Source organism: Camelus dromedarius, chromosome 5, assembly GCF_036321535.1.
Source record: "Camelus dromedarius isolate mCamDro1 chromosome 5, mCamDro1.pat, whole genome shotgun sequence".
Taxonomy (NCBI): domain Eukaryota; kingdom Metazoa; phylum Chordata; class Mammalia; order Artiodactyla; family Camelidae; genus Camelus; species Camelus dromedarius.
Genome location: NC_087440.1, coordinates 13881329 through 13949835, shown reverse-complemented (window position 1 = coordinate 13949835; position 68507 = coordinate 13881329). Strand labels below are relative to the sequence as shown.

The window sequence follows — 68507 nt, the reverse complement described above, 5'->3', positions numbered from 1 at the left end:
CAGGATATGATACATTCAATTAGATTTCAGCTAAATCAATCACATTTTCCGGTACTGCTTGCCTCAGGTTATACCCAGATCACTATCACTGATTTTAGAGTGCTAAAATTGCCTTTTCACTTACTACCAGAGACGAGGAGTTCATTCAATTGGGTTTGTGTTTCACTAATTTAACCTTGGGTATTAAGATAATCTCTTGATTTGCTCCCAGGGATGGAGAATTTCATCTATTAGGTGTTCAATTGGACAGAACTGCTAACATCTTTTTTCCCAGTTTTTGAGAGTTTGTCTTTCTCCTATGTTCTGCCTTTATAAGATCCTCAAAATAGTGACCAGTATCCCCAAGTCAAGGAACAAAGATTCAACTAGGTTAACTAATAAAATACAACATAACACGATTAGTGTATCATTATAAATGCTTTAAGAGAGTAATTACATACCTTTAAAATTTATAAAATCTATACTTACATCAAGTTGCAAAATAGGAATATGTGTTTTGAAATTTGACTTGTGTAACATCTTACAGACTTAGAGGGAAAACAACAGCTTGATTAAACAATATGTTAAAAATGTACTGAAAATTCACTCAATTTATGGTAAACTGCTACTCCATGGGGGATCATGTGGCTTATTTCTGAGTACTTTGTGGAAGGAGCTAGCCTTTAGAGGGCACGGGTTGAGCTGAACTAAAGACAGGAAGAGGGAAGTCCTGAGGTTTCTATCGCAGTAAGTGAACAGACACAAAGCTTCACTTACCGTCTGCCTTTATTAGTTCCTTACTACACAGTCCCTGCTGTAGCGATATAAAACTAATAACAAACATGCTTTCTTCATATACATAGGAGAGCTTAGGGGGAAATGAAACAAATATTCTAAAACACCTGAAGAATTTAAGTTTTAGAAATAAATTATAATCAGGTGCTGAAGACTGGGAAGCCAGAAAATGATTAATATGATTGGGAGTTAGGAAAGGTGCCAAAAAGAGGGCTAAACCAAGGAAGAGAAAAGCCTTAGAGGCAGAAAACCCAAGACTGGACAGAGGCAAAGGGAATGGGTAGGATGATAGGTGGGCCTTCAGGCCCAGAGCGATGCTGGTCCAGCCTGGAGCAAGAAGACAGAAGGCTCTGTGAGAGAACAGACTAAGAAGAATACCTGATACATTCACTCACCCAGTAAGGGTGTAAGTGCCTTCTCTGTGCCAGAAACTATTCTAGGCACTAAAGATACAACAGAGAACAAAACAGACAAAGTATCTATTCTCAGAAACTTGCATTTTGGTGGAAGATGAGGCATAAAGGAATATACTAATAAATTTAGAAATGCAGGCCTTTTCCATTTTATACATTTATATCTGATGTATTTGAATATTTTAAATAGGTATTTCTCAGTAACTAGTATATAAAAAATTTGTAACTGACACATTAAAACTAAGCAAGCAGAAAACCAAGGCAATCATTAACTCTAAGAAAAACAAAATGAGTGTACATGCAGTAAGTATACTGCATGTGGCTCTGCTGGTAATAGTAATAGCATAATACATAATACCTTGTGCCAGGCACTGTTTTAAGTGCTTTTTATATACAGGTCCACAGTCCTTTATCTGAAACCCTTGGAGATAAAGGGTTTAAAATTCAGGTATTTCCCCAGATTTTAGAAAGGTAATACAGTGCATATTCTCTTTATTATGTAACACATTCAGTTGGGTCTGAGCAGTATCCTATAATCAAAATTAAATTTCTCTGGTAAAATGAACTAAAATCCAAATTAAGAGGGATAAACAAAACTTTAAATAGCTTTAGGTCAGTTCCAGGAAGCCACCAAATGAGTTGTGAAAGAATTTTTCATTTCAGAATTGTGGATAAGGGCTTGTGGGCCAGAACTAACTTATTCAAACCTCACAACAACCTAAGATAGATCCTGTCATATTCCTATTTTATATGTCGAGAACCTGAAGGAAACACACAGAAGCTCAGTGGCTTTGCCCTAGGTCACATAGCTAATAAGACTCGCTTAGTCATAGTAATGTAAACTCAAGACTATTTTAAGTATAGTAGTACTTTGACTTTTAAAATGTCACACACACATACTCATAATTTTAGTGAGGAATATTTTTATGTTGTTATATGGCAGGATCCAAGATACATGAATAAGGAGGAAAAAAAAAACATTCTGAATAGTGTGGATATAAAGCTACCATTAAAATTTCAATGGGTGTGTGTGTAACATGTAAATGGATAGGCTATCTCTGGAAGACTGCAATAGAACCTGGAAACAGGAGTTGCCTCCAAGGAGAGGAACTAGGGAACTGGAGGAGCAGGAGAGAAACTTCACTCTAACTGTGTACCTTTTTGTACCATTTGCGTTTTGTATCAAGTGACTGATTAAATTTAAAAGATAGATATCAAAGTATCAGTACTGCTTCATTAACTCTAGACGCTGAGTGAGCTTTTATTGTATCTGTTCTTTTCTGTGCTTTCTAAATTTTCTACAATGAATATGTATCTGCTTTAGAATAAGTGGGGGGAAAACTAGAGAGTACATTCAACTTTATTTTTCCTACTGATTTGGTATCTAGGATTCTATGTCTGTGAAAGTCTTCAGATTCTGAAGAATGAGTAAATGTGGCGTTCTTGGACTAACAAATCAAAGTTATCCTTATCCTCATAATCCACGGTGGGCCTCCAATGCCTTTTTTTTTGGAAGGATCTTTGTTTAGTCAGTTGGAGTTATGAAAGCTATTTGAATGTAAAGCCGATTATCTCATGGAAGTTTTCAGGCTATCAAGAAAAGACAGGAATATACATCTCATAATACAGCTTGAGCTGTTTTCCAAAATGACAGCAAGCCCTTTTGCCAAATCTTTTTCTTCTCAGTTCTAGAAGATTTCAAATGTCAACTCTAAAGGACGTAAATAATTGTTCCTTATGCAAACAAGAGTTTGGAGGGGGAAATATGAGCTTGGATCAAGTGGTAGAGCACATGCTTAGCATGCACGAGGTCCTGGGTTCAACACCCCAGTACCTCCTCTAAAAATAAACAAACAAACAAACCAAATTACCTCCCTTCCGTTCCCCGCCCCCCCCCCTCCGCAAAAGAAAACAAAGTATTTAAAATATATCCATGAGCTTGGAAAATGAGTACATTTCCTATGATAATTTGCACTTACGTTGAGGAAAAAGAACAGAAGAAAGGTAATGAGTCAGAAACTATTTCTCAGGACTGAAGTGCAGTTGGTCGTCTTGAAACCATTTCTCTTGAATCTAAGGTTAGGTTTAGGGACTAGCTTCTTTGAATAGGCAGGATTTAGGTTCCTCCCTGAAGCTTATTAAGGGTTACCAGGAAGCCGTGTCCTTAAAAGACCTAAGCAGCAGACCAGATGAGGTCGGTGAGCTCCACTCTGGAAAAGCCAGAACATCCGTTCCGGGGGGGGGGGGGGGGGTTGGGGTGGGGTGGCGAGGGGTGTGGAATTAGAAGGAACAAAGAAACGAGGACACAAACAGGGGGGCGGGGGCGCTGTGGGCGTGGATGTTAGCACAGGCAGCTGAATAAGTACCAGTGACGTGCAGCAAGGAGAGCAAACAAATTGAAAATGAGAAGTATGAGGAAGGAGGGAAAAGAGGAAAATATATTAAAGAGACAAAGGGAAAGGGAGAACCATCTACAAGAGAAGATGAAGAAAAAAATTATAAAGAGCATAAAAATGTAGCACTAAAGCTGGGAATACTGAAACAAAAATGAGAAAACACTCCAACAGTTTAACCAAAGAGACAGACAAAAAAGGAGATTTTCAGACTCCCATGCCAGTCAGTATTTTTATAAATCAGATGGAATCACTAAAACAGATTAGGCAAACACAAAAGGTAACTGAGAATTTCACTTTACAGTAAAACTACTCATTACATCTTTTCACTAGATTTCCTTATTCAACTGGTTGTTTTAACATCGTGTGAGAACACAACATAAATGTAGGGATATTGTCTCACCATCAGATGGGAACCCTGCATGCAGGCATTTTCTGGCCCTCAACGTACTTCATCTAATCCAGAAAGGGATTACCAAAAGGAGATACACTGTATTTCATGCTTGCAACTGCAAAAAAGCATTACCGCATTAAAACCCTTAACAGTAATATGGCAAAAGGCCCCAAGATGGTGACGGTATACCCTGAAGAGACCTTGTTCTTCGGCAAGATGAAACACACACACACTCTCTCTCTCTCTTTCTCTCACCAGTTTTTCCTTAGCAAAAAATTGACGGTGGGGGGCTCTGCTGTGAAGGAGAGAAGAGATTTGATTTTTTTTTAAAACACCTTTATTGTGGTATGGTTCCTGTACAGTAAACTACACATGTTTCAGATGTACACTTCGATGACTTTTGATAGATGTATACACCAATGAAACCACTACCACAATCAAGATAGCTAACATTTCCATCATTCCCCAGAGAGGTGCAATTTTTGATTTCCAGTTTATCCCTTCCCACCCCTTGTAACCACTAGTGACCATAAATTTGTTCGCTATGTCTGTGAGTCTTTTTCTAGAAAAACATTAACTTTAGATAGTAATCAAAACACTTTTTATAACAAAATTTAGAAATATTTATCCATTTGGTTTCTCTTTTTTCCCATTTTAGAAAAAACAAGCAGTGCTTCTAAGACTGGCAAACATTAAGGAAATATTTTTCAGCTATAGGCACTCTGATTTTTGCGTATCTACTGATAAAGTGATACACTTAAATACAGTAACTGTTACCTTTTCAGGAAATTTAAATTTTTTTCTTGGGCTCCATAGAATGAAATTTCCCTAAAGAGTCCAGTGAAGATTTTATTTCTTTGACTGCAATTTATTTCCTTACTCATTAAGGAAATGACAGGCAGGGTTAATCCCATACCTTAAATGGATGTGACTCTGTAGGTTAATAATGAGTCATATTGATGGATGGATACATTTAACTTTACGACATGTAAACACACACACACACACACACACACACACACACATATGTACTTTTTATCTGCTACTTAAAACAGAAACAAAATTTGGGTAGGAGAATAGGGTAGAATCCTGGACCTAAAAATCCCAAAGAAGTAACTAAAGGGTAAATAGCCTAAAGGTTATTTGAGAGCCTGTGTTTGCATTTTTTACGACAAAATTGCACCACTGTTATAATTCACAAAGCAAATGAATAAAAATGCCAATTTGAAAAAACAAAGATTTTTAAAAGAATATGTAAATACATGGGAGGTTACTTAGGACACGGACACGTTGTCAAGTCAAAATTGTATGTCACAAAGAAGTATCTTGTACTATCTCAATTTCATTTAAAAAATATGCGTGTACATTCCTTTGCACAGGAAAATGTCTGAAAGGAGATATGCCAAAATGTATGTGGTAGTTATAGCTGAGTGGTGGAATTCTGATTTTATTTTTTGTTTTATTTTTCAACATTTTCCATGTTTTCTACAAAAGCTTTTATAATTGTATAATGCTTTTATAATCAGAAAAGATATCATTATCTGTGAAATACTTAACCCTGCTATCACTGCTTAGAAAGCAACTTCTTCCCTTTGGGATTGCTATTACTACAATCAGAGCATATGGCTCACTTAAAATGTGGATAAATGGAATCTTTCATCTTTTTCCCCCTCAGCACTAAAAGGATGAATTCGTTTTTATTTATGTGGCCTGGGATCTGGAAATATACATACATATTTCCTAACCCTTAAAAGAAAAATTCCCCAGTCTCTTGGTTTATCAGTCACTGCCACAGACTTTATTTTTTTGCCCAAATTATTGTAACAGCCTACTCTCTCTCTCTCTCTCTTTGTTTCCATTTCTCCCCTCAGTACAGTCCACACTGTAATTAGAATGGATTAGGGAGATCTAGATGCATGTTGCCAAAAGATTAGTCATCTTAAAATATGGTTTTCTTTTTCATTTTGCTCAAAAGTCTTTAATGGCAGGTGGCAAAAGAATATTTACAGCATGATTCCATTTCTGTAATAATTATATAAACAATATTACCATATGTACAGAAAAAATCTGGAAGAATATATTTCAAGTTGTTAGCAAAGCTTTTCTCTGGGAGTAGTGAAATTATAGGGGAATTTTACATTCTAATTTTTATATCTCTGAAGTGTTTTAAGAAAAGCATAGATTACAGATTTTATACTGCAAAAAGAAATAACAGTGAAGGCAGAATTCTTTATTGAATGCCCAAGCCCCAGCAAATGATATCTAAACTCCTCACCTTTTTTTCCAAATGCCTGCCTTCAAAATCTGCCTGGTCAATAGAACCCAGTCAAATCCATATCCCTCTCAGAGCACTTGCTTTTCTGAATTTCTGCAGCTCTTCCTGTCTTTGGTATTTATCTTTGCACTTTATCACATGTTAGGTCATAACATTATGTAAACTCTTTCTTAATTAATTTATAGATACGTAAGGATGGAGTTTATGTTTATTCTTGATGTCCCCTCAAAGTCACTAAACAATACTAGAAGCACAGCAGATGGTCCCTAAATGTTTATTAAATTGTTTTGAGACCCAACATCTAAGTCATTGAAAGGATATGAAAAGTTGCTTTCTTAGAAACAGACACCGACAGGGAAAAATCTATTAGGAAGAAAAGAAAGAATAAAATCGGAGTTGAAAGTATATACATATGTAGGCTAAAGCCAGGGAGCAGTAAAAAGAAAGTATAGAAACATTTGAGATGGAAGATGCTGTATTAGTTTCCTGTGGCTGCTGCAGCAAATTATCACGAAGTTTAATGGTTTAAAACAACAGAAATGTGTACTTTCACATTACTGGAGGCCAGAAGTTAATCAGTTTGACTGGGTTGAATAAAAGTGTCAGCAAGGCTGTGTTCCCTCCAGAGACAATAGGACAATCTGTTTCTTGCTTCTTTCAGCTTCTAGTGGCTGCCAGTTCTCCTTGGCTTGTGTCCACACCACTCCAATCTCTGCCTCCATAGTCATATCGCCTTCTCTTCTGTGTCAAATCTTCTGTCTTCCTGTTCTAAGGATGCATGTGATTACATTTAGGTCCTGCTCAGATAATCCAGAATAATCTCCCCATCTTAAAATCCTTAATCACACCTGCAAAGTCCTCTTTTGTCATACAAGGTAACATCCACAGAGTCCAGGGATTGGGACATAGACATCTTTTGGGGGACCTCAACTCAGCTTACCACAGATACCTGTCAGAAGGAGTTCTATTACATAACAGGAAAGCTCTTCTTGGTCCCCAACCTTTCTTTCTCCACTCAGTTCTTTCAATTTCAAGGCATGACATAGAGAGAGAAGCTTAAAATTCTTTAAACTCCCAACTCTTAAAACTTGGTGCAATAGCTACCTGGCCTCTAGGGGTAAATAGAGGTCTAAAAGCAGTAAGATCAAGCAGTAGAAGAAGAACATTAAAAGTCCGTGTTTTTTGACTCCTGAACACAGCAAGCTTAGCAGTGATAGCCTAGGGAAGGGGAACGCTCTGAGACTAATTTGGTGAAATCATTCATTGCACATCTATAGTGTGCTATTATCACCTGCAAAAGAAGGATACAAAAGACTTGGAAGACACCTCTGAGTCAAAGAGTTTACAATCTAATGACTGCCCTTGCAATAAAGAGTTAAATGGAGGAAAAAAATATGGCAAAGCAGCCCAGATTTTTGATAATGCCCTACTTTAGAACAGATTATGAGAATCCAAGCTAAGACCAACACAAAAGAAGCAGGTCAGTCTCCTACTCGAGTTACATAATTCCTGTGGGGAGTGAGGAATTGGGGCCATCTCTCTGCAGGGGAAAATATGATTTTATTCACTATGCAAAGCAATGCATATGTTCCAGAGACAATGTCAATATTTAATAACTTCAAAAGCCAGAATGGTGTACCATTTGGGCAGGATAAAAATATAGGCTTGAATAGGCAAATGTGAATTTGCTTTGAGATTAGATTGTAGCTCCTGGTATACTAATACAACCTATTGCATCATGTCGGGGAAAAGGTAAACACATTCACTTTCTTGTCCTTTAGATAATAAAAGTAAACATCTTTCTCTTCATTGAGGGAGAATATTTAGGTCTCATGCCAGAAAAAACTACTAGGAATTTTGTTTTGAAGAATATACTAATTAAAAGGAAAAATTAATAATATTAATGTAAAAAATAATATTAACGTAAAGTATATAAACCTTTATTATCTTTCAAGTCAACAGACATCTGTAGAGTCTCTATTATTTGCAAGACCTCCCGGGAGAAAAGAAATGAAAAAGAAATGGTATCTACAACCAGGGAACTAATTTCCCATCTCCTAGCCATGATAATTATAATATGTCAGAACCGGATATATGTTGTGGATGTTCTATGGGGGTCAAGGATTGGGGATATTTGCAAAGACTTTGGTGGGAGTTAGCACGTGATGTGTACTTTGCAGGATGTAGGGCTTTGGTCTTTGGAGGAGCAATGAGAAGATAGTCCAGGCAGAAGCTCCAGTGTGAATAAAGGCACACAGATAGAACAGCTTGGGGCATATTTGAAGAGAAGGGAATAATCCATTCCTACTGGAATCTGGGATCTAAATAGCTTTAGGACCTTTGAAGTAGCTTCCTATGGAAAAGAGTCTAGCAGAAAGTTTGAAGAAACTAAGGATCTATTTAAACTAACCTAGCAGAATTCATGGAGTTCTGATAGGAAGAGAAAAAAAGGAAACAGGGAAAAGAAATTAGAATTCTTGAAGCAAGCTACCCTTTTCTCAAATATGCAGGCCCACATTTATATTATCCTGACAACCCCACTGAGAAGAATGGTGAGAGGGGAATTTTCAGTTGAGCAGCCTGTTGTGTATTGAGCTATATGGTTCTGGTGGAGGAGACAGTGGCCCTCACAGATAGGGAACAGGCTGAGCAGGCAGGCTTGGCTCTCTCAGCAAATATGAGTTTAGCAGACATGATGACAGAAATAAAGCTACTCTGGGTAAGAGGCCAGCCTGGTTCAGGTGTCAGAGCCCAAGACAGGTGAGAAGGGCATCTGCACGGAGGGTGGCCTGACTGGGATGAGGAGCATGTCTCCACAAGCAGGGGGATACCAGTGTGGTACCCTGAGCAGAGTGAGGCCCTGCAGAAGGGCAGCCTGATGCCAGGTGTTGGAACCCAACAGGGGTTAAGATAACTATCCACATGAGGCAGGGGCAGGGAGAGGAGGCCTAGCGTGGGTGCAGAGATCAAGCTCGGTGAAGAGGGCATACAAGGAAGGCTATCTGGCACAGGTGTCAGAGTCAGACCAGGGTGAGGCGGGTGACTGTGGTCCAGCTCCGGGCACTGGAGCCCAGGCAAGATAAAGAAGGTATCTGGGCAGAGCAGCGGCCCAGTGCAGGGTGAAGAGTTGTCCACACTGAGGGGAAGGGGCAATCATAAGAGATTGTTTATACACAGAAGCACTGATGAAATAAATAGTCCTATTAAGGATAATGGAAGTTAGATTTCTCACTGGTAGAGATGGTAGTTACATATATGAAGAGTGAGAAACTAGCATGAAGTAGTTGGTGTTGGATTGTAGTTGGAGGTATCAGCATGAACTCATGATTCTGAATATATAGAGATACAGAAATAAATAGAGATGTAAAATGTGTTTGTGTAAATATATATGTAAATGTATATGCGTAAATACACATATACACATACAGACATGTATTTCATATAGTCCCTAGATCTGTCCATGGAAAGGACCTAAAAACAGTGACACTTTAATAGCAATGAGCACACCTAATGCTGAGATCTTAGTTTCTGAATGCCATTCTCCACCAAAAGGAACCAGAGCTCCTTGGAGAAATGGCTGATTCCAGAGCTGAGGCAGGAAAAGTATAAAATCAGCTTGGGCGATCTTGTGCAGCAAGAGAAGAAGTGTAAAAGGATGATGGAGATATGTTAAAAGGATAAAGAAGCCAACTTGAAAGGGATTCCACTGACCAAATAGGAAGTTTGATGAAGAATGGGATATTTACATAGCCTCAAAGTACTTCCATACAAAATACTTCATTACAAAAGGAAAAAAGAGTAACCTGACAATAACAAAGCCTGGCAGATGCAACTTTAATCAAGTTAGCATTACCAGTGACAGGACAGATTGAAGTCAAGGGCCACCTAATGAAGAATGTCAAGGTCATGAAAGCAAAGGCTGGTGAACCATTCAAGACTGAAGAAGACTGAAGAGACAATTAAATACAACACATAATTTCTGGGCAGGATCCTTTTACTGTAAGAAGGACATTATTGGGACCATTGACTAAATTAGAATTAGGGTCTTAAAATTAGATAGTAACATATCAGTGTTAAATTCCTGATTTTATTATAGCAGTGGGGTTATCTAGATGAGTGTTCATTCGTTAAAAATATATAGTAAAGAATTTGGGATAGTGGGCATTTTCACAGTGTAGGCTCTGCAGGAAGAAGACTGAGTCAGAGTTTAGTGTCCAGGATGTTTATCAGGAAGTGCCTTTGGGATCAACACCTGTGGAAGGGAAGAGAAAGAAGCAGGCTTAGACGGAAGGAAAAGCAAGCTGCGTGTAAGGAAGGCTCAGTAGCCTGAACTGACCCCACGAGGAACTCTGGAACTGCAATGGCTCTTCAGTGCTGTCCCAAACCAGGCTGGAATGGCTGGGCTTTAAAACCATGCTTTGATCAGCTAATGGATGTGGGCTGTCCTCAATGGGCCGTGAACTGTGATTAAGCAGCTCTCTGGTAGCTGGGACGAGAAGTTCTTCTGCAAAGAGACATCTTAGTTGCTCATCTCCATGTTCATTCCCTGTGCTACTCTCAGATGCACTTCTTCATATATGCTGAGGGGTAGATTCTTCAGGTTTCCGATGAGCCTCTCCTCCCGGGGAAATTTAGAAGAGAAAGGTTTGTAGGACAAACTACAGCCCTCTCTGCTGCAGCTGGTCTTGGTGCTACAATTGAAACTAACAGCCCCCCTTCTCAACTATCCTTTCTAAATTCCTCTCCTTCTCAGCTGCCATTTATCTTGGCCTCAGTGACTTATCTGGGGCATAATGTAGATTCGAATCCCAGAGAGGGCTGTGTTCCTGGTCACCGTGTCTCCCCTGCATTATCCATTTACTATTGCAACTGGGCAAGAGAATAAAAAGAATCATCCAAGTAGATCATCTGGGTGCTAAAACATTTTTCCCTACCCTTATTGTATAACAACAGACCTAACTCCTTCTGATGATGAGGGTTAATTCCCCTGCTAAGGTGGTTCCTCTACTTCCACTCTACTTATCTCTGGATACTAGGAGCCTAAAGTGCCCAGCAGAAGTTTGAGCTAGTAATTTAAAGGGACTTTTGCTGTATCCTCTGGTGGAAATATTTCCCTTTTGGGAACCAAGTCCTCTGACCCTGCCAAGTCCAGAATAGCAGGAACAGGAAGCATAAATTCCCCAAAGGGTCATTGGGAGTAATGATTAGCAGGTCCACTCCTACGTCCATGTTTTGCTTCTCAGACTCATGTATTCTTCCTTTTGGGGACACAGCACCACATAAAGATCTTTGATTCAATGTTTTTAATGTACCCAGGGGGAGGGCGCTCCCAGAGCACTGCATGTCAGCTAACACTTCAGCTCTGTAAGGCCAGGGGCTTCAGAATGTTGCAGTCAGTGATACCGTTGTCATAGCTCCACTCTCACATCTATTTTGCTGTGAATTGTGTCGCCTGGTCTGATGCAGTGTCATGTGAGGTCCCCTGCTGGTAGATCAAACAATGTATAAGCCCAGGGTGAGGCCTGAAAGTAAGACTTTTTAACCCTTACCCAGAATATGTGTCCATTCTTGTCAGTATGAAAAACACCGGCCCTTTCACGGTAGAAGGGTCTCAAAGTAGTCAACTTGCCACCCACTGGTCGGTTGGTTTCCTTGAGGAATGGTGCTCAGCATTAATCTCTTATGCTGCCAAGTCAAACATTTGGCAGTGGCAACAACCAGATCAGCTCTGATAAGGGGGAACTCATGCTAATGGGCCCAGAAGAGCTTCAATCTCTGCCACACGGTCACTTCATTCATGTTTCTGTTTGTGCCCAGCAATGGTGTGGTCAGTGACAGAGGTGGGGTCAAGGGGCTGAGTCATTTTATACATAAGGGATTTACATCTGCCATTCTGCTTTCTTTCCTATATACCATGTCTTTTTTGCTCCTCTATTCCTATATTGTTGCCTTCTTTTGTTTTAAAAAGATATTTTCCAATGTACCATTTTAATTCCCTTGTCAAATATATATATATATTTGAGGTATTTTCTTAGTGGTTGCTCTGGGGTTTACAGTTGGCATCTAAATTTTTAACAATGTAGTTCTTACTAATACCAACTTAATTTCAACAGAACACAAAACCTTTGCTCCCAAATAGTTCTATTCCCTATGCCCTCTTTGTTTTCTTTTGCTTGTACAAACTGAGTAGTATCCCTATTGGCTGTCTATTTATTTTTCAGCAAATGATACCATGTTTTGCTAACTATCTCCATAACTAGTTGCCGCTTATTATCATAATTGTGTCCACATGGTTTCTGAAACTTGGTGATGGCATCTGGTTCAATTACTTCTGGGTTGTATTAACTCCATTGCTAATAAGAATTGTCAGTTTTATAACAGCATCATCGCCTACCAGCAGTCCAAAAGAGAGCCACCACTGAATTTCATAGTGATTCTGGGGCCCTTTCACCAACACATTCCTTATTGCTTTGGTAGACGGTCTGTCCTCCAGGTCCTCCCAAGGAACAGTCATCTGGTGGGTTTTCTGGTCTTACGTAGTATATCTATGCCAGCATGTTCAAGTCCCTGAGTCCCTTCTCAAAAATTGAGATAGCATTGTGGTAGCTCACAGCGAAAAAAAATGTGACCATGGATATATGTATGTTCATGTATAACTGAAAAATTGTGCTCTACACTGGGATTTGACACAACATTGTAAAATGACTACAACTCAATAAAAAAATGTTTTAAAAAATTGAGATAGCATTATGTACATAAAATCCACCATTCTGAAGTGTAACACTCAATGGGTTTTAGTATGTTCACAAGGTTATGCAACAATCACCACAATCAATTTTAGAATATTTTCATCACCCCAACATGTAACCCTGAGCCAGTTTGCAGTTATTCCTTATTCTGCCTACTGGCAGTCCCTGGCAACAACTAATTTACTTTATGTCTCTGTGGATTTACCTATTCTGGACATGTCATGTAAATGGAATCATATGATATGTGGCCTTTTACATCTGCCTTCTTTCACTTAGCATAATGTTTTCAAGGTTCATCCATGAAACGTATATCAGAGTCTCATTCCTTTTTATAGCTGAGTAATATTCTATTGTATGGATAGAACATTTCATTTACCCATTCATCAGTTGATAAATATTTGGGTTGTTTCCTCTTTTTGACTATTATGAATAGTGCTGCTATTAATATTTGTGTACAAATGTTTGTGTGGAAATATGTTTTCATTTCTCTTGGATATATACATAGGAGTGGAATTGCTGGGTCAAATGATAACTTTGTGCTTAAAATTTTTAGCAAATGTCACATTGTCTTCTAAACTTGCTGCATCATGTTACTTTTCCACCAGCAATGTATGAGTGTTTCAGTTTCCCCCAATGTCACCAACACTTATTCCCCACTCCAACTTTTTTTTTTGCTGGGGAGAGGCAGTTAGATTTATTTATTTATTTATTCTTAGAGGAAGTCCTGGGGATTGAACCCAGGACCTCATGCATGCTAAGCATGCACTCTACCACTTGAGCTATACCCGCCCCCATTTTTTTTTTATTATAGTCATTCTATTGGTGTGAAGTGGTGTCTTACTGTGGTTTTGATTTACATTTCTCTAATGACCACTGATGTTGAATGTATTTTCAAAAGCTTGCTGTGCATTTTTATATCTTTGGGAAAATGTCTGTTCAAATCTTCTGCCTATTTTAACATTTGGTTATTTGTCATTATCACTGAGTAAAGTTTTCTAGATACTAGACCATTATCAGATACATGATTTGCAAAAATTTTCTCCTATTTTGTAGGTTATCTTTTGACTCTTTTGGTAGTGTTCTTTGAAGCACAAAGCTTTTAATTTTGATGAAGTTCAAGTTTGGTTGACTGTGTTTTGTGTCGTGTCTAAGAAACCATTGCCTAACCTAAGGTCACAAAAATTTACACTTATTTTTTTCTAACAGTTTTATAGCATTAGCTCTTACCTTTAAGACTACAATCCATTTTGACTTAATTTTTGCGTATTGGGTGAGATAAGGGTCCCAACTTATTTCATATGCTAGTTGCCCTAACACCATTTGTTGAAAAAAATTATTCTTTCTTCATAGAATTGTTTTTGGTATTCTTGTTGAAAATCCAATGCCCATAAGCGTGTAGGTCTGCTTCTAGACCCTGAACTCTATTCTCTTGACCTATATGTCTGTCCTTATGCCAGTACCACCCTGTTTTGGTTACTGTAGCTTTTTTGTAGTAAATTTTGAAACTGGGGATTGAGTCCTCCACCTTTCCTCTTTTTCAAGATTGTTTTGGCTATTCAGGCTCCCTTACATTTCCGTATGAATTTAGGATCAGTTTTAATTTCTGCAAAAGGGTCAGGTGGGATTTTGACAGGGATTGCTTTGGATCTATAGATCAATTTGAAGATTATTGCCATCTTAACAACATTAAGTCTTCCAATAAATGAACGTGGAATAGCTTTCCATTAATTTAGTTCTTTAATTTCTTTCAGCAATGTTTTGTAATCTTCAGTGTACATATCTTGTCAAAATCACTTTTTTACTTCAGTGTACACGTCTTATTAAATTTACTCCTAGGTATTTTGTTGTTTTTTATTTCCCTTAGTGTTTTAATCCTTTCCTCTGCCATCTGCCAAGACACGGCATTTTGATATCACTTAGCATGGGCCATCACTTTTTCCATGCTTCACAGGCACCACCTTACTAGCATGTTTGCACTGATTCCTGTGGTCTTTGACAGAGTGTAAATCTTGTATTTTGGGAGCGTTTACCCAAATTGTTATCCAATCTTACACTCTATCCCCCTTAATCAAGTACCCTCAGAATCTAGTTCTATGTGTAGTCCCCCATCTCCTGCAATCTGTGCTGGTTAAATGTTTTTGCTCTTTTGGGATATGGTTTCCCCCTCATCAGGCCTAGCATGTCCTCAGCTGGGTAATGATGCTACTTAACCCTAGTTACAGATTTAGGAGGGTTGGGGAAGATCCTGAGGGAGACACATGTTGTATTGCAGGAAAAGGCCTTGCCATTGTCTCAAGCAAGGGGAGTGTGTGGCTCTTAGGAGGGAAGAATTGCTCACTCTTCCAGGCTCAGAGGGTCAACAGAAACTTGGAAATTTAAGATATTGGGGGGGGGGGGGCATCAACTCAGATGTCTCCATCCTGTATGTCAGCATCTCATTCTTTCTCAACAACAGCCCTGTCCTTGGATTAGGAGACCTAGCTTAGTTAGCTTAACATTTTTTGGAGCCTGGTCACACTGAAGATTTAGTTGGTCTGGTCCTCAGCTTTCTCTGCCCTCCCACTGCAAGTTATGAAAGCCTCTCTACCAAAGAGACTCCCTGGCTTTCACACTTGGCTCTCAGTTGCCTGCTTGTCACTCCCTCAGCTTTTTGTTCTCTTCTCCTAGAGTTGCGTTGGAGTTAAACAAGAAGCATCCAATCCCATTGTCCTTAAGGTTACTATGTTCTCCATATTACTGCACCAGCTAACACATTCTCTTTCACTTGTGTACTATAATAGTTCACCATTGGAGAAGGTTTTAGTACTTAGACGGCTGCCTCATGCCAGGGACTATCCGTTCTCCATCCATCACCAGCACAGAGGTCCTCCTACCAGCTGGGTGGTGAACCAGCTCCAAAACCCCATCTTATCATGTTCTTCCTCAGATCTCTCCTGGCTCCAGCTGTGGCAGTTTGGGCTTTCCTAGGAAGCAGACTCTGAGACAGAATTTAGTGTTCAGGGTAATTATGAGGGAGAGCTCTGGGGATCAATGTCTGTGGGCTAGAGGGGAAGGAAACAGGGTTGGGCAGAGGGAGAAGCTGATCTGAGATGCAGGCTGACAAGCTCAACGAGCCGCACTGGGAGCTCTCGAGCAGAAATGGCTCATCGAATTTGCCCTGCTCAGGGCCTGAATTACCAGGCCTCCCTATCCTTCCCTTGATCAGTTGTTGGATTTGAGCCACATGGGAAAGGGGCATCTCCTAAGGCAATGTGGCTCTCTGCAAATAAGCCAAACTCTAAAAGAAATGACAGTCGACATCTGTGTGTTGACCACAGTCCCCACAGGTGGGCAGCAGGTCCTTCCTTGAAGGGTCTCTGGTCAATGCATCTCAATATCCACCACACGTGTCATGCCAGCAACTTACCCTCAAATGGTTCAGGTCAAAAAAAAAGTTCTTTATGTTATGTGTGCAACTTTTCTGTAAGTTTGAAATACTTTCAAAATAAAAAGAACTTCAAAAAAAAAAGAACATGCTTACATAAATTAAATGTGACTGAGGAAACACCTAGAAAAGAGCCTTCTGTTGCTGATCCAAAGAAAGGGGAATGGTGTGCAAAGATGAAAATTCATTTGAATGAGTAAAATATGGATCACCAGAAGAGTTAGTGGGAGGTAAGCCTGAAAAGGCAAGTTGAGGCGTCATCCTTGCTGACACAACATACTTTTGAATAGAGCAATAACAGAAAATGCCTATTTCATCACAGCTGGATCTGCCTTTAATTTCACCTCCCCTCTTCTGAGTAGATAAAGCCTTTTCCAGATTACCTTTAATAGTTACTGTTTCCTATCTGCCTCTTCCTTTTGTGCCTTTCCTCTCCAAGGCCATAATGGAACTTGGAATGTGAAGATGTGAGTCTTTGCTCAGCTTCCCATTCGGGGATGAAGATTATTTTTAAAATTAATCTCTGAGTCACAGAGGGAGGAGGGAAAGAATCATTTGAATCTCTTCCTTTTCCCTCCTTCATAACCTGCTGTACAGCTAAATCATTTTTCAAAAATCTGTCTTGTTCCCTCTTCCCCAAGAAACATTTGCCTTTTATTTTCCCTTTGAAAACAGTATTTATAAACCTTTGGAAGCCTGTAAAACTGGAAGAAATTTTCCTTTCCTGGATGGACCACCAGCTAAATTAGATTGTCCTAACGCCGCTTTCATGTAAGTAAATCTGTTTCTTATAATATTGACTGTTGGCATCTGAGAGGTTGTATACGGTTCCTCCTTGTCCCCTTGTCCCTGTGCCGTCAGCTGTGTTCTGTCTGACTTCCCTTTGACTTTCCTGGGCTGAGTAGAAGGCACTCCTGCTCTCTGTGGGAGACGCAGGCAGAGACCGTTCCGCCTTCCACCTTTGCAGCTTGCTGCGGCATGCCTCCTGCCTCACTATTCAACCACGTTTCTTTGAGGGATAAATAAGCATGGAAACAGTGAATGCGACATTTACAAAAAAGTTTTTACCAATTTACATAGTAAACGTTGAAGAAAAGCCCTACCTGAAGTCAAAGTTACTCAAAAAGTGGGGAGAATGTTCTATCTTGGGTGAAGTAGGCATTTAAAGCCTATCTGTGGAATGAATTGAATGGAAGGAGAGAGAGCTGGCTTAACTTCAGGAAACCATGGTTTAGACAGGCAAGCTTCTGGCTGGAGATATTAATAGCACCCCTTATTTATGCTGTCATTTAGCATTTTCAGAGTGCTTTCACACACATTATCTCGTGAAATCTTGGAACAGCGCTGCAAGGGAGGTGAGGCATTTTAATGATAAGATTAAATGACTTGCCTGGACTCTGACAACTTATAAGTGGTAGAACGGGGACCAGTACCTGGGTCTGCTGACTGCTGTTGGTGCCAGAATAGCCGATGGATCTTTCTGATTTCAGAGTGGAGTCCGCAAGGATTACTGCTAGGGGACTCGCCTTATTTCAGACTTTCATAGGCTGTCTGAAAGTGGGCTCATGTAAGAAAAGTGACTGGGCTGAGATGCCCTTAAGCTCTCCAGAGTAGTAACCACCAAGCAGATGGAACTAAATTGAAGAAAAGATAAATTGCACAAAGCTATGTGAATGGACAGAAGTATGGCAGATGAGTTGCATTCTGAACTGATTGTGGATAATGCTTTTAGGATTGTTAGTCTGAAGGACACTTGAAAGAAAATGAGCTTGGAGCTATGATTTATTCCAAGAAACAGAACCACAAGTTATTGTTGACTGTTTTCTCAAGTCACGTAACGATAAAACAGTAGGCCTCCTTGCTAAGAATGTGGAAAACAAAACTGAAAACACTGTTTTGTCCTATATTCGACAAAATGGTGATGAAGCTATGCCTGGTATCATGCATCTAATTCTACCCCAAAACCTTAAAGAAGAGCCTAGTAAATATACCAGGTCATAGAAAAGGGCAGCTAAAATAGTCAAATAGGTTCCCTAAGAAGAAAGTTGCTTTAAACACAGGATTAAGTAAGTGTGTATTTGGAGAAAATCCTTATTTACCTTTCTGAAGTTTAATGTCATACAGGGTAATTACAATATTCAAAAACACTTTATTTTCAACATTTTATCAGGAGGACACTATATTCAACACTAGAGCTTAGAGTGAATAAAACATGGAAATTCACAATCATTGTCAGAGAATACCAGACTGGATGAATCTTTAGCCCAAGTCAGCAGTTTTTCTTGTGTTCTTAATGGGTTGGCATCTGGTTTACAGTGCAGAGTTTCTTGGGTTTGGTTGGTATGTGTTGGTGGCCAGAGATCAATCAACCCTGGTGTACTTGCAATCAAGTTCTTCAAGCTGAAAATCTGAAGGATCAACTCTTCATGCCACCCAGAGGATAAAGTGAAGTTATTACTATTAATCACCTTCTTATTAATGTTGAGTTGTTTATCTGGGTCTTAGAGATACCATCCATTTCTGTGGTCTCAGGATTTCTTCTGAGCTAGGAAAAATATAGATAGTCCCTGTATGACTGATTTATGTTCCCAAAGTTGAATTCTAACTTAGCTGTTTGAAACTGAAAATGCATATTCCCTAGAGAAATGATGTGCCAAATACTGGTTAGGTTCTCAGGCCAACTCGTGGAAGCCCATTTATCCCAGAAGCAGCTCGACTGTGAGAGGTTGAGAACTGTGACCCACACATTGTTTCTGTGGGAAAATGTGCCCCAGCAGTGGAGCAAGGACTTCCTTCCTCCCCCACTTCCTACCTCCATGAGTAGAAGCCAGTGTGTTTACTACAGGAAATGCAGCTCCTGCGTGTGGGCGGCTGGGGCCGCAGCAGCTTTGGATGCCTTACCCCTGGCACCTCTCCGGCCCTAGCCCTGTCAGGGAAGAGGGTGGGGCAGGTGTGGAGTCTTTCCCCAACCCACCTTCTCAGAGTAGGGCTGTTGGGACTCTTTCGGGGGTGGGAAGTGGTTCAAAGCTGGCTACATAATTTCTGGGGCCTCTTGATCGAAAAGTAGAAAAAACAATGGATGGAGCTAAAGGTATTGAAATATAAAGACTTTTTCCTCTCTTCTGGTCTCTCTCTTGACTTGTCATGGTGTTTAATTTAGAGAGTCAATAATAATAACTAATATCATTCTAAGTAAGGAAAAATTAAAAATTGGTTGTCAGCATGAATTTTATAGTTAATTTTTATATTGTGCAATGCTAGTTTGAAATACAAATATGAGTAACTCTTATGTGAAAACACGAAAATGATACAATTTCTAAGTTGCAGCTCTTACGTGTATATATATTTTGTTCTCACCAGAGCAGTGGAAAACACTGCAGAAAACTCACTTAACCAGTACTATTTCACTTCTTGATATGCACACACATTCTGCCAACACTTTCTACCTTTGACTTACTGAGGAGAAAGAAAGGGTTGAAAGGAAAAATGTTTTCAGCATAGACGGTTGTCTAATATGGGGAAGTAACACAAGAAAGGGTATGACAGGGTTCCTTGGTCTTCTGTGTTTCTTAGAATGCCACTGCCTTCTTCCTGTGTTTGAAGCAAGTTCTGGTTCCACTGGAAAGCACAACTTCTCCAAGCTATCAGCACCCCAACTTAGTTGTAGACATAACACAACTTGTACCTATTTGCTTTGTTTCACTGAACCCCAAAGCATAGTGGGTCCTCCAGAATTCTGTGCTCATGGGGCACTGAGAAGGCTCTATGTGAATGGGGTGGCAAGGAGCAGTAGACATGCATGCTCCATTGTCCCATCCAACTGCACTACAAAACATGAGTTCAAAGATAAATTAGGAATTTCAAGATGGCAATAGCAGTGTATTAAACCAAACACAGGTTCTTCCTGAGCATGGGGTCCTGCATAATGCCCTGGGTAGGGGATGGAGGGGAGGGCAAAGGGGGAGACCTCTGGTAGCCTGGGGTGGGAATTCACAGGGATAGAGCGACCCAGAATGGGCAGGTGGATCTCAAGCCTCCTGAGGGCCTGGCCATTTTCCTTTCAGAACAGCACAGCTAGAAACAGTGAAGGCTTCAGTCAGGACTCTAGAGGCGGGTACAGGCCTCTGGGGATGACATCTTCAGGCAAGGGTGTTCCAGTGGTGGTAACTACCAGCTGGCAAAATACATCAAATAGAAGGAGATGGGATTGTGGAAGGCAGACCTACTAAACCGCATTGTATACTAGTTGCTAACAAGCACTCAGAATGACGGATTGTAAACAAATCTTCAGCACAAGTTTACTTAGAGTTACAGATAGTGATTACCTTCTTCCCCAAACGACAGATAGCTGGCTATTTTGGAGGGCAAAAAGGAGGGGAATGACCTTGTGTACTGAAAGCTGCTTTGTCCCCACAAGTAAAACATTTATCACTCAGTGCGTGGGCTGAGGGGCACCTTTGCATTGGTCATGGGTGGAGGCCCAGGCTGTTCTCAAAAACTAAGGATGATTATAGAGGACTTTGTGGTCTCAAGAGTTCAAGTTTCAAAAATACAGACTATCTCCAGGATTGAGGAGCATCTAATACCCTCAGTCTAACAGGGCATTCAAGACAGGAGGCGGATGAACAGAGTACAGATAAAACTTTTGGTAGGGTATAGCTCAGTGGTAGAGTGCATGCCTAGCGTGCACAAGGTCCTGGGTTCAATTGCTAGTACCCCCATTAAAAATAAGTAAACCTAATTACGCCTCCCCCACCCCGAAAAGAAAAAAAAACAACTTTGGACCAAATTTCCCTAAAGCCGAGTGTTACCATTTCCCTGCTCCTCTTAAAAAGTGTGTGTTTGTGAAAGAGAGAGAAAAGGGAGCTACAACTATTGTATCAGCAGTTTAATTCTACCATTTCTACAAATTTATCTCACTTCCAGAAAATACTGACTTCCAAGGCAGATAAATTACAGGGAGGAGACTTTACTTATTTTTATAAAATTACACCAGTAGGTATTTCCCAGTACATTTAAGTATTTAGTTACATAACCATTATTTAGAAAGTGTACAGATTTTTCAGAGATTTTTGTTACCAGGTTTTATCTTAAAAATTTTAGTAGCTTATTTCAAGTTTTCTACAGAATCTTATTTATCATAGCCTAAGAGAATGACATAATGTTTATAAAGTATTTACCTGAAACAGGCTACTTGATAAATGCTATTACTATTCTGAGCGGTAAGCTCTTTGTTGCTCCATCAAGTTAAATACACAATCCTTGATTTTCTTTCTTCTTTTTCTTTTATTGAAGTACAGTCAGTTACAACGTGTCAACTTCTGGTGTACAGCACACTGTCCCAGCCATGTGTATACATACATATATATTTGCTTTCATATTCTTTTTCATTAAAGAAGAAATTTCATATACAGAAGAAATTTGTTTTTTTTAATCTATTTTTATATATAATAGCTAATATTTGCAAATCTCAAACTCTCAAGTTTATCCTTTCCCACCCTCTTCCCCTCGGTAACCATAAGGTTGTTTACTATGTCTGCGAGTCTGTTTCTGTTTTGTAGATGAGTTCATCAGTGCAGGATCCTTGATTTTCATTTACAGGTGTCTCTTACTTCAAAACACATTCATGTGATCTGCCGGTGACTGAACTTCACATCCATCTTTAATGGATTTTGACTGAAAGCATTCTCTTCAAAGCTTTAACTGTAGTCAGTCCTCATTATTCACAGATTGCAAATTTGTTTACTTGCTAAAATTTATATGTAACCCCTAAACCAATACTCACAACATTTCCACAGTCATTTTGGGACATGCAGAGTGGTAAAAAAAAAAATTGTTGCCCTATGTGCATGTCCCCATTGAGGTTGAATGAGGCAACACTCTGCCTTCTTGTTTCAATTCTCATTTTGTAAACAAATGTCCTTCCTGTGGTCTATCTAGCACCATGTTTTTGCATTTTTTGTTTTTTTTGTTTTAGCTGTTTAAAATGGCCCGTAAGCATAGTACTGATGTGTTGGCTAGTGTCCCTATATGTAAGGGAGCTGTGATATGCCTTTTTGAGAAAATACATATGTAAGATAAGCTTCATTCACCATGAATTACAGTGCTGTTGGCCATCATTCAGTATTAATGAGTCAACAACATATATTAAATAAAATGTCTTTAAACAGAAACAGACATAAAACAAGGTTATATATTAACTAATTGGTAAACATGGGACTAGAGGCTTGCAGGAATCTAATCCTGTATTCTCCTTAGAAGCAATGTTAATAATTGCTTGGTAATAAAACAATGGTAATAATCAGCAGGCACTAACTCAGTGTTCCAAGTGGCTTTATAGAACATAACTACTACAAACAACAATAATCAACTGTACTTGGCAATGAATTTCTTCAGTGGAAAGTTGTTTTGTTTACAAAACAAATTATAATGTGTTCTTTTAGAAATCATGTCTACGAAAGCAATCATTTTAAATTGAGTAGACACACTGACACACAGAAGCTTCAAGTTAGAGAATACCTTGGATGTTATCACCTCTCTGAAGGCCCCTCCTACCCCCAGCAATTCCTTTTATAGCATCCCTGACAGGTGGCCACTGTTTTCCGATTGATTGCTTCCAGTGATGTAGAGCTCACTTCACCAGGAGGTCCTGTCCACTGTGGCTCAGTTCCAATACCCAAAACTGTCCTTTCTTATGCTGAGCCAGTATCTTCCTCTCTGAAGTAGCCCTCCTGATAGTCTTAGATCTGAGCTCCAGTGCAACATGGAATAAATCTACTCTCTCCCTCTCTCCTCTGCAACAATGTTCCCTTTAGCAAATTGCTTTTCTGCAGGTTAAGCAGACCCAATCCCCTCATCTTTTCTTCATAGAAAAAATGGTTTCCACAGTCTCCCTGGATGTCTCTTCTTAATGAATTCTGACTTGTTATGCAAGGTAGCTTTTTTTATGTGGTATCTATATTTGAACATGTAAGTCCAGAAGTCCTGAGCTGAATAGCACAGGTCTGGTACCCCTGTGACTTGAACACTGTTTTGCATTAACACAGTCTACATTTTGTTATTTTGGTGGCTGCTCACACTGCATGAGTATCTGTAACTTACTGTCACATTACGAGGTCAAGCTAAGTCTCCCAAATCCTGGCCCTTTTCAAATTTTCTGAACAAAAAATACTACATATTTTTTGCAGCCAAATGTTACCTCTTTTTAAAAAAAATCATGATTTTGAATAGCTATTCTGTCATCTATAACATTCTGATCTGAGTTCTAAAATTCGGTATCTTAGCTCAAACATTGATAAATGTATTACTCAGGTACAGACAAAGGGGGACAAATCTGTAGTTTTTCTTGAGAGCTTGAGGCCTCAAGATTAATGTCACTCCAGTAATCAGGACTCTTTGAATCACCCTTTCTCTGCAATAATCTAAACCCATATTTCTCAATCTTAATCATAAGGTGTCTTGACTTTGTGAAATGACTGACATCTTTGTTTAGTAATGTAATGATCCTATCAAGAAAGGAACTAGTATTTCCTTGTCACGATTTACCTGAAAACAATCCATGACGATTCCTACTAACTGTTACATTTTCCCTAACACCCTGTGTTCAATGATCTACACCAGAAAAATTCCAAAGATTGGCATCAAGCTTAGTGGTCTACAATTCTAAAATCTGCTTTTCCCTCCATCTTGAAAATAAAAAAATATTGACAGTTTATTTTCATAGAAAGATGGTAATCAAATCGGAAAAAGATGAAAACGAGTAGCCTCATGAGGGAATTTAAACTCACATGGGCAGAATGGGAGCAACTGGGTGACTCAACACTTACCCCTCACTCATCTAAGCATTCATCAGGTCCAGTTGATTTGGCCCCAAGAATATCACTTATATTGTCATCCCCTTTCTGTGCCCAATAGAGACACAGTCTCTTTCTCTTATGCTTAAGCCAGAATTTAGATTGGGTTTTCTGCCACTGTAACAGAAGGAACTCTGACTTACACAGGAAAGGGTGGCTTCTTAAAGGACATCAGAGGGTTGTTACCAGAGTAAGGTAGAATGAGTGCAGGGCAGAAAAAAACAATGTGTCCTGCCCTCTCCCTGCCGCCAGCCTCTTGCTCATCTAATCCACCCTTCCGGTTCTTTCTAAAATACTAGTTGAATCATCTCAACGCCTCTCCTTCTGCCTTTAGCATAAATCCAAAAGTCCTGGCATCCAATCAAGGCCTTCTCAGTCTGGTGCTGACTTGCCTTCATTCCCCTGGGCTTGTCGGACTTCTCCCAGTGTGCCCAGCACATTCATGCCTTTGTACATTCTGCCCTCTCATCTCGAAACGTCTTTTTCTTCATACTTCCTGATGGAATCAAGCCCAGCTCAAATACTCTGTCTTCTAGTTGAAATTTTCCTGCTGTCCCCAGTCCTTGTCAACTGTTCCTTCCAACAACAGCAGGTAATTTGCATCTCTGCTCAGGAAGCAGCCATCACATGCTGCCTAATGGTGTACTTACCTGTTCCTTTCCCACATTCATCCACTGCAACAGTGGCTTTCAAACTCTTAACAATAGTAGAGCTCATAGCAATAACAAGCAGTAAACAGGGCCATCGTGATCCAACTGGCACATTTATATCTATCATATATTCCCTCAATTTTAAGAAGTATTTCTTCCATTTTAATATCTCTGAAATCAGGATGTGGCAATGGGCTATTATTATTTTGATTCTTTTCGCTGTTTTTAAAAAGACTTTATTCTTTTAGAGCAGTTTCAGGTGCACAACAAAATTGAGCAGAAAATACAGAGAGTTCACACATACCCCCCCCAACTCCCATATATATATATATATATATATATATATATATATATATATATATATATATATATATATATACTCCTCTACCCTCAACATCCCTCCTCAGTGTGGCATATTTGGTACAATCGATGAACTAACATGGACACATTATTATCAACCAAAGTCCATAGTTTACATTAGGGTTCACTCTTGATGTTGTACATTCTATGGGCTTTGACAAATGCATAATGACATGTAGCTGCCACTATAGTATCATACAGAATAATTGCATTGCCCTAAAAATCCCCTGTGCTCCATCTATTCATTCCTCCCTCCCTCCCTCTCCCCAAGCACACGGAAACCACGATCTTTTTATTGTTTCTGTAGCTGTGCCTTTTCCAGAATGTCATTTGGTTGGAATCATACAGTTTGTAGCCTTTTCAGACTGACTTCTTTCACTTAGTAATATGTCTTTTAAGTTTCCTCCATGTCTTTAATGCCTTGATAGATTTTCTTTTTTACTGCATATATATTTTTTAATTTACATATATGTACTGTTCATTGTTTCTAACAACGTTTAGAGCTGTAGCTTTCTAAACTTACGTAGTTATCAAAGAAGTACAGTTTTCGCTTTTTATTTTTAAGCCAGTATTTTATTTTACTTGGGTTTCTTCTGTTTTTGGTGTGTAGGGTGAAGGTAATTAGATGTATTTATTTTTAGAGGAGGAACTGGTGATTGAACCCAGGACCTTGTGCATGCTAAGCATGCACTCTACCGTTTGAGCTATACCCTCCCCCAGTTTTTGCTTAATAGTATGTAAAATAATGGCATGTCATAATTGATGACATTTTAGATTTGCTGGAATATGATACATAACCAAAAGTTTCACAACACAAATTTTACCCTTTGTTACAGGTGATGCCCTCTAATTTTTTTTTTTTTTTTGCTCTATTTCAGTAAGCAAAAATAAAGACCATAAATCCACCAAAATGGTTCACTATACAAGGCAGTTTGAAAAACTACTTAACTTAAGAGAATATAAACTATTTATAGCCACACAATAGGATTAAGAACTAAAACTGACTACATTAACATGATTTTACAACTCCAGCATCTGCATAAACATGACTTTAATTCCAAGAAATTCTTGCCTAAATAGATGAAGTTGCACATAACTTGACTGCAGTGTCAAGAACTTCCTTGAAGTCCATTTATCTGAACAACAGACTACCTAGTGACCTAGCTTTCCTCAGGGAAAATAGCCTCCTCCTTACCAAGATTACTCCACTGGGTTTATCAAACAACTGTTAACTCTAGCTTGATTCAAAACTCGCCCCTTCCTGTGTTTATTAATCCTAAAGGATTATATGACAGATTTAACCCAATCTTAATCATGCTTTCATTGAAAGACCTATCCTAACTCAGAGCCCCTGAAACTATCCCACTCTTGACCTCCTCTTTGAGACGCTACTATAAGACTCTGCCCACACAGTGGTCTCTCTTAACTCCTGTAAGCAACAAATTTGGCTTTGCTTGATCAACAGGTTATTTTGGAGTTCTTTGATGGAAGTCAGGAGCTGACACATTATAAGCTCCTTGAGGGAAGGCACAATGCTTATTGTTTATTCACCACCCCCCTCCACATGGTGATCAAACATTGATGGATGGGGAGGAATGGTGTTGGAATCTCAGGGGAGCCTAGAGCAGGGAGAGTAGGGATATATAGTGGTCATGGGTAAGGAGCTTCTGTTGCAGAGAGGCTGCATCCACAAATAAGAAATCTTGTGGTTGGCACAAGCCTCCCCTTTCTCTTGGTTTTCTCTACTCACCACGTACTCTGCACACCTGGTACTCAGATGGCATTGTTTTAAATACAAAAAATATAAAACATTCAAGCACCATCCCAACACTTAACTTGAAGCCACTGTGTGATCTTTGAAGTGGTCTTTGCCTCATGCTTGAAGCTTGAAGATGTGCATAATAATGGATAAAGGGCTGCCAAACATTTGGCTCTCATATGGAATGATGGTTAAGTCACTGAAAAAATATGTTGACCTGCGTCTCTAATTTCATAAATACCTAGATAAATTTTACATAAACACTGGAAAGGCTCTTTGGATTCAATAAGCCATGATACATAAAATCAGCTTGCTGTTTGTCCAAGTGGGCCCATGAAGGCACCAACCAATCTATGCTTCCCACTTATCTCACAGTATATCCCTGCCCAAATTCTACGCTTCCCTCAAATCGGCCTAGTCCCAGTTCCTGCAACAAGCCAGGTGCTCTCCTTCCTGTCTTTGCTCATTCTGTTCCCTCCCTAGGAACAGGTACCCTCTCATCTCCTCTGATCATGCGGGTTCCTTCCGATCCAGCTGAAAAGCCACCGGTGTTCTTTAGAAACCTTAACACTTGACCTTTAACGTGTTTGTCTTATTCGTCAGCTGTTGCCTTCCAGGTCCCCATGGACGGGGACGAAAGCCTATTCCTCTAGGTTGCCCAGTGGCTTGCACGTAGTAGGTGCGCAGTAAATGCTTCCAAAGAGTTTGATCACCTTGTGCTCTAGTGTTGGGGCAGGTAATGGAGCAAATAGGGCCCGTCAGTTCACCTCCCCGCCGGCCCCCCGGCCCCGCCCACCGGAGGCAGCAGACGAGCCCGCGTGCCTCTCCCACCGCCCCCGCCGCGCACGGAGCCCAGTCACGGGCGTTGGAAATTCCGGCGCGTGCCGGCGCGCTGGGCCGGGCGGGGGCGGGGGAACCCGTGGAGTGAGCCTGTGACGTGAGGGGGCGTGCCTCCAGGACGCCCCGCCCCCTCTTCCTCGCCCTCTCTCGCGGGTCGGGGTTACATGGCGGCGACTGCGGCAAAGCGAGAGCCTCGGAGACGCCGCTGCCGCCAGCACAGCCGGAGACCTGAGCCGACACTGGGGGCTGTCTGTGGGCCTCGCACTCCCTCGATGAGTCGGAGAAGTCCCGTGAGTATGTGTGTGTACGTGTGCGGGGAGCGCCGCCGGGGCGGCTCGGGAGGGCGCCGCGGCGGGCCCGGCGGCGGCGTAGCCGGCTCCCTCCTCCATTGTGTGTGACCCTCCGGCGGCCGCCGCTCAACAAAGGCGCTTTTGTTCCGTCTCCCGCCCGCCCCCGGCCCTCCCGCCGCCTCGCCCGCTCGGGCCTGGCCGGCGCGTCCCCGCGCGGGCCGGCGGGCGGCGGTCCGGGGTCCCCGCGTGGGGCCGGCGGAGCGGCCGGCGCGCCCCTCCCACCCGGCACGCCCCTCGCCGGCCGCCGGGTTGGGCCCCGTCGCGCCGCCGGCCCCGGGGCCCCGCCTGCCGGCTGCGGCACCGCTGCCTGCGCCCGGTTCCGCGGGTTCGGAGCCCGGCGGGGCCGGCGCACGCGGGGCGGTGGCCGGGAGGGCCGGCCGGCCCGCCCGGGGAGCGTGAGGTGGCGCGGAGTCTCGCCTTCCTGGCACGCTGCCTTTCGAAATGCTCCCGCGTCTCCTCCCCCATCCCACTCGGGTGACTCGGCCTCAGCTGACTCCGGCCGGGCAAAGTCTCCGGCGCACTCGGCAAATTGCGTAGGGCGCGCGCGCGCGCGCGGCTCACACGGCTCTGCTCAGAGCCCTGAAGTCCTCTGCCCGACTTGAGTCTAACCATAAATCAGGTACAGAAAACTGGTCCGAATCGGAATTCCTAATTTCCTCCTCGCTTCTGCTTCAGCCTTGCTTGAGCTGCGTCCGGGACGTTGAGCGACGGGGGTCTGTGAAAGCCCCCAAATGAAAACTTGTTTTGTCAGTTCACTAAAAAGGGGCCTCCTCGCTTCGCTGTGCATTTTTCTCTGACTTGGTGAGGTGCGTTGAGAAGTAAAGGTGCCTTGGCCGCCTTTTGTTCCTTGGCTTAGTGAGACTCGATTGGTTCAGGTGTTATGTGGGAGCTCTATGAAGCATGATCTTTTTGATTCCTTTCCTGTTTTATTTTTTTCTTTTGCTTGCTCATTGGAAAAAGTCCAGGAAAGGGAAGCTGGTGAGGTGGAATTAGAAGCCTGCTGCATTTGCAGCAAAATTCATGTTCTTTCCTCCAATACAAGAAATGCTAAAATTCAATCTTCATATTAACTTTTTTTTTTTTTTTTACGGATACAAGATGATTTGTCGAGGGCAAAGAAAAATGAACAGGGGACAGAATGAAGTGAAAACAGCTTCAGTAGTTTTCTGATGGCTTAATTCTTTTTATAGCCTTGTTATTTTTTAAAGTTCTAATTGGACATACCTTCTCTTTTCAACGTTGGGAGACTGAGATGGAAAGAATAATCTGACTAGAAGAATGTAGGGTCCAAACAGGGCTGGGCCCTGAAAGGGAACTGTCTCTCGAGTTCTTAGAAATGTCAGATTTTAACGTTTGAAATATAATTTCTAGTTGGGTGGGAGAAACTTTACATTTCTTTAAGGCTTAATTGTTCACACATGTTTATGAAGGGGTTGCTAAGTGCCAAGGAGCATAAGGTTCTTTCACATGTATGTCCTACATCACTTAATAAGAATTGCCTTATGAAACTTGTACAATTGCTTGTTGGTGTCCTAAATTCAGTAATTGTAGTCATCTAAGAAATATGCTAGTTTTGAGCAGGACATGTTTTAATCACCTAAGTATTACTATTCAGAAATAAGCTCTGGCAAGTGAAGAACTGCTTATAAAAACCTTTATATTTGAGCATATTTTGCAGTTATTATTTGCAAAATGGGACTAAAAATGTTTGCTACCTTTCTATGATTAAGAACGAATCCAGAGAAGATTGATGTGAAGATGAGTTAATTTTGTAATAGAAAAAGCATATGTTCTGATGACAAGTGTCGGTACTAAAAGTGTTGCAGCATTTTGCGTAAGTTAATTTAAGCATCATGAGAGTTCATAACTGACAAAATAGTAAGGTTTGCTGACTCAGGGTACGTTGCTGAAGGGGATGGGGTCGGGTAGGAGGAAGCTTAGAAGTGCTGCAAGTTTTGAGTTGGGTGATGACTCATCCTGCCCACGGACTGCTACGTGGCCCTTTTTTTTTTATACGCTGTATTTTTTTAAATGATAGGCTAAAATGCTTCTGTCTACATTATAATTCTCATAGAGAAGCCACAGTTTTTCTAAAAAAAAATGGCTTCTTAAATTGCATTTTAAAAGGATATCATGTATCTCGCAGGTGGAATTTTGTAGTATTTGCTGGGAGGAAAGATAGAATTAATTTATGTCCTGTTTCTGCAATTAAATATTTGATACTAAAAAAATTTTTTTAAATTGATACTAACAGCTCCTTAGTTATTATTGAGAGAGGTTTCTTATCAATTATTTACAAAGAATAGTACTTTTGTGGTGTGAATCAAAATTAACATTTTTTCCCATTGGTAATGTAAAAGTTATCTTTATAATGTATAGAAATTAGTTTAAATAAGTTGTAAAAGCACAGAAGTATTTAATCAGGTACAGCTCTGAACCTATGAGCATTTCATTCTGATGGAATTATTATGTGGTGCTTTCTCTTGATCTGTAGGAATTTGCTGTTTTTGTAAAGACAGCTTGAAACAGGTATTATTATAGGCAGGATTTTTCATCAATCTTTTTCTAAGATAAGCTGAATGTACAGTTCCAAATTTAGGACTTTCGTTGAAATTTGGTAATAAAATATTTTGACTGATTGTAGAAAGCCATTTTTTATCAGGTTGGCATAAAATAAAATTAAGGAGGGGAAAAAAGATTGAGAACAGCAGTTTGTTTTAAAAGTAAGAAGAAAAAAACTTCCCACTCCCAAGTTTTTATTTGTATACTTATCTTCTCAAAATTATTTGAAGAGTTTTGTGGGCAGTAAAGTGTATTAATGTAAATTAAATCTTTGGAGAGATTTTAGAAGAACATTGCATGACTTATATAAAGGAACTTTAATAACATTTAATTCAAACTTTTAATTTCCTTCTAAAGGAAATAAAAAATATAAAAGGATTGTAGATTTTCAAAAGCATCCTGTCTCTTACAGGTTGAACATGTATTTCCAGTTTTTTTTTTTAAGTGTAGGTAATTAGCCATCATGCTTACTTCAGAATTTGTAAACAAGGTGGACATCTTAGCCTGTCTTTTCTATGAGATTTTGCCTCATGAAACCATGAGCCTCACCACTGCTATCCAATTCCTTGTTTGCATTGCCCTCTTGAACTGTGTTACTCTAGGGCTGCTGTTAAAAGAAGATGCCTCAAAAGTGAATTCTTTGTAGCATTGTTGGCTCCTTCAGCCTGTTTTGTGAGTTGTTAATGTTACCCTAAGGCCTGCTAGGGGCATGGGGATTTTGGTTGGTTGTATTGCTCAGAGCCCTGACTGAGACTTTACAAAAACGATGTTCCTATAGTCAGTGACTTTTTCCTGGGAGTTGCTTTTCATGTGGAGCTAATGCATTTAAAGTTAATACTGGTGTGGGCTGAGTCTACCATTGGTTTTTTCTTCCATGAACTGCATATTTGGAAAATATAGTATACCCCTTTGTCTTACATACCTGTCAGCCTTTTAAAAAATCCATTTCTGAAAAGTTGTACAGAAGTTGAATGTTTATATAGCAAATTACATTTTCCCATTGATCTGCATTTAAATTTGATATGTCTTTTCATGGGAAAATAAACGGTATCACAGAAAATGTTTGTTAGAATCCTAATGTTTACTTCAGGGGAAGAAACTGCCTCTGCAGACTGAGAAATCTGTGTGCATTTAATTCTGTACAACCATAAAACTATAATATTAGTGTTTACGGAGGGTTCAGGACATTATCTTGCCCTAGGTACATCACTTGACAGCTCAGGAAACTAAGGCCCGGAGAGATCTAAAACCTTGGTACTAACAGTATGATTTCTGGACCAGCAGTATTAGCAGCATCTGAGAATTTGTTAGAAGTGCGGAATCTTAACCCCATCTCAAGACTTACTGAGTTAGAACCTACATTTTAACTAGATTCTTGGGTGATTGAAATGCACATTCATTTCTAGAAGCACTGCTAAGTGATGCATACACAGTTGCTCACCTGGTTAGTGACTGATCTGGAAAACTTAGGTCTTCTGAGTTGCTCTTTCCATTGGCCCTCTTGAAAAAAGTCAAAAGGAAAATTGAGAATCTAATGGCTGTCCAATAGAACTTTCTATGATGATTGAAATGTTCTATTCTGTGCCGTCCAATGAGATCACCACTAGCCACATGTAACTATTGAGCATTTGACAGGTGGCTAATGCACCTGCAGAACTGAATTTTTTAATTTAATTTTAATTTATACTTAAAGAGCTGTATGAAGTTAGTGGCTACTATATTGGACAGCACAGATTTAGATGATCTTTGCCTACACTACGTTTAAAGTCTAAGCTGTAATTTATAACTGATTAGGCATAATTCAATAATTTCCTTTTTCATTTACAAATTGGAAAGATGGTATGTTTGTTAACTACCTTCTTTCCTAATATGCCCAGATATTATTTTAGTAATTATTATAAAGCAGTGCCAATTTTCTGGTTGATACTCCTGTGTTCAATAATGTTCAGTAATAATCTAGGTTGTAAGAATATACATTTTCCCATTTGTCTCAATAAAGATATTTTCACTTGGACTTTAAAAAAATAAAAATACCTGTTAAGTAAGTATTTCTTAATTATCTTGTGGATAGCATTGAGAGTTTTCTCCCCTGACCTAGTACCTCTAGGCTTTCTGGCACTTGGTGATAGCTGCCAGATTGAGCTGAAATGGCTTTTAATTGGTCTCTGCTTTCACTTGACCGTCTTCTTCAGTCCATTCTCCTCCCAGTAGCCAGAATCATCTTTTTAAAATGTAAGTGAAACCATGACAGTTGTCTGCTTAAAATCCTTCAGTAGCTTTCCTTTGCTCTTAGTTATAAAATTCAGAATCATACCTCATGTATTTGTTTCTATCTGTCCAGTGTTATCTGCACATCAGCCTCTGCTCCCTTTGCTCAGGATGCTGTCGCTACACTGGCATCTTTTCTTTTCCTCGAAAATACAAGTTCTGTCCTACTCTAGGTTGTATTTGCCTTTTCCTCTATTTGGAACGCTCTTATCCCATCTCTTAACAATGCTGGATTCTTCTGATCATTCAGATTTCAGCTCCTTAGATGGCCGTTTCCAAACCACCCAGTCATAGCACTTGGCCAAACCTGAAGTTATGTTACTAGTTTACTTGTTAGTCTTTTCTTACTAGAATGTAAACTCACTGGAAGCAGAACTTTAACTGTCTTACCTCCACTGTACTATCAAACAATGCCTGACACATACCAAGTGCTCAATAAATTTTTGTGCACTGTACAAATTGTTTGATTCCCTTAAACTTCTAAAGGGAAAAAGTATGTTAAAGATTGCATTATAGTCATTGTAACATGTGATTCTGGGTTTTTGGCTTGCCAAGTACATTATTGATACCATTGTAAAAACTTAAATAGGATCTGAGCATTAGTGTTAATTTCCTAATTTTGATTACTATAGTTTGGTTATGCAGAAGAGTGTCTTGTCTCTGAGAGTATACTGTACTATCAAAGGGTTGGGAGGGAATGTGTAATGTACTTGTCAGTAAGTTAACATTATTATTTGAGAGATGATCATGGGCTTTATTTACAACCTTGAGGTTCAAATCCTGGCTCTCACTGATGTGTGATTTTGAATGCATTATTTAAATTCTCTGAAGATCTTAAGACCCATTTTTCAATGCTGTTAGGATTAAATGTAAGAGTGGTATGCTTCACACATAATGCAGTCTTAATCAAGCTTGCTATTGTTCCTCTGTTCTTTTGAAATTCAAATATTAAAAAAATCCTGTTCTCGTGTTCAGTGCTGTGACTTCCTTTATAATATAAACAATTTTTTTCATTAATTACTTTTATAATAGCTGATAATGTAGGCTAAATGTGTACCAGATATGTTCTGTCTTCAAATTAGAACTTTGAGCCATATTCCATAATATAGTTTTTTAATATCCTAAAACTGTATAGTTTCAAAGTAGAAAGTAGAGCACTTCAAAATGATTTCAATTAAAATGTGTATTTAACTTGATTAACATGGTTAATTTCTGTTTTCTTAGGAGGTGCCAATGAATCTGTGGTATTTAAATATAATGTGTTAGTTTATATTGTTATTGATGTAAAAGCATACAAAAACTGCTTAGCAAAATAAATCATTACTTAAAATTGGTGGTTTATTTAGTTTTCTCTCGTTTTCCTTACCTTTACTCCCCATTGATGGACATGTTACTAGTAAGCATCAAGACCAAAAAAGGAAAAGGTATTTAAAGATAACCCATGAGCCTTTTATTATTTATCAGAGTCTGTTTTGAGTAATATAACTACTTCACTAACACTGCAAACCTTACAGTTGCATGATTCAGTTTACCTCCTAGCATTTTGTGCCCTTGTATTTTACTTTTGCATGTGCTATAAACCCCACAATACATTAATACTTTTGCTTTAAGCAATCAGTAGTCTCTTAGGGACACTTAAACATGTGCATTGTTTTTTTGGTTGGTTTTTTAGGCTTTTTTATATTTTCCAGTTACTTTTTCTGCAGATCTGGGGTTCCATTTGGTGTCATTTTCCTTCACCCTAACGAACATCTTTTAGCATTTTTTGTAGTGAAAGTGCTGGAGACAAATTATTTTTGCTTTTGTCTCTTTTATTTAATCAATTTCATCAATACTTTTATTTCATCTTGTATTTCCCTAGATTTAGAATTCTGGGTTGATAGTTTTTCTTTTGGCACTTGAAAGTTTGTGTTGTCTTCTGGCTTTCATTGTTTCCAATGATAAGTTAGCCATCGTTCCTATTATTTTTCCCTAGTATATACTTTTTCTTTTTTCCATAGTTGCTTTTAAGATTTGGTCTCCCCACCCCACCCTGCCCCTACCTTTTTCAGCAGTTTAACTATGATGTGCCTAGGTATGGGTTTCTTTGTATTTATCCTGCCTGTGACTCATTGAGCTTCTGTGTCAGTGAGTTGATGTCTTTGATCAGTTTTGGAAAGTTTTGTCTATTATGTCATCACATACTTCTGCCCTGTCAGCTTTCTGAACCTTGATGCTCTCTACTTTGCAGCCTAGCTGCCAGCTCTTTGGATTGCTTAGACATTTTCTTTGCTTTCCAGTACCACCTCAGGTTTTCTTCACCTCATGTTATTGCCCATTTTCTTAGAAAGAATATCATCTGCCTTACTCAGAGTGCCTTGGAGAGGTTTATCTCACAATTCCTGTCTTGTCCTCCATCTACAGAGGACAGCTGTCTTGGACACAGTGGAGGCCCATATGGTTCATGAGATTTTCTCTCAGCTTTCTTGCCTTGCCCTCAGACTTGTGCAGTCAGTGAAGACCCATGGGGAAGAGTTGGCAGGTAGGGCTTGTAACTGGACTTCCTCTGAATTCTAATCCATCACCTGAATCCACATGCTGTCATTAAAGTTTGCTTATAAATTTGGCTGATTCTTCTTAATCTTATTAGTGGAAATTTCTTACTCTCTTACCACTTTGCCAGGAATAAGAATATCCATGGTCTCTTGTCTTATGAAGGGCTTTACATTATCTGGAATTTATTTAGAGTTCTTTGCATCATCAGCTTTCTGATGGGTATTTTAAAACCTACAATTTTGTGACTTAACTTAGTTTATCATGGTTTATAGGGTTGAGAGTAATGGTGTCTTGCCACTTTCTGCATTCCAATCAGAAGTGGAAATCTGGAACCTTTTATTAAACTTACAACGTTTTAGAGCTGGAAGAGACCATAGAAATTATATAGTTTAGCTACATCATTTTCCTGATGAGGAACTGAGACATAGAAATGTGAGATGCTTTGATTGCACAGCTAATTTAGCCACAGATCCTGGACTAGACTTGCGATCTCTTTAGTTCATGCCTGTTTGTTTGTTTGTTTGTTTGTTTTTCTTTTATATGGGTTTAGTGAAACCAGGTAGGAATTTTTCAGCAGTGACAAACTGTAGTGCGAATGTGATAGGAAGCTTAACACTATTTTTTTTTTATCTTGCAAGCTTTGTGCAGGACTAGAGAAAATGAGAAGTGAAAAGAGAGGAGAAAGGATATTCCAGATAAGTTATATGCCATTCTGAATTACTATTTTTTAAATTTCTAAATTTTATTGAAATATAGTCAGTTTACAGTGTTGTGTCAATTTCTGGTGTACAACATGTTTCAGTCATACATATATGCACATATATTCCTTTTCATCTTTTTTTTAAAAATTGGAAACTCTAATCAAGCATGTGGTTGTCTCCATTTGATGAGGGTCCAGAAATGTTTTGTGTGGCCTTGCACAATGTGGCCCTCTTCAGACCCTCACCAGGGTTAGTTAGCTCAAAAATGACAGCAGTTCTGTTTGATGTATAGTCTGGAAAGCTGTGGTGTGAGATGCCATAGACTCTACTAGGATGGACAAAGAACTGTAAAATCAGTAATGTCAAGGTCTTGCATATCTTCATGATACATACTTGATATCACGTGGGCTAGTAAGCCGTTTTACAGAATCCTGCTCATCTGATTATATAGATACTATTTCAGTGGCACAGCCCCTCTCCACTACCTCAGCAAACAAACCAGGAGCTGTAATAAAGCTGAAGTGTTTTTGTTTCTTCAGTCTGAGTGGGTTGAAATCAATTGCTTTCTTCATGTGTTGGCAGACCTGTGTGTTCATCCTAGGGTGAGGCTCCTGGGGGAATGCCTGGAAAGGAAAGTACCATATCTAGGAGTCATCACTGTTGTTCCCACATGGTAGGTCAGGATGTGATCAGATTCTGAAAAAAAATTGAGGGCAAAGCTTGTCTTCTACAAAGTGTGTTACTAGCAAGTAGTATATGTCATTTACATGAATCCATTCAGTAGTTTTTAAGGTGCCTACTAAGTACCAGATACTATGCTCAGAAAATGTCAGTAAAGATACTTAGTCCCAAACTTTTTATTTTTTAAAATAAAGCTACAACAAAGAGGAAGGGAATGGTGCCCAAGAAAATGAAAGTTAGAGGATTTGAAGATCAGATGAGATGAGCTTGGGGATGGATGGCAAAAGACAAGGCGAAGGGGAGAGTGCTATTAGGAAAGAGAAGAGAAAGAAAGCTTAGTGGGATGGGGGCAATCTACTACAGTGTTCTAAGAATATGTGCTTTATTAGACCAGATATTTATTTATTTATTTATTTATTTATTTATTTATTTATTTATTTATTTATTTATTTATTTATTTATTTATACCTTTTCTGTACCTTAACATCTAAAGCAATGCCTGACATCTGGTAAATACTCAGGGTTTTGTTGAATGAAAGTATAATTGGTGGGTGTAAGAACTGAAGCTGTTTTAGTCAAAGCTGTTCAAAACATCTCGGTTCTCCATGCTTCAGGGCCATGTTGGGATTTCATTTCCCTACTGCCTTGAAGTAGATGTGAACAGGTGACCTGCTTTGGTAAATAAAATGTGAATATAAGTGTGAATATAAGCTCATTTTTGGACAGAACCTTAGGCGCACTAGTGAGATATTCCCACATCTTTCCTTCTGGCAATGAAAGGGTTGGTAGCTACTTAAAGAGTTCAGGTAACAGCTCTGTTGAACTTGTTGCATGAAAAGGATTTAAAAGTGTTTTAGGTCACTGAGATTTGGGGATTGTTACTGTAACACTGCCTAGACTATCCTGACTATTACAGAAATTTATATTCATTTTTGTTTGGGTGGAATCTTCAGATTTCCAAACACACTCGAAGAAGAAGGCTGCCCACATGTCTCCTGCTTATGTATTTGCTCCAGTGTTTCCTTACCATTGGTTAGAAGAGGAGTTTTAGAAATGAGGGCTCAGGCAGGAGGAAGATAGGAGAGGGTTATTAAAATTATTTTAAAATTTCCAGCCATAAATTTGAGAAGGGATTGTGTTTAATATTTAGCGTATAGCAATTTCAATCACATTTCCCCCCATTCTGGGCATACGACCATAATAAGTGAGGAAAAAACCACTGAAGTAAAAGACTTGTACTGTGCTATCATGGATCATAGACTCTTAGAATTAGAAGAATCTTTAGAAATTCTTAGACTAGTTTATCTGGTCTGTGAAGTTCCAATATTCCAGTATGGGTACCTAGAGTAAATAGCAACTAGAAATGAACATCAAAATAAACATAATGACATTTATTTTATAATGGCTTTTTAAATGGTTGAAGTCCTTAATGTTAAAATGTATTTAGGCAAAGGTTCAGACAATTTAAGAACAGAAGTTAGGAGTAGAAGAATTTTTAAAAAACTGGATACTGTGTTAGAAGCTATGTCCATCTTTGAAAGTTTGTCTCCGAAGTTAACAGTACTTACTGATAGCAGGCAGAGCCTGTTAGGCTTTGGTGCTTAAGTGTTAAGGTCCTCCCTCCCACCCCAGGTTCCCAAGATCATTCGCTGACACAAGTTTGTACTTCGGGCCTCCCTGAGGTCTAAATCCTGAGAGGGGTCCCTGATAACTCTTAGGGCTACCCTGCATTAGGAGCAAGGGCTTTGCCAAGAATGTATATGAGCAAGCAGTTAAGCTGTAGCCTTTGGCCTTCTTTGCCCTAGAAACTTAGTAGCTTTGATGAGAGCTTGAGAACATGATCTTTGGAAAGGGTGAATTTGTTGTAACAATACCTCTCTGTGCCAGGGTTAGGAGACAGTCATAGGTGAATATAAGTAGAGCTCAACCTTTCCCTTCTCTCCAAAAGCAACTGGGTTTTGGCTGAGGAGATTTCAGGATGGGTGAATGCCAGTTAACTCAAATTACTCACTTGACCCTGGAGAAGAGCAAAATAGGCAAGAGCTGTTGGGGTGGGGGGAGGGGGGAAAGGCTGGGAGTGAGTGTGATCAGGCCAGATGACCCATGTCAGCATTTAACCTGAGAAGCAGCAGAGTGGGAGGTGAAAGAGAAAACCAGATAGGTAACCTTTACGTTTAAGGCCCTTACCTCAGACTTTGCACATCCAGACTCCCTTTCTGACACTGGCTGAGTTGTTCCTAGATTAGAAAGGAAAGAAAATCCAGTTTCTGTAGAATGTGGAGATGGGGCAGAGTGAAGTTATTCTACTGCCTTTTATTTTTCTCTGTTGCATTTTATAACTTTACTTCATATGCTTACACTTGACTCAGAGTACCTGCGTTTCTCTTGGTGTGGGGGTAGGCTGAGTAGCAGAAGGCAGGAGGCAATTTAGGGAAGAATGGAGAGCTTGAGGTGACAGAGGTAGTTAATGCATTTTCAGGGAACTGCCTTATGAATGTTGGAAGCTGGTACCCAGCCTGGGCTACGTAAAGAGCTTTTACTTCCATTTATGGTGGATCACTGAAAGAAGACCAAAGAGCCAATTTCATTCTTATAATTTTCTGCACTTTGTTTTATTTACCAAATTGTTGTTAAAAAGAAAACATTCACCCAGCTAAGTAAAACTTACCTAAGATCTCTCTCAAAGCAACACAGTTATCAGCACTGAGGTTGGTAGGAATGGGTAATTTTTGGTGGCAAAGAAATTGGAAAGATGGTAGAAAGGGTCATTTTTTAGTTACTATCCAGTCTTAGTTTTCCTTTTCTTCTCTTGAGGTATTTGGAAAGTGCAGAAGGAATATAGAACCCCAGATCTTTCCTGAGTCTAAGCCTTGAACTTTGCTTTTATGAAGTTAAACATGAATGATAGTGGAGAAATGGTATAAATGAGACGTTTCTATAGGTCATTGATGTAGATGGAGGATGCACTGACCAGTAATCTGCTAATCCATTTGAGTTGCACGTGTATTCTCTGATCAGGCTAAGGAGCTCCCTCCCTGATTGATGTGAAAGATGGAGGTGATTGGAGAGGTCAGGATTTGGAATATAACTGCCAAAAGGGCCAAGGTGATAAGGAAAAAGCTGTTTTCATGGTCACTAAGGGGGAGTATGGGAGACCTGTGTCTTTTTATGGCTTCCAGAGGCACACATCTTGACCTCTCTCATTAGGTTAAATCCCCCAGTGTCTAGGGTCTCATAGCTTCCTGTACCATCCTGTACCACTTGTCTCCTTGGCACCTGCTTTTTCCTATTGTTAGCTTACTATTTTTTGTCTCCAACCATACTGTAAACAAACTCCATAAGGGCAGTGCTCAAGTTCTTACTTACCGTGTTATCCCCAGTGCTTAGTATATTGACAAGTACGTAATATGTAATTATCAAATATTTGCTGAATGGAGCGGGAAACATTTACTGGATCCAGTTTATCATGCAGAGGTATAATATTACTTACAACTTACTGATTAAGGTGGGCTTACTTTCCAAGCTCCTAGGTGAAAAGGTGCTAAATAGCTTTTGCTGCAGTGGATACTGAAGGACTTTGAAGAGCACTACTCACAGAGCAATGAGGCAGATCACTGGGCAAGCACTGTTGTAAATAATAGGATCTCCCCCCACCCCCACAATTTTTTATTGGTACAATCCTCACTGTCTAGTGGAATTACAGTTTTATTGATACTACCTTTGGTTTGGTCTCATATTTCTTGTAAAATCTGCTCAAGGCTTTCAATATAGTCATCATCTGAATCTGTAATGAGGACTCTGCAGTTCTCAGCCTAGGCACAAGCTCCTACCCTCCCCAAGATGAATTTTTACCTGCTCTTTACCCCAGTAAGTGCTAACCAGTCATTGAGATTTCTGAAAGGGCATTCTTATCCTTACAGTTGTTTCTGGTCTATAGTGCTTCCTTGTCTCACTAACACTGAAAGGTCTTGAGTAGAGACCTCTCTTATAATCTGACTGTAATTCCTACTATCGTGTTATTCTCTCAGATAATAGTGGTGCGTTTTGGATAAAGTGTTATTTATTCTTGACTATGATTACTCTGTTAGTGAACTAGAAGCCTAAGGGAGTACTTAGAAGTTTTACTCTTCTTATGTCAAGTCTGTTAAACTGACATAAAAATGTACATTGATCAAAAACTTACAACTTGACTGAGCTTTAAGGAATTGTTTACATTAGGGCAAGGAAGTAGGTGTGAACAAACATTCTATTTCATGTGGAGACTGGAAATGTAAAATTTCAGAGATACTGGACAGCCTTTGGAAAATACTGATTTTTTTCTAGGATATTTGGTAGAGAACAGGAAATATCAAGATATATCCAAATAGAAAAAATTGGAGTTGGGGGAGGCATACATTATTAATTAAAGCCCTTTAAAAATCTGAAGCATTTTTTAACCCAAAAGTTTATTTGCAAACGTTAATTTAACTTTTAAATGTTTTACTACAAATAGACTAAGCTACAGAATTTTTAGGATTCTGCTTGTTTTTTGTTTTTGTTTTTGTTTTTCTGATTTCTGAGAAGCAGACGAAATAACATGCAGAAGAAACTATCTCTGTCATAGTAAAACAGAGCTATTAAGCTATTAACATTCCTCATGATGTTAAGTAGACACAAGAAACGCTCATATTTATTAAAAGAACTCATGGATTGTAAATATCAACTTTTATTAAATAAACTGTTGCCATAAGGATCATTTATCTATTTAGTCTCTGAGTTATTTGTATCAGTTTCTTGTTCACATTTTTTTTAATGTTCGTGGATTTCTGAGAATTGAAGATTTGCTCAAATTGAGGCAAATGCTGTTATCTTATTCAATTTTTTAGAGTCTTATATTTCTGCATGTGAAGTATGTAGGAATAAGAGTGAAGCAGGTAGGAAATAAAGGCAGATATCTGTGTTGTACAAATGCTTTGCGACTGCAAAAGAGCTGATGTGTTTGAGTCCTAACAGTTCTTAAGCCACACCTGAAGATGACTGAAAGTTCTTGTTTCTTCAGGTTCAGAATGAGCTGTTTTATTTCATAGTCTGATACAGTTTCTTCTTTCCTTAAAAGGATTAGCTCTTTGAACAAAGGACTATTGCAGCTGCCCTGCTTGCAATCCCTTCAGACCCATTCAGCAAATAACACTATATATATACTTATACCAGTTTTCAGTAGCAGGAAGCCTTTCCATTTAAGGGCTAGGCTGTATTACATGCTTATAGGTATATACATTTAAATGAGCTACTACCCTGGCCTAGTTGCCTCAGAAACAGGAGATGAACACTCTCCCTTAGTGGCTTTCAAGATGTAGCCCCTCCATCTACAACAGTTACTCCCACATAGCATCCCTAAGGCCCACCCACCTCCTTACTTCTTAGCTTTACTGCAATACCACCTTATCAGAGAGGCATTTCCTAACCACCCTCCCCATCCCCTGTCTCTGTTTTATTTCTCCACACCACTTACTGCCAGCTAACATCGATATGTTTTGCTTTTTTGTCTGCCTGTATTCCCCGACTATGTGAGCTCTCCGTTTACATACCACCTAAATCTACAAGAGTCTAATGATTTGTCATACTTCTTTTTTAAAAGAAATAACACATTAAAGATACAGTGGAAACATACTGTGTAACCCTACCTTGATTCTTATCCCTTCCTTCATTCCTCAAGGTAACTATTATCATGAATTGTTATTTATCAACTTAATATTTTTTATACTTTTGCTACATATGTATGCCCCCTAAAGTAGCATTATTTTGCATTTTTATCCACCTGATACACCTGGTTTCAGCATCCACATTTCTATCTGCAGTTTGCTTTTGAAATGTAGTGTATATTTGGTGATTTTGACATTTCTGTTCATTTTTACTATTATATAGTAAGTGGTTCACTATATGAATATAACTCATTCTCTTTTTGATGAAGGTTTAAGCTGTTTTTGATATTTTGCCATTATAAAAAAAATGAACATTTGTATGTTCATTTGCAAGCATTTCTTTAGGGAGTTTTCCTTGAAGAAAATGCCAAATCATAGGTATGATATTTATTCACTTATGCATTTATGTATGCCAAATTGCTCTTTGATGTTCTGTTACTAATTTAAACTCCCACAAATACTGTATGAAAGTTCCTGTTTTTCCACATTCCTCCCCAAACTTGATAGGAACAGTTAAGACTCTTTTAAAATGTTTTTCCAATCTGAAATGTTTTCTTTATGAAGTAATTTGATTTTTCTGATTATCAGTGAGGTCAAACATCTTTTCATAGGTTTCATTCATAGGTTTATTCACTGTTTAAGTTCACTTCTTTGTAAATTTAAGAACATGCTTGGCACATTTCTTACTTGTACAGCTAGATTTTTGTTCATGAGATACTGACAGGCAGAGTTCATCAGTAAGCATGTTCTTTAACGAACTAACACATCGCAGGCTTATAATTTTTTAAGAGACATGTTACTAATGTTTTACCCCTCAAAAAATTCTAAAGAATTCTGTAAAAATATTATGAACCTTCCTTTGCACCTTGACATTTAAGAAATTATACAACCTAGTGACCTAAATAATATAAAGAATCTAGTGTGGTAGGCTCTGAAATCTGAGCCAACACATGCGAATTGCTTACAACATGGATAGCTATTTTTGATTGAGGGTGGTCTTTCCATTTAGTGACTATAAATAAATAAGTTTAATGTACCAGTAGTAGCCTATAGCTAAATGCCCAGTTTGTGTCATTTTACAAAGTTGTGTAAAAGAGCATTTCCTACAGTGGTGATTCTTTGCCTTCTTTTTTCTCATCCCCCAGGTTGTATCAGAGTAAGATGGACGGTAGCTTTGATTGTGATTGTGGTGAGCTGGAGCCACCTGATCACTAACAAAAGACATCTGTTAACCAACAGCCGCCAGGGCTTCCTGTTGAAATATACAGCAACAAAGGAAAAGAAGCAAAACGGAAATAGTGCTTACCAGCACCTTAGAATGATGCTGCTCAGGACCAGTCCAACACTGAATGTATCTGCACTGTGAGGAGAATGTTCATAGAAGCCTGTTGTGTGCATATTTATTCACATTTTTGTTAAATGTTAAATCCTTCAGCACAGTAAATCTGAGTGCATAGTATGTCATTTCATTCCGTTTGGGTTTCTTGAGTGTTTTCTTTAAATGTCTGCAGAGTTGCTGCCCCTTTCTTGAACTATGAGTACTGCAATCTTTTTAATTCTCAGTATGAGTAGAGCTTTTTGAGCTTTAATTCTAAGGGGAACTCAACGGGCCTGGTTGGCATATGCAATGAACGTCAAGAAACCATCTTGCTGTGGAAGCAAAATTATTTTTCTTCTCCCTTTTTGAAAGATCTTTCCTTTTGATGCCAGTTTTCTTGCTTGTTTACACAAGTTCAACAATTCAAAAGGAAAAGGCAATAGTAAGGGTTTCAAAATGGCAGAGAAATTTGAAAGTCTCATGAACATTCATGGTTTTGATCTAGGCTCTAGGTATATGGACTTAAAACCATTGGGTTGTGGAGGCAATGGCTTGGTTTTTTCTGCTGTAGACAATGACTGTGACAAAAGAGTAGCCATCAAGAAAATTGTCCTTACTGATCCCCAGAGTGTCAAACATGCTCTACGTGAAATCAAAATTATTAGAAGACTCGACCATGATAACATTGTGAAGGTGTTTGAAATTCTTGGTCCTAGTGGAAGCCAGTTAACAGATGATGTGGGCTCTCTTACCGAACTGAACAGTGTTTACATTGTTCAGGAGTACATGGAGACAGACTTGGCTAATGTGCTGGAGCAGGGCCCTTTACTGGAAGAGCATGCCAGGCTTTTCATGTATCAGCTGCTACGTGGGCTCAAATACATTCACTCAGCAAACGTACTGCACAGAGATCTCAAACCAGCTAATCTTTTCATTAATACTGAAGACTTGGTGCTGAAGATAGGTGACTTTGGTCTTGCACGGATCATGGATCCCCATTATTCCCATAAGGTACGTGGAAAGTCAGCTGAGGCAGACCTTTAAACTGATACACATTAGGGGTAGGTATTTATATTTCCTTTATGTGTTGTGGCAGAATTTTTAGTTAATTGTATTAAGTTTTACATAGTACCTTTTTTTCATTCACAATCTCTCTGTGTTTAAAATGAAGGTGGAGTGGGAGCCTGATTAAATACAAATTCCTAAAACTGTATGCTTCTTTATTATGACTGAAATTCTCCCTTATGTAAAAGTAGGGAAAGGGAGGGTATAGCTCAAAGGTAGGGTGTGTGCTTAGCATGCAAAAGGTCCTGGATTCAATTCCTAGCACCTCCATTAGAATGAATGAACGAACAAACAAACAAACCTAACCACCCCCCCCCAAATAAAATTTTAAAAGTAGGTTATATTCTTATTTGTTTAGAGCAGAAAGTGGTACTCTCTGAAGGTAATAGGGGATTCTGTTTATACTTTTATGCCTTTTTTATGTCCATTTGAATTATTGTGTTATGCCTTGTTTAGGCAAACTTAATTTAGTTTGAAGTCTTATTTGCATAAAGATAAAATAGGCAAGAAGGATAGCCAAAAGGATTCATAGTAAGTTTGCCTTACGTAACAGCTTGCCTTTGTATAAGGAGTTACTACTATTTTCTGAGCCAAACTCTGGTCTTTTCGTTTTCAGATGAAATCATATGTGAGTCCGTGATGTTTAAAATATAAAAATGGAGCTGCTTTGGTTGTAAATCATCTCTAGGAGCTGTGCTTGCTTGGCTTCCCATGGCACATGTCTGAAACAAATCTTTTCATTCACATGTATCATCTCGGATTGAATATAACAATATTTTTAAAAACTAGCTTAGAAACTGAGTACCAAAATTAAATAGATGATCACGTCCTTTTTATGGATAGCAGTAAAGTATTGTGGATAGAACACTGAACTAGGAGTTATAGTATCTAAAATTGAGTTCCGTCTCTATATCCAACTAAGCTATCTGACCTTGAGCAGATTCCCTAATCTCAGTGTTAATATCTACTGTCACAATCTCGCAATTTTGAGGATGAAATAAGGCAGTATATGTATAACTGTTTTTGTCAAATACTTCATAAATGTAAAGTAGTAAAACTGATTAGGAATGGAGTATGTAGTAAAGCCAAGTCCCCTGGGTTGTCAGTTAGGAGGCTGGCGCTGCTTTGTGAATAGTACCTCTTACCTTTCTCTTATTGATTTAAAGCATACCTGCTCCTTAATTAATTTGAGACTGGAAGTGAAAAATAAATCCTTTTCTGAAACATGTTTTAAATATGTGGTCTAGAGTTAACACTAAATCCTTACAGTATACTTTGGTCAACAGACTTCATATGAACATCATTTTATACATGGTACATTCTAAGGGGAGTTGAACCTCCATTCGGCCCCAGAAGTACCAAGAGCCTTGAAAATAGGCATAGAAACCAACACTATTAGTGGTTTTAGGATTTCACAATTATGGCTTGTTTTTAGACTAAGGATTCTTTCTTGAATCAAGTTCTATGTAATGTTATTCAGCTAAAGTAAAAAGTATATTTTTGTTTCTTTTTCAGGGTCATCTTTCTGAAGGATTGGTTACTAAATGGTACAGATCTCCACGTCTTTTACTTTCTCCTAATAATTATACTAAAGCCATTGACATGTGGGCTGCAGGCTGCATCTTTGCTGAAATGCTGACTGGTAAAACCCTCTTCGCAGGTAAGAAATTTTAAAATATGTGGGGGAAAAATTATCCCAGAGAGAAGTAATTTTGCATGTTATCTATGGAGCAAGATATATATATAAGATTTAAAACAATTTATTGTAGTCTAGAATATTAAAATGAAAAGATAAAATGGTATTTTTAATATTTAAAAATTGAGAAATCTTATTCACATATTCACTGAATTGCTCTCAATGAATGTAGTCAAAATTCTAGTGTTCTTTTGTATTTATCTTATTTCTTAAACATAAGTTTGTATATTGTAGACCCATAATACTTGTTAGTTATCTGTTAAGTGATACCCAAGTGGCCTGGTTCTGTCAGAGTTTGTCACTTCCTGGTGAAATTTTTTAGCTGTTGTTGAAAATGTAATAATTCTTTCTTTGTCCCTTGTCAATCCTGTTGCTTGAACTGCCATAGCCTGTTGCCTGACTCCTGGGACGTTTTGGAAACAACCAATTTTTTTTGCTGCATTTGGTGCTATGAGGGAGTCTAAAGAAGTATGTGAGAGAGAATTTAGTTAAGATGGATTTAAAAAAAACCCCTCTAAATAACAATTTTTTTTATCTTAAAACCCTTGCAAACTTTAAACATTTAACTAAAGGAAATTGTGAAATGGTTTGAAAAAGTTCCAGTTGTAGTTCCCTTCTGAAGCCTTTTGGGTAGGTTTGTGAGCCATTCAGTAGAAGCAGCATGAGGGAGAGCCAAGTGTTTTATTATTACAGACCTCAAATTAACAGCAATAAAAGGCAAGGGCTAAGCATTCATTGGTAATCTGTGTATTTTTAACCTGTAGTAAATGTTCTGGCCTTAAATTTTGTCTTACTTAGTAACTCCACTTGGATGTCTAATTACATCTGAAATTTAACCTACCCCAAACTGAACTCCTGATATTTCTCCTGCATGCTTTCTCTTTATGCTGTCTTCCTCATCTTAGTAAACCAGATCCACTTAGTTGCTCAGGCCAGAATCTTGGCATCTTCCATTTCTCTGGTATAAATCTTGCAGAGTCTTTCTGCAAAATATATCCTGAATCTAACCGCTTGTTAGTATCTCTGTCCCTGCCTCTCTCCTCTTCTCAGTTCAGTAAACCATTATACCTCTCCTGGTTTCTTGTACGACCTTCTAACTGGCTTTCCTGCTTACCTTTGCTGTCTGTGGTCTAGTTACCACATAGCAGCCATAGTAGTTCTCTGAAAACATTAATCAGATTATGTCATTTCTCTGTTCAAAACTCTAATGGCTTCTTATCAAATTCAGGATAAAGCAAACCCTTTGTGTTCGGGTGCCACTCTGATCTCATCTCCTGTCTCTTCCCCAAGCCACTTTATCTCAGCTACACTTGCCCAATTATTGTTTCTTGGACACACCAAGCCCCTTCTCTCCTCTTGGCCTTTGGGCCTTTTCTCATCTTCCTGGAACTCCCTTCCTCCATGTAAATGTGTGATGTGTTCCCTAACTTCCTTAATTTTCAGCTTCTCAGTGAGGCTTTTCTTGGTGATCCTCTGTAAACTAACAACCCTACCCCCAGCATGCTCTCTCTCCCTCTTAGCTTTTTTTCTTCACAGTATTTGTCACCATTTGACATAAATGTTTGCAGTTACTGTCTTCCTCCACTAGATTGTGAGCTCCATCAATTGGGAACTTGGTCTATTTTGTTTTTTCACAGCTGTATTCTAAAGTGCCTTGCCCATAGTAGGCACTCCAAAAATTTGAATGTTGAATGAATTTCTAGAAATCAGTAGAAAAGTAAACTGAACAGTTTTTTCTAAAGTTTAGTTGCCCATTTAGCTTAAAATTTCCCTTTTATTTCTTTAATAGTGGTCCTGAAATGTTAACTGAGCCTAACACATACCTATAAAACTGTTTCACAAATCAAGTCCAAGCCTCTATTTTATTGATTGTGAAATCAACTCATCACCATGTTGAGTATTCTCAAATTTATAGTGAGTTAATTAGTGGTACAGTTAAGACTAGTATCCAGGTCTTTTGAATCCCAATTAATTGTTTTTTTCACTACTTTTGTGGTACCTTAATATGAGGCCAGACTACAAGTCAGTTTCTTATGGAAACAAAGCAGCTGAAACTAAACATATCAGTGAGCAGAAATTGAAATAGATACGCTTTTTGAGCTGATTGAAGGTATTCAAAGCAATGAAATCTGCTGATTAATGATTCAGTTAAAACTATATTCCCCCCAGCAGTCGTTACAATATTTATCTTCCTTAGCTTTAGAGTGTTTATTGCCAAATAAGTAAGCATTGAGAAATGTGTTTATTTATGTTGTATTTGGTGTTTTTTTAATCTAACTCAGGTGCACATGAACTTGAACAAATGCAGCTGATTTTAGAATCTATTCCTGTTGTACATGAGGAAGATCGTCAGGAGCTTCTCAGCGTAATTCCAGTTTACATTAGAAATGACATGACTGAGCCACACAAACCTTTAACTCAGCTGCTTCCAGGAATTAGTCGAGAAGGTATTGTGACTTAGGAGTAACCATCATGTAATGGTGTGTTTGTGTGTAAGTGGGATCTGTGTAGGGAAGCTTTAGCTTTTTACCCTTTATATGCAGCATTCTCCCAAATAGTCTTCAGACCCTTAAGTCATGCCTAAAGCTTCAGATTTTGCATTCCCTTTTCTGGCCTGGCATTTAGGCTGGGATCTGTGTCTTTGCTCTGAATAATTTTCCAGATTCTAGAAATTATACCTCTCCCTCCTGGTTCTAACTCCATCTACTTTTCCAGCTTACACCTCTGATTGTCTACTATAGGTAAGCGTATTGAATCACTGGCTCTCACTAAGCTAGAATGGGGTTCTGTGGGGGTTATATGGTAAGTGTGGGTATGAATACGAACGTGATTTAGATATGAAAGAGTGAATTGAATGAGGGAAAATCGAAGGTTTCAGGGCAAGGAAGAGGTGGAAGAAAGATCGAAACTCCACATGAGCAAACTTGTTGACATAAAAGTTTGAGGATTGGTATTAGGGATATTAGGTGCTAAATGTGAGAGTTTGTGCAAACTTGAAAGTAGTAGGAACTTGGAGAGGAGAGGGTATAGGTCAAATGGTAGAGTGCATATTTAGCATGCACAAAGTCCTGGGTTCAGTCCCCAGTACTGCCTCTAAAAATAAATACACCTAATTACCTCCACCCCCCCAAAAAAACTTAAAAAATGAAAAAAAGAGAGTAAAAACTCAGTTGACCATTAAAGCAGATAATTTCATATCTCAAAATAGACATATCTTTAGGACTTCTTGATACAAATAAGATACAAAAGTCTAACTCTTGTAGTAGTTATCTGTAATAAGATGACATTTTTTTTTTTAGAAGAAGAGCAATAGCCATGAAAAATATCTTTCTTAAAAGTTGATTGTGTCTTATATCTTTAGGAATTCTACTGTATTTAGCTACATCCCTGCCAGGATTGTATGGTTCTTTCATGAATCACAAAGTTAGGGGTATTTAGTTTCCTAAACATTTTAAACCTTTTCTCTTATTTATACATACATTATTTGCATCACCCACTCTTTTCATTGTACATGGTGCAGGTTAGTGTATATCTAAATATTTTAAAGTAGCAAGTGTTTTGAGAAATAGGCACTGGATGGCAAAACCGTGATGACATTATCTTTTTATTCCCCCCTCACATATGCCTGGAACTCATATAGTGAATGCCTAAATGAAAAGGAAGCAACTGTTTAATTTCAACCAGTTTTGCAAGCTTCCTTCTCAGTAGGTGTCCATTTCTAACCAGTCTTTTGGACTATCTTCACAATCAGTGAATATGCTGATGGCTTTCTTGCTCCTAACCTTGTAGCCACTGTCATGACATCCCTTTTCATAACTGAACAGTAGTCACATAGCACTTGACTATACCTCAGAGCATCTGTGGGAGCTCTTTAAAAATGCAGATTATTAAATCAGAATCTAGAGGTGGGATGGGGAGGACCCTCTACAGGTATGACCCTGCTCAGCCAAGTTGAGAGTGCTCAGGGATAACCTGGTTGGCTTTGGAGTCGATGTCACCGTTGCTGGGTCTTATCAAAAGAGGCAAGCTAGTGATAGAGGACATTGCTGTTGAGGCATTTGTGATCTGGTTACACTGAATTGTCTTTTTCTCTACCCTCATTGGGGTGAGGACCATGACTTAGTCATCTGGGAGCCAATCCAGATATTTGGCTGATGGCTGGGATTTGTTCATAATGTGTTGAATGAATGTCTTTGGTAATAGACTCATTAAATTAACCATTGAGCAAAGATCCTTGGTGTTCACAGGCAGCAGAACTGTGCTCACATGCAAGTGAAATGCAGATGTTTAAAGTTCCTGAGACTAAAGATTTATTACATAGATCTGCTCTACACCAATTTCTTAATCAATTAATGGAGATACTGGGGGATTGAACCCAGAAACTCATGCATGCTAGGCGTGCACTCTACCACTGTGCTATACCACCCTCCCCACCCCCACCCCCAACACCAATTTCTTCTTGATAAACAGTGTAGTTTTATTTTTGGGCAGAGTACCTTCTGAGGCAAAGAATAATACATGTTGTTTTCTCACATTCTATTCATGATCTTCAGAAGGAGAAAGCAAACAAGATTAAGTACATATGAATTAACACATTAAGACTCCTAGGAACCCTACTCTGGTTAGTGTCTTTAGATGAATACCCTTTTTTTTTAAAAAAAATTCCCTCCATGCTTTTCATCCTCCCTTTCTCTATAGTTTACCACTTATTTCCGTATCTTAGCATACTTCAGTGCCATTGTAGTAAATAGACCAATTTCCTCTAGAGCAGTGCTGTCCAGTAGAATTTTCAGCAATGATGGAGATGTTCTATATTTGCATATACTTGGGAGCTCAGCCTGACTACTTTCTTTATTACCTTTGCCTTTTTCTACCTGCTGCCTACAGTGTCCAAATGTTAGGGATTTTAGAGGAAATTCCTCTTGTGTAACTAGATATGTATCCTCCGTCCCTCTGAGAATTGTGATTGTGCTGGGTCAGCCATCCATAACTGTGCCTTAGACCAGGGCCCATGTGTCTCAAGGCAAGAGATACTCTAAGACTGACACTTTTGCAGGAGAACCAAGAACAGCTTGATACATAATGAAATGACTTCCTAGATTGGGGTAGTATAATCGGAGTGGGAAAAGGGGGAGCAAAGGAAGGAACCTCAGCCCTGGGACACTGACAGGTATGAATAACAGTGAGCTTTGGGTTTCTTCTCTTTATTACTTTACTGGACTGATTTGAGGATTGAATGAGATAATGTATGTCAAAGCACTTTGTAAAATATAAATGGCTATAAAAATGTCAGCTATTCTTCATGTTAATAAGATATTGGGAATTGAGAATAGGGTCTTTCTAGAGTACAGATTGTTTTAGAGAGAAAGGCTAGCTAGCTTTTCCTTTGAGACAGAAAGTAAGGATAAATAGATGTGTGACAGACCATAGTGAAGAAATAGGGATTGAGATAAACGTGAAGTGGGTTTATCTGTTGAGAATGATACAGAAGGTTGAGAGCACAGATAGATGGTGTGGAACATTGCTGAGCAATAGCAAAGGCCAAATGGAAATTCCACAGTATGAATTTGTAGTGAGCCAGACAGACATGCGATTTTGCATCTAGCTTTCATCTGTATTCTATGGCTAGGGAACAGAGAAAGTGGAAGGTGGAAATGATTCAGAGTTGAAGATTGGCATACAAGTATGTGGTGGTGTGGTGGTGTAGGGCTGGTGACACTGTGCCAGTGTAGTTCAGGCTGGGTAAGGAGCTTAGCCTGAAAGAATATTTACAAAGTGTGTTGGACACATCGTCTTTTCTTTTTAATCTACAAATCAAGCAAACTAGTTTTATTTCTCTGACACATTTAACTTACTTTTTAATTGTATAATCCCCTTTTTCCCTTTATGGGTTGGTGGACCTCTGGTACAGTTAAGGTGTTTTGTTTCTCTCTTTTGCAGCACTGGATTTCCTGGAACAAATTTTGACATTTAGCCCCATGGATCGGTTGACAGCAGAAGAAGCGCTTTCCCATCCTTACATGAGCATTTATTCTTTTCCAATGGATGAGCCAATTTCAAGTCATCCTTTTCATATTGAAGATGAAGTTGATGATATTTTGCTTATGGATGAAACTCATAGTCACATTTATAACTGGGAAAGGTAAATTGATCCTAAGTTAGAAAAATATTTTATTTTCAATAATCCATAATGTGAGTTTTATTTTTAAATTGTTTGTGGTAAGATAATATAGAAGTCTTAAAAATTTAGTAATGGTTTTTTTGAATTTCTGCTAAACTTACTGCTATCTTTGAATAGCCTTTATGTAATTTAACTATTTAATAGTTACTGCTTAGGATATACATAATGGGAAAAGTTAAATGCTACTTTGAAACAAGAAGTAGTTAATGTTGAAATTTGTTTACTTGTTGCATTTTCTACTCCTCAAACATTGAGGTATTTGTGAGTTTGTTTACATACATCTGCCAACCAGTTATTTTTTTTTCTCAGTATGAACATTCCTACCATCTGTGTATAGTTCTTTCTTCACATGCCCAGATGTCTTCCAGTCTCCACATTTTCTATCATACTTAGTTAAGTCATCCAGTCTCTTCTATTTCCTCCTCCCCAACTCCCAGTGTTTTCATGTGTGTCTCAGTCTGCCTCTGCTTTGGGCATGGTGTGGTCACCTTGCTGTAATGTGTCAGTAAGAGGATACCACATTCAGTAGCACATATATATGGAGAGTGGGGTTTTTTTTTTGTTTTTGTTTTGTTTTGTTTTTCTCTTCATGCTGAGTTCCAGCAAGCTTTCTTCTAGTTTGCCTTACTACCAGTAAAGTGAAAATCTGTAAGACACCTGATTGAGATTAGAGATCTGCATTTTATGGCCAGTGTTGAAATTGAACTATTAGACATGCCAGCCATTCAGATGTTTACGTGTAGTTTGTGTACTTATATACTACATTGGTAATTACCGAATATTGCTTCGTACTGCTTTCTATAGTAACAGAGCTTACCTATCCATTAAGATTATAAGTTCCTGGAGGAAAGCTCATAACTTACACTCCTGTTATCCCCTCATAGACCTAATGAGCACGGTGCTTTGACCTAAAAGGTGCTCAGTGAATTTGAAAGTGAAATCACCTAGACTAATACTAATGTATAATTTTTTTTTTCAGGTACCATGACTGTCAGTTTTCAGAGCATGATTGGCCTATACATAATAACTTTGACATTGATGAAGTTCAGCTTGACCCAAGAGCTCTGTCTGATGTCACTGATGAAGAAGAAGTACAAGTTGATCCTCGAAAATATTTGGATGGAGATCGTGAAAAGTATTTGGAGGATCCTGCTTTTGACACCAATTACTCTACTGAGCCTTGTTGGCAGTACCCAGATCATCATGAAAACAAATATTGTGATCTGGAGTGTAGCCATACTTGTAACTACAAAATGAGGTCGTCATCATATTTAGATAACTTAGTTTGGAGAGAGAGTGAAGTTAATCATTACTATGAACCCAAGCTTATTATAGATCTTTCCAATTGGAAGGAACAAAGCAAAGAAAAATCTGATAAGAGAGGCAAGTCAAAATGTGAAAGGAATGGGTTGGTTAAAGCCCAGATAGCTCTGGAGGAAGCATCACAGCAACTGACTGAAAAAGAAAGGGAAAAGAATCAGGGGTTTGACTTTGATTCCTTTATTGCAGGAACTATTCAGCTTAGCTCACAACATGAGCCTACTGATGTTGTTGACAAATTAAATGACTTGAATAGCTCAGTGTCCCAACTAGAATTGAAAAGTTTGATATCAAAGTCAGTAAGCCGAGAAAAACAGGAAAAAGGAATGGCGAATTTGGCTCAGTTAGGAGCCCTGTACCAGTCTTCTTGGGATAGCCAGTTTGTGGGTGGTAGGGAGGACTGTTTTCTTATAAATCAGTTTTGTTGTGAGGTAAGGAAGGATGAGCAAATTGAAAAGGAAAACACTTACACCAGTTACTTGGACAAGTTCTTTAGCAGGAAAGAAGATACTGAGATGCTAGAAACTGAGCCGGTAGAGGATGGGAAGCTTGGGGAGAGAGGAAATGAGGAAGGATTTCTGAACAACAGTGGGGAGTTCCTCTTTAACAAGCAGCTTGAATCCATAGGCATCCCGCAGTTTCACAGTCCAGTTGGGTCACCACTTAAGTCGATACAGGCCACATTAACACCTTCTGCTATGAAATCTTCCCCTCAGATTCCTCATAAAACATATAGCAGCATTCTGAAACATCTGAACTAAAACACTCAGCAGACATTTCTCTTTGTATTCTTCATGAAATGTGTTTTGTCTTTTTTATTACTAGTGTTTTAAGTCATTTTTTACTTGAATCAGATGGTGTCATTTAGAAAGGATTTTATTCTTGGTTTTTAAAATCCAGACTTTTTTTCCTACATGTGAGATGGTTTTCATTTTAACTGGCATGTCGTTTGCACACAAAAATAAAGATTAGAGCAAAATAATGCAATTCAGGAGAAGACGAAAGAAATGCACTAAGACAAGTAAAAATACATTCTCTCATAGAACAATGATCTGTTTTACAGGAAACAAAAATCTTGCCTTGAAATTTACACAGTGAGACTGTACATAATTGCATGAAAATATCTATTTTTTTCCTAAAACATTTTTCATTCATGAGTATTTTCAAGTTTTTCATACTGTACACATTTCTTAAAAACACATGATACCAGCAGCAACTGAAAATGAATGCCGAATTTGGTACACATGTGTTATCTACCTCAAGGTAACAGAAGTATGTGGCGAAACATATACCACCCATAGTGCTTCACAGTACGCACTTCTATTTAGCCAGCGTTTAATGTAGTAAACTATTCTTAATAAGATTCACTCACCGTTTATAAATGTCCTGGTATGCATTCTTTATAGTGAAGTGTTACTACATCACATCTTATTTATTTTAGCAAATCAGTATATTTTCTGTATTTAATTATAAAATGTTAACTTAGTTTTTGAAATTTATTTGCAAATACACTTTTTCCATTTGGCACTATGGTTTGTTGCCTACTTAGCTGAATATATAATGTCAGCTTATCCTAAGGCTGTCCACGTACTTAATTTACTTAAGTATTCATTTTAAGTAAAGCGCTCACTGTGTATAGGAATTTGTATTTTGGAGGTGCTTGATCTATCTACAAAGAAAAATTAGGAATTACTTTATTATAAAATGCTCCTAGAAGTCTTAATTGTGCTTATTTTTAAAAAAAAAAAAACAATTCTGTAATGTTAGACTTGTGTGCATGGAAGTAATTAAGGTACATCATTATTGTAGTTTAAAAGTTGTACATGATAAGACATATTTTGTTTTTACTGTATGTTTTTACTGAATGATCTATTCCTCATCCCAAGGCAAGCATGAATAAAATTAGGTTAAATGTAGCATGTGGCATTGCAGTTTCTTAGAATTTGTTTCATCTATTTTATTGAGTACCGTCTGTATCTTTGATTATCCTGTTTGAAGGGAAAAAAAGGACAAATAAAATATGGCCAGCAAATATGGCTCCTGTTTAACTCTTTAGGTAATGAAAACTACCTGCTGGAATGAAGAGCACTAGCAGAATCTTACCTAGTTCCACTTTTCAACGTCTTTAAATTGTGGCTATAGTTTAAACTACATTAGGCTAAAAGTCTTAAAAGAAGAAAAGTCTCTTTACACAAAAATCTCGTGTTGACTTAACTTCACACATTAAAATGAAATAAACCTTTATAGATTTCAAAACTGTTACGTAAGATTTGTGTGGAAACTTTGAACTTTGCAGTTGGAGGAACCTCCTTTAAATGTATTACGATAGATCATCTTTTCTTTGTTCAAGAACTTACTCATCTATCCAGATATTCTTCCTTAACCTCACTTTTCTGTTTGTCTTCCATTCCTGTTTTGAACATAGTCAGTTCTCTTAATATCTGGACTTCTTCTCACTGACCTATTTATTGCTTTCATCTGGATTCACAAATGTGTTTAAAATGCAGATATTTTCTGGATGAATATCATTGTCACATGTGAATTTAAATATATACTCAAGTTACCTTAAAAAGGCAAGCTCTTGTGAAGCTTTCAGTTTTTCACCGTTTGGTATGATGTTAGCTGTGGATTTTCACATGTAGCTTTATTATGTTGAAGTAATTTCCTTCTGTTCCTATTTTGTTGAAAGTTTTTCAAATCATGAATAGGTGTTGAATTTTGTCAAGTGCTTTTTCTCTATCAAATGAGATAATCATGGGTTTTGTCCTCCATCCTGATAATGTACATTACACTGATTGATTTTCATATGTTGAACCATTCTTGTGTTCTAGGAATCCCACTTATTCATAATGGGTAATTCTTTTGATGTGCTGTTGGATTCAGTTTGCTAGTATTTTTTTGAGGGTTTTTATATCAATATTCATCAGTTATATTGGTCTGTAGTTTTCTTACATCTTCGTATGATTTTGGTATCAGGACAGTGCTGACTTCATAGAATGAGTTTCGAAGTATTCCCTCTTCAGGTTTTTTGGAAGAGTTTGAGGAGGACTGGTATTGATTCTTCTTCAAATGTTTGGTAGACTGCTTTCATGAAGCCGTCTGGTCCTGGGCTTTTCTTTGTTGGGAGGTTTTTGATGACTGATTCAATCTCCTTACTAGTTGTAGATCTGTTCAGATTTTTATTTTCTTCACAATTCACTCTTCGTAGGTTTGCACATTTAGATTTATCTGTTTCTTCTAGGTTATCCAATTTGTTGGCATACAGTTGTTCATTATAGTCTCATCCCTTTCTGCATCAGCTGTAATATCTCCTTTGATTTCTGATTTATGTTGAATCCTTTTTCTCTTACTGTAGCTAGGCATTTCTTGAATTTGTATCTTTTGTATTCTCTATTCTGTTTCTGTTCTAATTTTTATTACTACCTTCCTTCTGATAACTTTGGGTTTAGTTCTTTTTTCCCCTAGTTCCTTGAGGTGTAAAGTTGGATTATTGTTTGAAGCCTTAAAAAAATTTATGTTTTAAAGTGGTTTTAGGTTCACAGGAAAAATGAAGGCAGAAAGTACAAAGATTTCTGGTATACCTACTGTCCCCACACGTGCATAGCCTCCCGCATTAACAGCATCCCCCATCAGAGTGGTGAATCTGTTACAATTGGTGAGTATACATTGACACATCAGTATCACTGTAAGTCCATAGTTCACATTAATTAGTTTTACTCTTGGTATTGTACATACTGTAGGTTTGGACAAGTGTATAATGATACGTATCCACCATTATATCATACAGAGTCGTTTCACTGCCCTAAAAATCCTGTGCTCTGCCTACTCATCTTCCTCCCCTCAACCGAAGTGATGACTGACCTTTTTACTCTCCATTCTCTTGCCTTTTCTAGAATGTGAGATTTTGGAATCATACTGTATGTAGCCTTTTCAGACTGGCTTTTAATATGCATTGGTCCACTTACTTGTCCCATAAGTCCCTTAGGCTTTCTTGTTCATTCTTTTTGTTTGTTTGTTTCTTGTTGAACTGTCTTCCAGTACACTGATTCTTCTGCTTGATCAAGTCTGATGTTGATTCTCTCTAGTGAATTTACAGTTTCTAAATGTTGGATCCTCATTTTACTCATGCATTGTTTTCCTAATTTTGTGTATTGTAGCACACTGATTATTAAGATGATTGTTTATGATTATTACGGTGATTATTTCAGATTGCAAAGTAATTCATAGATCTCCATTTCTATTTGGTCAGTTTAATAGAGATTTGTTTCTTTGGGCCATGCTTCCTGTTTCTTTATGTGACTTGTTACTTTTTGTTCTGATTTTTGTATTTGGAAAAACAGGTACCTCTGCCTGTCTTTACAGACTGCTTGGTACTGGGGAATATCCACCAATCATCCCAGCTAGAGATTCTCAGACCTTTTACGGGGTTGTGTATCACTATACTTGTGCGTGTATCCCTTCTCAACCCTCCACCCCCACACCAGGTTTAGCAGTTTCTTTTCCAGGAGATTGTAGTCTTGCTCTGTTTGGTGTCTGTCTGAGGTACTGCAAGTTCTCTGGCGCTGCAACAGTCCCCTGAGCTCTCTTGTTCTTGGTGGCCCCCAGGCATCCAAAGGTGTGCTTTAAGTCAGGTCAGACTGAAATCAGCCTTTTGAGCAGCCGCCCAAAGCCTAGAACATTGGACAATTGTTCTAGTCCTCTCTTATCCCTCCTTAGGGTGAAGCTACAAGGTGGCTTGAGGGAGCGTTGAGGTGGTTGAAATAAAACAGCTTTTCTTACTCATTTAAATGTACCTGCTCTTGGCTTTGAGATTGTCTAGGGGTACTGTGACTTCCTACCTGGTTTCTGGAGTTCTCATACAGGTTTTTCTGGACCCTATATTGTTAAGTCAGTTTTTCTATGGCATAGTGAGGTCTAAAGGTTCCTACTCTGCCGTCGTAAGTCCAAAAATAATTTACTTTTTAATTCTGACGTAGAGGAATGTTACAGCTGTGGTGCAGCTTTCAGACTTTTGGGATGATCTATGTCATGAGATTAGTCACATCTCTAAACTGATGGCTTGGCATCACAAGTTTTAGAGCTATTTGTTAATCTTAGAAGGCTTAATTTGGAGACAGCAAACCCCCCTCCCCCCTCACTCCGTACTACACACCCACATACTTTTTTTTTTGGTTATTTAAATAAGATTTCAAACATAGAAAAATTGTGTCAATTAAAAAAAATGTATATACCACTTGCTTTATCAGTTCATCTGATGTCGATTTGCACCAGATAAACACCTACAGATAGGATTGCAGCCCTCTCTAACCCTCCCACATCTTACTTCCCTGCCCCTCTCCTCAGGTAGACACTTTTCTGAATTTTAGTTATCATTCTCATGTAGTTTACTTTTACTAATGATTTTGTAAACATGTAATATTTTGTATATTTTAAAGTCTCATATTCATTTTTTTTCAACTTGTGATTTTTCACTCAACATGTCTCAAATTTCTGCTGATGCATGTAGCTCTAATTCCATTTTAATCGCTGTGTTGCAATGTATCCATTTTTAAAATACTTGTTTTCAGAATTTTGCTGCTACAAACATGTTTGCAGTGAGAATTCTTACAAACACGTAGAAGAGTGTCTTCAGGGTGTATATCTACAAGTATAATTGTTGGGTCACGGAGAATGCGTTATCTTCTAGTCTGTGAGATGTATTTCTGTCCAAAAGTGAGTGTACTGATTTACAGTCTTACCAGCAGTTGAGAGTTCCTGTTCATTCACTTCCTCCCAAATAAGAAACCAAGTCTTTCCCATTCAATTAACCCTACCAGGCTTGCTGGGTTTAGTTTACTTTAACTACAACAGGAATCAGAATTTCTAATTCCAAATAACCGCACGACGAAGTCATGACCACACCTTAGGGATCCGTATGCAGCCACCTCAGTGATGATAGTCTCACTTATTTCCTACTGCAGTCGCTGCAGCTTGGGAACAGGTGGTTTATATCATAAAGACTGAACCAATTATATAATTTATACTGGGGCTTACATCTAAGGAGTAGGAAGAGCATTATGAATCAAATAGTGTTTTTAAAATAAAATCCAGTATGGTATCACCTTTGCTCCTAGGTTAAAATAGTGTAGGTTTCGCACAGTACTGTTCCTTATAAAATTACTTTATTAAAAAGTACTGTTTTTCATCAGATGCTGTGGTGTGTATTAGGTTGCTTATTTAATTAGTGAGCTGGTTGTCATGTTCTTTGAATTGCTCACTTCCTAATACCAGCCTTTTCAATTCCCATTTACTGTTGAATTCAAAACAGAGGCTCTACCCTAAAATGGGTTTATCATATATCTAATATTAGTAATTTTAGTTTTACCCTATGCCTGTTCACATTAGGATTGCTTATTATTCAAGTCTAATATTAAAATCTGGATAGAGAAAAAAAAATCTGGATAGGGAAGAAAAAGGACAAACTGGGAATTGGGAGATCCAAATTCTGGACCCTCTTCCATCAACTCACTCTCTGTCACTTGAGTGTCACTTACTCTATGGACCTAGGTTCCTTGTTAACTTAGAAGATGCAAATTACTTGAGCTTAACAATGCAGCCTACCTGGTACAACTCAACAGGACAGCGCCTTGTGGAATCCTAACCTGCTCTAATAGCCACAATGATTAGCCCTTACCGGTATGTATTGCTTATAGGTCTTAGTTCTGAAATAGCTGTGTTGAACTAAGTGCATTAATGTGTCTTAAGCAGAGTGAGAATGAAATTTTCTGTTCAATGCACCCTTGCCATTTGGTGAAGGAAAGGGAAGGTATTGGAAGCCCAAGGTTGTTTACCTTTTTTATTTTTTTTATTTTTAGAGGGGGTAATAAGGTTTATTTATTTTTAATGGCAGTACTGGGGATTGAACTCAGGACCTTGTGCGTGGTAAGCAGGCACTCTACCACTGAGCTATACCCTCCCCCTCCAAGGTTGTTTACCTTTTGAAAGAGTATTGTGAGATCACCAAGCTCTTTCCTCATAGTGCCTAGGGCAGGCTCCTTAAATAAGCCAAGTGAAGAGAAGGATCTTTATTAGCTCTTCCAACGCTTGATATGTAACAAGTATCTTATAGAAAAGGTGACTGATTACCCATGTTGGAGCACTGTCTCCGTTCCAGTGCAGAGGTCTGACAGTCAAATTCCATTGCATTTGCATGTTTATCCTTGATGCTTTGGTACAGTGTGGTGGCAGTGTTACAAACCTAGCTAAGCAGAATACTTACCTTCTATTACAGCTGTCTGCATCTGCTGTGCCTTGCTTATTTATTAGCTTTTGGTGCTGCTGCAGTAGGGTGAATGTGGAACTTTGCCAGAGCCTGGGCTCCTGATCCAAACTGCAGACCAAGCCTGTTTCTTCATGCCCAGCTTAAACCGCAAACTTGGATCCAGATTTGTCTGTATACTTGGACCCTGCTTCCACTTATGCTTACCACTCCCACAGAGTCAGATCCAAACTAAAAACTGCGTTCCACCTCTTACCAGCCATGTGTAACTTACTCACCCCCTTGAGCTTCCTCATTTGTAAAATAGGGCTAATGACACCTAATTAGCATTGTAAGAATTAAATGAGATGCTATACTCAAAGTCTTTCAGCAGAATGCCTCTTATTTCATAAATTATCATTGGTCTTGTCCCGTTTGAATGATTGCCTTTGCATCGCAAATTAGACTGAAACTCTGAACTCTGGCCTTGACTTTGCTTTCAGTATTTCCCCTTATCTTGGTATCTTAACATCTGGCTTTGACCTACAGATGCCTTCTGTTCCAGTCACATTGTTCATCAGCTCTGCCCAATGCCTTGCTCCAGTTTTTGGTCCGTGTCAGCCCAGACCCTTGCTGAGCTACTTCAGCACAGGCAGCTCTCAGATCCATGAAGACCAGACTGCGTTTGTATCCACTCTCTGTACTTGCTGTAAAAATAGTCTGTATTGCATTGAGAAGGAGCATCTTCATTGGAAGCCAAAAGCCTACAAGTCATTTTGTACTCCTTTCTTGGAAAACCCACATCCAATCCCTCAGTGAGTCTTCGGCACTATCCAGAGTCGGACTGCTTCTCACCATCACCATGGCTGCTGCGTGATCTAATCCACCGCCATGTGTCTGCTGGACTCCGGCCGTAGCTTCCTAACTGTTCTCCCTGGCTCCCCTACAGTTTGTCTCAATGCAGCAGCCAGGTGAGCCTTTTAAATTCTAAGTCAGACCATGTCACTCTTCTAGTGACCCAAAATCTCAGTGACTCCTCCCCTCCTCAGAGTAAATGTGAAAGTCCTTACCGAGGCCTACAAGGCACCCTCCACCACCCCTTCCCCAGCTCACATGGCTCCAATCATACAGGCTCCCACTGGCTCCAGCCTTAGGGTGTTTACTAGCCCTTCCCTCCCTCTGGAAAGCTCTTGGCCCAGAGAGCTGCATCACTTTCTCCTGCTCGTCTTAGAAGTCTGTTCAAATATCACCTTATTTCAGAGGCTGTGCCTGACCAGTGTATGTAAAATAACACATATCCACCATTCCTGCACACCTGCCCTGCTTGATTTGTCTTTCCAGCACATACACCCACATGTTATATCCTGATTTTATATCATCTCTCTCCCTCCACTTAGACCATAAGCTCCTTGAGGCAAGAACTTCATCAGTTTTGCTCCAGCTGTATCCCCAGCCCCTAGCACAGTGCTTGGCACAGAGTAAGCACTCAGTAGTTGTTGAATGAATGAAGTCATGAAGGAAATGAATGGTGACTGCTATTGTCTACATTCCTTCTAGGCTGATAGGAATCAGGGGCAGTGAGATTCTACTGATATTTCTGAGGTTTGCTTAATAGTTTTGAGGTTAAGTTATAGTGTCAATGATTCTCCAAATTTCTGTAATTTGCAGTGTGGAGTCTGTAACTTTGAGGTTCCTTTGCGGTGACTCTCCAAACAAGCAAGCAGAAATTCTCCGAAAATGCTGTCTGGTCCTGCAGGTTCATTATCTTGAATTGCATTTTCAAATGTGGGTGCAGTTTAACTGGACGACTGTATTGCTCCTGACTCAGCTGCTTACCTATTTTCCCGTTCTCTTTGTTGGAATGACTCTACCTGTCAGCGTTGCACAATATGTTCATGATCTAGTTAAGCCAGTGCAAGGTGGTTTATTTTTTAACTGCCCTGTTCTATGCCTGTTAATCGTAACCCTGCCAAATGAGCCTGGCCTAGATTATATGTTTAGTTAAGGATCTTTGACAACAGAAACTATCTCATGCTAGACTATGAATATTTATCAGGATTCAAGGATGACTCAAGGAGCCCAAGAACTGGGTCTCAAGAAGAACCAGAACCAGGCTGGAGGGTACCAGCAGCCCAAGGAGGTTTGGGCTGTTTCTCAGCTCTGCCTCATTCTTTCTAGATCAACGAGGCTTCCTGGTCCAAAGATGGCTGCTCATAGCTCCAACTTCAAATGTAACTGTTCTGGCTCTACAGAATGCTTCTGTCTAGCTGTCCATCCCTCTGTTTCTCTCTTTTACTTTAAAGTTTCTCTGGGAAAAAACCATATTGGTCCACCCCCAGTTAACTATATGACCTGGTGGCAGAATTGTGTTGGAGAAACACTGCTGCTGGGAGTCAACCCCTCTTAAAGGAGAGTAGAAGGCAGGTAGGAGGGTTGTTTTTAGCTGACTGTCCCCCGGTGTGCCTGCAACATATGGTAATAAACCCTCTCTTTCTTCTTGTATATTAGTCACCTGTTGACCATTCTGAAGGGCAATGCTTCTCTAACTGGACCTACTGGGGTCCTCCAGGCATTGATTTCACTGGCTTGTCTCTTGTTGGGTTCATCAAAGCAACCTAAAGTTTTATCAATCACAATTCTTGTGTACGGTGTTTGATGATTTCTAGAGCATACTTCTATACTTCATGTGAGTGTCAAAATAACTCTAGGAGAGCAAGTAGACCAGATATTGTCTCCATTTGCAAGTTAAGGATATAGAAATAGAAAAATTAAGTAACTTGTCCAAGTTTGGGCAGTGGTGGAATCAGGACCAGAATTAGGCCACCTAATTCTTAGGTGTTTTTTTCAGTTTTTTTTTTTATTATTATTAGAATAAAAATTTCCTTAAATCCTCTGCTAAATGTCACACCATTCAATATATTTCTTTTTTTGTTGGTGGTATTAAATATTGAATTACTGATATAGCAACTTCTTATTTTAGTTTTAAAATATTTGTATATGGTCTTTTGGGAGGTCAGAAATTGTTTATTTATTTATTAAAAAAACTTTTGATAGAGGTACTGGGGATTGAACCCAGGACCTCATACATGCTAAGCACATGTTCTGCCACTGAGCTATATCCTCCCCCTTTATATGTTCTTTTAATTTAATTTTTATACACCTATCACTTAACCATTAATTACAATTCTTAGAATTATATTTCTTCATTGTGAGATAATAGAAATATGTATCTTGATCTCTACCCAGGTTTCTGGCAAAGAGTTTTTAAAACCTTGTTATTTCCTAAGTGATAAGACAATGAGGAGCATCTTGTGTTGTTAACATTTGGTCTTTGACCCCAGTTCTGACACAGAGTTCCTAAATCCCTTGGAATTTCCTGGGTGACAGCAGTGTCCTTTGTTTTAATGGAGTGTCTCAGCTCCTGGATGGGGGGCTGGTCACTAGAAAGATCCAGCAGTGATCAGAAGCTCGAAGTTTTCAGCCCCACTCTCCATTCTCCAGAGGTAGGAGAGGAGATGGAAATGGAGTTAATGATAAATCCTCCATAAAAATCCTAAAATTGCTGAGTTCAGAGAGCTTCTGGGTTGGTAAACATATCTACATACTGGGATGGTGATGCACCCAGCGCCACGGGGAAGAAGCTCCTATGCTCAGGACCCTCCCAGGCTTCACCTGTGTATCTCTTCATCAGGTGGTTTATCTGCGTCCTTGATCATATCCCTTATTATGTAATAAACTGATAAACAAAAGTGTTTCCTTGAGTTCGATGAGCTGTTCCAGCAATAATTAAATCCAAAGGGGAGGAGGTCATGGGAAACCCCCAATTTGTAGCCAAGTCAGACAGAAGGTACAGGTACTCTGGGACCTTGTGATTGGCATCTGGAGTGGGGGCAGTCTTGTGGGACTGAACCCTTAACCTGTGGGATCTGATGCTCTCTCCGGGTAGACTGTCAGAATTAAGTTAGATTTTGGGATACCCAGCTGGTGTTGCAGCATTGGAAAATCCATCTGGTGTCAGTGTTGTGTGTGTGGTGGTAGAGTGAGAGGAAAGGAAGGACACACAGGAGAAGTGTAGGTTTTCTACTCATTCACTTGGTATTTTTATTTATGTTATCTCCTTATATGTCACCACAGTTGCATAATTTACGATTTACCAACGTATTATGCCTACAGTTTATTATCTTCTGGACTATAAGCTTCATAAGTGTAGGGTTGTCTGTTAGAGTCTTTCACTGATGCACCTCAGCACCCAGATCAGGGCCTGCATATAGCAAATCCTCAAATATTTGTTGAATCTATTTTTGACCTAACACAAATACATAAATGTAATTTCACACATTTTTAGTGCATTTAATTTTCTTTGCTTTGTTCTCCCCTGTTGTCTACTGTTCCTCTCAGAAAGCCCCAACATACATGCCTGGTAATCATCAGTGTCTTTACATTGTATTCCTTTTTTATATACAGACAGATACAGATATATACACAATATACACAACATATGGAAATACCCTTTTTAGAGTTTAAAAAATGATTGTTTTTCAAAACTGCCATATTGTTGGAATAAACTTTCTTGTCCATACTGCTTTAAGACTGGGAGCCTACCTGACTCATTGATTTAGCTACCTTCATGCACAGCAGGAGAAAAGACAAAGGAGTTCTAAGACTTCTAACAAATTAAAATGTTACCTTATACACCATCTGGACTCACAGATGTGATTTGAGTTCTGTTGTCTTTAATGATCAATTAGCATAATAGAACTTTAGAAGTTCAAGCCCATGTTTCACAAAGTATACGTTAAAATTTTGAGGTCCTGATGTCTCAAAGAGACACTTTCATGATTACTAAGCATGTGACTTGGGATTTCATTCTTCTATGTGTTTCCATCACCAACGCTCTCATCATTATCTTCTAAATGTCTTCATCGTTTAGAAACTGCCTCCTTTTGCACCCACATCAGCAGGACTTTCCTTACCCGTCTTAACTGGTGAGCTGAAAGGCATAAAGAGTTCTTTTACTTCTATTTTTTTTTAACAATTAATAAAAACATTGAAAAATTAGAAAATACAGATAAGCAAATGGGAAAAATCCCCCATGATCCTATCACCTGGGTATAATCACTGTTAATTACTCTTCATACTTTGTACCCTCCCTCTCACCCTCTCTGCTTCCTTCCTTGTATTCTCTGAAGATAATTCCTTTATTTTTCCACATTTATGAGAGTATGAAAATAATTCAAATGTCCACAAGATAATTTCCCTTTTTCTCCCTCTCTGTACACTCTCTCCCCTCCAACTATCCGGTGCTCACAGGATAGTTCATTGTGCATTTATCCTGACATTTTTCTATGCATATACAAACATATATCATTATTTTTTCAAAATTGGGATCACATTACACATACTATTCTGTAACTTACTTTCCTTCTCTAACAATGCACTTCAAGCATCTTTCTATGTCAGCAGGAATCGAGTTATGCTATTATTTTAATGGCTCCACAGTATCTGATGGTGAGGGTGCATCATTTATATAATCAATTTCCTATGAATGGACATTATTTATTTACTATTATAGACACAGCTGTAGTAAACATTCTTTATGTGCCTTTGCAGCATATCTGAGGATACAATTCTAGAAGTAGAAATGCTGGGACCAAAGCCTGTTTACATGGAACGTTTCAATGGATCCCCCGGGACTGATGCTCAGCCTGCCTGCCTCAGTGTGGTAGGTGGGGTATTCTCAGCTGGTGCTTCTCAGCCATCGGAAATGTTTTGCAGGTCACTCCTGGACACCAAATTGCCCTCCAAACGGCTGCACTAATTCATACTCACTGTTTCTCCACATAAGCGCCCCTTTTCCCACATTCTGGCCAGCACTGCATGTTATTGGGGCATTTATCTTTTTCATAATGATTTTTAAAGACTATTCTCTAAATATATTTGCTTCTCATGTTGCAAAAGTAATTTATGAAAAATATGTATTTAAATTTTTATAGTGTCTTTCTATATTGAAGATTGTTTATTTCAATGTACTGGATCTGTTAATATTGTCTTTTATATACTCTGAGTTTAGTATTGTACTTAGAAGGGCCTTCCCCACACCAAAATTATTGATTAGGTCATCTATATTTTCTTTGTAAGGGTTATTTTACATTTATATCTTCAGTCTACCTCATATTTATTTATCAGCTTAATTCTGATATAATTTATATAACATACAATGCGCCCTTTTAAATGTGCACAATAAAATAATTTTTTCTATATTCACAGGGTTATGCAACCATCACCACACTCTAATTTCAGAATATTTTCATCTCTCCTAAAGAAACCCTGTCCCATTAGCAGTCATTCCCCAATCTCCACCCCATCTCCATCCCCCTGCAACCACGAATAATGTTTCAGTGCATAATGTTTTCAAGGTTCATCCCTATTGTAGCATGTATCAGTACTTCATTTCTTTTTTTTGCCAAATAATGTTCCATTATATAGATAGACCACAATGTGGTTATCCATTCACCACTTGGTAGACATTTGGTTTGTTTTCACTATTGTGAATGATGCTGCATATATATTAAGATGTGATCTTCGCATTACCACTGACAATGTTTGAGGGTTCCAATTTTTCCACATCTTTGCCAATGCTTGTTATTGTCTGTTTGGTTTTTTTTCCATTATAGCCATCCTAGTAAGTGTGAAGTGATGTCTTATTGTGATTTTGATTTCCACTTCCCTAATGAGACTAATGAAGTTGAGATATTTTCATGTATATATTGGGTGTTTTTATATCTTCATTGGAGAAACATCTACCCAGATCCTTTGCCCATTTTTAAATTGGGTTGTCTTTTTATTATTGAGTTGTGAGAGTTCTTTACATATTCTAGGTACAGATCCCTTATCAGATATATGATTTGCAAATATTTTCTCCCATTCTGTGGGTTGTCTTTTCATAGAATGAGTTAGAAAATATTCCTTCTTCTATTTTTTGGAAGAGTTTGTGAAAGATTGGTATTACTTCTTCTTTGAAAGTTTGG

The 68507-nt window shown here is 38.7% G+C and overlaps 1 protein-coding gene across 3 annotated transcripts; it reads left to right on the top strand.

The window, feature by feature from the left end:
* Positions 1-28008: 28008 nt before the first annotated feature.
* On the top strand, positions 28009-56158 carry MAPK6 (mitogen-activated protein kinase 6). Of its 3 annotated transcripts, none has more exons than XM_031453045.2 (6): positions 28009-28174; positions 43808-44991; positions 46561-46705; positions 49024-49188; positions 52682-52883; positions 53902-56158. In XM_031453045.2, exons 2-6 carry the CDS (start codon positions 44437-44439, stop codon positions 55001-55003), a joined length of 2169 nt encoding a protein of 722 aa, XP_031308905.1. In that variant the 5' UTR covers positions 28009-28174; positions 43808-44436; the 3' UTR covers positions 55004-56158. The 3 variants fall into 3 exon arrangements, with proteins under 3 accessions (XP_031308905.1, XP_010975469.1, XP_031308908.1); XM_010977167.3 differs by lacking the exon at positions 28009-28174 and adding an exon at positions 28670-28853; XM_031453048.2 differs by lacking the exon at positions 28009-28174 and adding an exon at positions 29022-29040.
* The last annotated feature ends 12349 nt before the right edge of the window (positions 56159-68507 follow it).

What these genes read in the sequence shown, in the direction of transcription:
- MAPK6 (XM_031453045.2), top strand. Translation starts at nt 44,437, where the DNA reads ATGGCAGAGAAATTTGAAAGTCTCATGAACATTCATGGTTTTGATCTA. An exon ending in ATCCCCATTATTCCCATAAG is followed by an intron (nt 44,992 to 46,560) that starts GTACGTGGAAAG and finishes TTTCTTTTTCAG; the next exon opens with GGTCATCTTTCTGAAGGATT. An exon ending in TCCAGGAATTAGTCGAGAAG is followed by an intron (nt 49,189 to 52,681) that starts GTATTGTGACTT and finishes TCTCTTTTGCAG; the next exon opens with CACTGGATTTCCTGGAACAA.